This window comes from Protomyctophum parallelum (assembly GCF_964188405.1).
Source record: "Protomyctophum parallelum genome assembly, chromosome: 1".
NCBI lineage: Eukaryota > Metazoa > Chordata > Actinopteri > Myctophiformes > Myctophidae > Protomyctophum > Protomyctophum parallelum.
The window spans coordinates 98,547,280-98,619,368 of NC_139697.1; the positions used below are offsets into that span (position 1 = coordinate 98,547,280).

General features: G+C 43.0%; 2 protein-coding genes across 2 annotated transcripts; both read right to left on the reverse strand.

Moving 5' to 3' along the window:
* Window positions 1-9,578: 9,578 nt before the first annotated feature.
* On the reverse strand, window positions 9,579-18,780 carry b4galt4 (UDP-Gal:betaGlcNAc beta 1,4- galactosyltransferase, polypeptide 4). The gene is made up of 7 exons (XM_083776574.1): window positions 18,666-18,780; window positions 17,164-17,346; window positions 14,935-15,167; window positions 12,729-12,916; window positions 11,279-11,401; window positions 10,535-10,639; window positions 9,579-9,944 (listed from the first exon to the last, which is right to left on the reverse strand). Exons 1-7 carry the CDS (start codon window positions 18,763-18,765, stop codon window positions 9,812-9,814), a joined length of 1,065 nt encoding a protein of 354 aa, XP_083632700.1. The 5' UTR covers window positions 18,766-18,780; the 3' UTR covers window positions 9,579-9,811.
* Window positions 18,781-33,572: 14,792 nt separating this feature from the next.
* On the reverse strand, window positions 33,573-48,947 carry casr (calcium-sensing receptor; the record flags this gene model as incomplete). Its single annotated transcript, XM_083761004.1, has 11 exons — window positions 33,573-33,842; window positions 36,675-37,022; window positions 38,364-38,667; window positions 39,708-39,966; window positions 40,979-41,102; window positions 42,237-42,467; window positions 42,890-43,126; window positions 44,200-44,505; window positions 45,128-45,430; window positions 47,274-47,580; window positions 48,763-48,947. 11 exons carry the CDS (start codon window positions 48,945-48,947, stop codon window positions 33,573-33,575), a joined length of 2,874 nt encoding a protein of 957 aa, XP_083617130.1.
* Between the last annotated feature and the right edge of the window lie 23,142 nt (window positions 48,948-72,089).

A 72,089-nucleotide genomic window follows, 5' to 3' on the forward strand; every position in this document is an offset into this window, starting at 1 on the left:
CGCTGTGTGAGAAGCGTTTGAATCCCCCCAGCTGGCCTCTCTGCGCCAGGCAGTGATTTATCTGGCTCTCTCTATCCTCGTCCACATGCTCCTTTAGACTGACATATTATTATACGTAACCTAAGCTCCTGGATGCGTGTACGGTTTCTGTAAACTGACGACGTGACACATCATCAGCTCCTATACCTGCATGGCGACTGCTTGTCCTCCATAGCCATCTGTGTTGCACTGTTAGGACGTGCACACATAGACGTCAAAGGAGGGCTTCGGCCCCTGCCCTTTTACCCGTCTGTAAAACAACTGCCCTTTTACCCGTCTGTAAAACAACTGCCCTTTTACCCGTCTGTAAAACAACTGCCCTTTTACCCGTCTGTAAAACAACTGCCCTTTTACCCGTCTGTAAAACAACTGCCCTTTTACCCGTCTGTAAAACAACTGCCCTTTTACCCGTCTGTAAAACAACTGCCCTTTTACCCGTCTGTAAAACAACTGCCCTTTTACCCGTCTGTAAAACAACTGCCCTTTTACCCGTCTGTAAAACAACTGCCCTTTTACCCGTCTGTAAAACAACTGCCCTTTTACCCGTCTGTAAAACAACTGCCCTTTTACCCGTCTGTAAAACAACTGCCCTTTTACCCGTCTGTAAAACAACTGCCCTTTTACCCGTCTGTAAAACAACTGCCATTTTACCCGTCTGTAAAACAACTGCCCTTTTACCCGTCTGTAAAACAACTGCCCTTTTACCCGTCTGTAAAACAACTGCCCTCTCCAGAGTCCAGACCACGAATGCAGCGTTTACTAATGGTGAAAGAAATGCAAAACGCCACTCCTCTTCTCCTTTCCATGCCCGAGAATTGCTTTTTTTCCGGAACTCTCCTGATCTTTGAACGCGTGCATTTTTGCATTGAAAGAATGTTGTTTTAGAAGTCCATGGTCATCGAAATCCTGGGGTCACGGCCAGGAAAATAGCTGATCTACAAGCTCTCGGCGCGTTGCAGTGCGACGTGTTGAGAGCTTGTAGATCAGCTATTTTCTTCCAAAAGTGCCCTCTTACGGAGCTGTTAGACTGCATAGGGTGAGGCCCACAGCGGATGTTGTCTTCTGAACTGTTAGACTGCATAGGGTGAGGCCCACAGTGGAGGTTGTCTTCTGAACTTCTAGACTGCATAGGGTGAGGCCCACAGCAGAGGTTGTCTTCTGAACTGTTGTTAGACTGCATAGGGTGAGGCCCACAGCGGAGGTTGTCTTCTGAACTGTTAGACTATATAGGGTGAGGCCCACAGTGGAGGTTGTCTTCTGAACTGGTAGACTGCATAGGGTGAGGCCCACAGCAGAGGTTGTCTTCTGAACTGTTGTTAGACTGCATAGGGGTGAGGCCCACAGTGGAGGTTGTCTTCTGAACTGTTAGACTGCATAGGGTGAGGCCCACAGCAGAGGTTGTCTTCTGAACTGTTAGACTGCATAGGGTGAGGCCCACAGTGGAGGTTGTCTTCTGAACTGTTAGACTGCATAGGGTGAGGCCCACAGCGGAGGTTGTCTTCTGAACTGTTAGACTGCATAGGGTGAGGCCCACAGCGGAGGTTGTCTTCTGAACTGTTAGACTGCATAGGGTGAGGCCCACAGCGGAGGTTGTCTTCTGAACTGTTAGACTGTGCAAATGTGAAAAATTCCAGGCAAGGGTTTTTCCTTGGCCTCTAGGGAGTTGGCATACAAAGTTATCCACAGATCCGTGCAGTTAGAGGTAAAAACACTAATCGACCAGTTATAGCGCCACCATGAGGCTGAGTTGAAAATGTTCAAGTGGCATTTCTTCCTCGGCCTAGTGGGAATGTGCGTGCACAATTTCACGGAAATCACACGATGTGTTCATGATTTGCAGCATTTTGTTTGAAACTGAGCACTCCTGCGAACTTTGGAAGCCAATCTTAGCCAATCAGGATGGAGTCTGAAAAAAGACCTGTTTTGTTGAGTGGCTCTAGAGAGAGACTGTGTACCAATTTGCGTGATGTTTGTTGGACAAAATCTGTAGGTGTACTGTCCAAAAAATGGTTTTGCACAAAGCGGCCTCCTGGTGGCGCTATAACACTTGGGGCAGAGGTTCAGCTGTGGCATTCAGGGAGTGTGTGTGCAGAGTATGGCTGCCATCAAGCCAACGGTGCCGGAGATTAGCTGTCCACAGACGGACGGACGGACACACACACACGGACGGAGTGCAAAACATACACTATCCCCATGCCTTCCGCCTGGTGGAGACAACGGTTTCAGACGCGGCGCTGTGACTTAAATGTACACTGAGCTTTTTACGGTGTAAAGACAAAGACAGTCACTTGAAATGGATGACTTTAAAAACACTGTGAGAACACACTCATGAGAAAAGAAATGTTTTTTTACTATATCATTTTCACTTTAAAAAGAACATCTCATTAGTCTCGAAATGCATAACCCCATCATCATCATTCGTGCCACTCCTACAAATACAATCAAAAAACATCTAAGACGATTTAACAAATAAACTTTAAAAAATAAACTAAAGATTCACATTATGAACGAACGCTACAGGATGGCTCACACTGTGTAGATATGGGGGAATCCCTTTGAACATACAGTATTTCTATAACAATGAATCATTTCACTTGGGTGCAAAAAAAAACAGATTCAAATGAAACAAAAGAAAGAAATGTCTTCCCACTGGAAACCACATCGCAAAGATATTTGATATTTGCAAATCAAATGTTATAATAAAGTTCAGATCATAATAATAGGCAGGCCGTGAAGACTCATACATTCAGTACCATAATTAAAGGGGGTGTAAGTGATATTATTTTGTTATGTTAAAGCACTAACTCTGGTGAGATGCGAAAATAGTAAATACCTTTCGCTCTACTGTACTGTACTGTACTGTACTGTTGCTCTGGAGAGGGAAGTCTGGAGCACTCTGGTGGAGCTGTTGCCCTCGCGACTTGACTACGGATAAGCGGTTGAAGATGGATGAATGTACTGTACTTATACTGTACATTGACAATAAATTGAATCTCTCATCTCTATACAGTATTCCGATCGTTTGCTGTAGAGTGTTTGTTCAGTAACGTGAATCTCCCCGGCCTCTTTTAGTAAACGGAAAATACTTTTCTTTTCTGGTCGGGATACCAGTTTTATCCAATCAGGAGAGAGAGAGACAGAGAGAGAGAGACAGAGAGCCCTACAACGATAATTTATCAGCTTCAGTTTTGATATTGTTTCAAGTTGTGCAATTTGGTTTCATTACTTCCAATTGCTACTTATGTACCCCTGAGTGTGAGTTCTCTCTATTTCAGAATATAGAGATGGAATTTTGGAATTTAGAGCTGAGAAAACGTCGAAACGTCAGCCATGTTTTTTTTTCTTACTTGGCACCTTAATAAAAGAGGCACATTATGAAATATAGAGCTATTATTTAACACTAATATTATACTAATACTACTACTAATCATCATCACTTACACCTCCTCTAAATCAACGTACAGGCCCTCATGCCATTCACAACACACAACACAATAAAATATGACAATTACAGTAATTAGATAATTATAACAATAACAACTATCTAGAATAATATAGTCTCGGATTGCAATTGTGTCCACAAAAGAAAAGAAAAAAGGACTTCAACCGTATTAAGATCTGCAGTACACCCGGTGTTAATTAATGAATTAATAACTGACCTACAAGCTAACAACGATGCAACACCGTGTGAGCTTGTAGATCTGTTCTTTTCGGCAAGCGACGCCGTTGTCCAAATGGAGTGTGTAGAGAGGTTGAGGCCCACTGGGATCGTTCAAGATGTATCTGTACTGTATACTGTCACCTAATATGAATAATGATAGATAGATATGGATAGACGGACGGGGAAATATATATTATATATATATATATCGATGTTATATCGTGACTTGTTGTTTATGCTTAGACTTATTTAAACAAATCAGATCTTTGCTGTGAGGCACGAACCTCCACTCTCCATATTGAAACCGTTTTTCTTTTTGTCGGGTACATTAACACCCTCCTTGATCATACGACAGGCTGCGTCACGCCAACGTCTCAAAAGGAGCAGATCCTAAAACGAACAGTTTCCACCGGGGCGGGCCAGAGGCCATTATGGTTGATATGAGACTAGATATTATGGTCCGTGATCATAAGAATACCATGATATGGCAATAAAAGTTGTATTTCCCTGCTTCTAATCACTTCTTCTTCCTTATTTTGATACCAACGTAAAAGGTTAGAAATTGGTTGTCTACGACCAAGCAGATCAAAAAGTAGTTGATCTAAGTAAAAAAATAAAAATGGATTAATTTTGGTGTTGTCCATATCGCCCAGCCCTGCTGTAGGAAACACTGTCCTAATGGTTTATCACATCAGTAGAGCATGGAAAGGTTTGGGTTTGGAATTCATTCTCAAATCGTACGGCATACATGATATTATTCATGTACAGCAAGTATGTAAGAAATGTAAAACCACAACTTCAGTCTCTTGTGTCTGTTATGAGGTCCAGTACAGTAGGGTTGAATATGTTTAGAGTAACAGTGAGTTTAACAGCGGCCGAAACACATCGCCCGTTATCGCCCGAAAAGATGAATTATTTTTTATCTTTTTCAGGCGACGTTCCTCCCCCCACTTTTCGACCATCGCCTGTTCGCCTGCTATCGCCGGCAGTGGTGGAAAAAGTACTCAATTGTTTTACTCAAGTAAAAGTACCAATACGGCAATTTAGAACTACTTCCGTAAAAGTACGGAATTGAAAATGTACTTGAGTAAAAGTACAAAAGTATCTGGCATCAAAATGTACTCATATTGCAGAATGTCCCATTTCACAAGTTCAAAACGTGTACAAAATCTATTGAAAATTGCAGATCTACAAGCTCACAATGCGTCGCGCATTGTGAGCTTGTAGATCGGCTATTTTCAAATGGCCGAAATGTATAGGGTTGAAGTGGTTACTGTATGTTTTCTAATCAAAATTATAATTTCCAAAGTAACTATAAAGTTTTCAAAATAATTGTAGAGGAGTAAAAGTACACATTTTGGCTCAGAGATGTAGTGGAGTAAAAGTACTGGAAGTTGGAAATACTCAAGTAAAGTACAAATACCTCAAAATTGTACTTAAGTAAGTACTTAGTTACTTTCCAACACTGATCGTCGGTATATATTTTTTCACTTCCGGAAAATTGGCCTGGCTGTCGCCCCCTGCTGTTAGGGCGTACTGTTGTAATTAAAACATGTCTGGACTACAAACATGTCTGGACTACAAACATGTCTGGACTACAGCCCGACCGAAGCAGATTACTAAACCATACAATAGTCTTGCCTTTTGACCAACATGATGATCGACAGCGTTGCAGATCTGCTTTCTTAGGAAAATCGTTTGCAAACTTGACACTTGACACTGATCAGACCAACTATACCGTAATAAAAAACACATCATATTTCGCAGTAACACAAGTAGGCACACCTGTAAAAAGCCACCTGAAATGGATTCATTTCACGAATTCGTTGTTGAAACTAAAAGTCTATCTCGGCACCATTTTAAAAATAAAACAAAAGATATGCAGGTATCTCTTTAAAATTGAAACGAAACAAAAAAAGTTAAAACACCTGATCTCAAATGATCATTTAGATTTGTTTGAATTGCTGAATATTATAATAAGGGGGGGGGAAACCCATCCATCATTGTATTCATACTTCCATATAGTCTTAAGGCATTATATTATATAAACACGACGCTAAACAGTTCACCGTACAATGGAAAATGGAGTGGACTTCACGGCAATACAGTAACAGTACGCTGGGAAAGCACTGTGGTCGACAAACACATTAATATTAGTACTGTGAAATGTGATAAAAGTTGTGCCCGACAGACCGTTTGTACTAAACATTATTGCACTCTTACTTTTCCATCAGCCCTCAACCACACACAGCTTTAGTACAACGGAATAATAAGGCCTTTTGTGAAACGCAGTTAGATAAATGACACCTTATCACTGCCCGTGGGGCACGTCATGCTTCAACACAAAAAGAAAAAACTGCTCTTCAAGAACAATTGCTTGTTCAGTTCCTGTTTGTGTGCAGCGAGCGAGGGGCACTTGTTCTGAACGAGGGCTTAGGGGTTTGGTTTGAAATGAAGACTGCTCTCTCCTTGACCTGGTCTCGTATTTTAAACCCTACATAAATAGGGTCAACTACTTATGTACTTGAACCTCTATATCAAATCTCTTTGCCGGAAACGTGTGACGCGATAATGTTCGCCCCTTAGAATAGGGACGCCCGCAAGGGTTCAAGTTTAACAACCTTTTTTTTCCAGTGAAGGATTTGTTCTTTTAACATAACATAAAATGAAAGCCGAGTTGCCGGGTATTTGAAATGGACTTGACCACACATGTAAAAAATAATAGAGTAATACATTTTCCTAGCTTGTTGTGTGAGAAGAAGCATTGAGTGCTTGTGGGGGTGGCGGCGGCGCGAACATAAAACAAAGAAAAACTACAAAAACAACTTTTGGCAACTGCATGACTACGAATATGAAATCATTGTGAAAAGAAGCCGCGTCCAAAATCACTCACTTGAGTCACTGCTCACTCTACAGTCCACTGTGGACCGCTGTTGTTTTTGGCAGCAGATTTTGATTTTAGTTTTACTCATAGTCTTTTGAATAGTTTTAATTTAGTTGTAGTCACATTTTAGTCACCTGGGCCGTTTTAGTGTTAGTCTAGTTTTAGTCGACTAAATCTACAGTTGATTTATTCGAACGAAATATATTTTGGCGGGCCTTGATGCCGTTGTAATGTGACTGTTTTTTTTTTCACTTGCTGAAAATAGCCGATCTACAAGCCTGTAGATCGGCTATTTTCAGCATGCAACTAATTGTAAAATGACTCATGCTGGATCTCTTGTCCACCAGTCCCTTCCTAACATTTTAGTCTAGTTTATATTTGTCGACGAAATTGTCAGTATATTTAGGCTTAGTTTCCATTTAGTTCTCGTCAGTGGAAAAAAGGTAGTCGACGAACATTTTTTGTCTTGGTTTTAAGTCGACGAAAACAACACTGCTAGTGTGTGGACCGAATGTATAGCGGGAATTGTTGTGAAAATTAGGGTACGACCCGATGCTCACTAAGCACTACAGCATACCGCCACCGTTAGGGTATGACCTGATGCTCACTAAGCACTACAGCATACCGCCACCTTTAGGGTATGACCCGATGCTCACTAAGCACTACAGCATACCGCCACCGTTAGGGTATGACCTGATGCTCACTAAGCACTACAGCATACCACCACCGTTAGGGTATGACCTGATGCTCACTAAGCACTACAGCATACCGCCACCTTTAGGGTATGACCCGATGCTCACTAAGCACTACAGCATACCGCCACCGTTAGGGTATGACCTGATGCTCACTAAGCACTACAGCATACCGCCACCGTTAGGGTATGACCTGATGCTCACTAAGCACTACAGCATACCGCCACCGTTAGGGTACGACCCGATGCTCACTAAGCACTACAGCATACCGCCACCGTTAGGGTACGACCCGATGCTCACTAAGCACTACAGCATACCGCCACCGTTAGGGTATGACCTGATGCTCACTAAGCACTACAGCATACCACCACCGTTAGGGTATGACCTGATGCTCACTAAGCACTACAGCATACCACCACCGTTAGGGTATGACCTGATGCTCACTAAGCACTACAGCATACCGCCACCATTAGGGTATGACCTGATGCTCACTAAGCACTACAGCATACCGCCACCGTTAGGGTATGACCTGATGCTCACTAAGCACTACAGCATACCACCACCGTTAGGGTATGACCCGATGCTCACTAAGCACTACAGCATACCACCACCGTTAGGGTATGACCCGATGCTCACTAAGCACTACAGCATACCACCACCGTTAGGGTACGACCCGATGCTCACTAAGCACTACAGCATACCACCACCGTTAGGGTACGACCCGATGCTCACTAAGCACTACAGCATACCGCCACCGTTAGGGTATGACCTGATGCTCACTAAGCACTACAGCATACCGCCACCATTAGGGTATGACCTGATGCTCACTAAGCACTACAGCATACCACCACCGTTAGGGTATGACCCGATGCTCACTAAGCACTACAGCATACCGCCACCGTTAGGGTATGACCCGATGCTCACTAAGCACTACAGCATACCACCACCGTTAGGGTACGACCCGATGCTCACTAAGCACTACAGCATACCGCCACCGTTAGGGTATGACCTGATGCTCACTAAGCACTACAGCATACCACCACCGTTAGGGTATGACCCGATGCTCACTAAGCACTACAGCATACCGCCACCATGCACACGTTGCACAGATACGGCTCTAGTCTTTCTTACATTTCTCCGGGGTTCGAATCCCATCCAAGTCTCTCTATGCTCACTGTTGGGATCATTTTGAGCATCTGCCGATACGGATCGATTCGATATTTATATTTTATAGAACACGTTTATTTATGCCACACATCACAATAATACAATATCGAAATCACAGACAATAACCCAGTCATGATATGGATGTGATATTGATACTAGGGCATGACCCGATCACATTCTTTGTTTTTGCTCCCGATTACCGATCGTTTGAAAATGACGTGATCGACCCCCGATTTCCCGATCAGGACAACCCTACTCACTGCCTGCACAAAATGAAATGGAATGCCCAAAAATAAATACATAAAAGGAGAGAGAGAGAAGCACATGCTGACGATTGCGTTTGATATGCGTTAATCATAATAATAATAATAGGCCAGTGACATTTTGATATGTTCTTTCTTACCAGTTATCTCTCCAGTCTACAGTTTTTTCTGCCGTTTTCGCTAGAGAGTGGCGAGTGGTGCACAAATGGAACCAAATGGATGCCGTCATTTGTGTGAGTCTAATGAAAACGGTATCTCTCTCTCTCTCTCTCTCGGAGTGTACAAAGGGGCGGGGGGGGGGGGGTGCGTTGGGTTCCCACTCCAAACGGTCAGTTATTTCACCACTGCCCTGTCCAGAGCAGTGAAGGAGGAGTGAATGGTTTTGGACATACAGAGTTATGGCCGCCGCTGTAGACAACGTTGAAAAGATTTTGTGTCTCTCTCCAGTCACCCAGGCAGCACGTGCACACACAAGACATCAAAAAGGGAGGGGGGCTTCGGCCCCTGCCCTTTTACCCCGTCTGTAAAAACAACTGCCCTCTCCAGACCACGAATGCAGCATTTTACTACATGGTGAAAGAAATGCAAAACGCCCCTCCTCTTCTCCTTTCCATGCCATACCCGAGAATTGTCTTTTTTTTCACCGGAACTCTCCTGATCTTTGAACGTGTGCATTTTTGTATCGAAAGAATGTCGTTTTATAAATCCATGGTCATCGCCGCATCTCCAGTTAGCCGACGAGTGCGGCGGTGGGGGGTCACGCCCGGGAAAATAGCCGATCTACAAGCTCTCAACGCGTCGCAGCGGGCTGCGACGCGTTGAGAGCTTGTAGATCGGCTATTTTCTTCCAAAAGTGCCCTCTTAAACGGAATCCTAGCCATTCAGGATATATCTGCGGTTGTTTAACGGCATCGTTGGTCGTCCTGGAACTCAATCTCTCTCTCTCGGTCCATAAACGTTTGTGTTTCTTTTGAAAATGATAACTTCGACGAAATCCCGTTTTACTCGATAAGAAAGAAAGCAGCAAATAGCCATTGTTGTTCGTGGTGGTCAACGCCGGGGGGGTCTCTCTCTCTCTCTCTCTCTGGGTGAGAGACCTCCGTCCTCAGTGGGGTTTTCCGATGTCCACGGTGACGTTGATGTAGAGCGGTGGTCTCTCCACCGACAGGGTCTTGTAGGAGCAGGAGTTGAGGCCGTCCTTCTTCCACACCTGGGGCGTCCGTCCCAGCAGCCGCATCCTGTGGTCGTCGGTAAAGATACAACAATCTTAGTTTATTGCATGGCTTTTTGGTTTGAATATGCTTTGATTCTGATCGCTGAATTCAGCGAGTTGAGTTATGTCTTGATAACGGACCGCCCCGCTCTATAACAGACCTAATCAAACCCTCTGAGCACCAGCTGTGCTCGGCTACGCCCCGCTTGATTTAACTGCTGTTTCCAACATGACAGCCATGTAAACACACACACACACACACACACACACACAATGTCATTTACATCTAAACATTGCTCTCAAAAAAGTTTTTTGAAAACATTTGAGCGAGAATTAGACAAAGCAGTATACCCGAAAATGGATTCTATTTGATCAACTCACTCCCTTGTTTTCCGACAGTGCTGCAGCCCTGCAGCTGGCCAGACGCAGCCAGCACAAACTTATGGAATACTTAGTTGTTTCTTTTGTGTTTTGGGTCAAGTTTAATAATTTGTGTTAGGTAGCCATGTAATAAGTGGGATAATATCTGGCTAGGTGGTCGTTGTTGGAACGCTTGTGTCTTTTCCTCTTTAACGGTTACGTATAGACCATGAAGTCGTAGTTTAACGGACCGACCTGTCTTTGTTGATTCCGTTGCCGCTGTCGCGTTTATGAAACACCATGGTGTAGCGGGCGATGTCGGCGGGAGGACGGAGGATCTTCATCTTCTGCAGTTCCACCCTGTGAGGAGAACCAGGAAGTTATAGAATATAGTTCCACCCTGTGAGGAGAACCAGGAAGTTATAGAATATAGTTCCACCCTGTGAGGAGAACCAGGAAGTTATAGAAAATAGTTCCACCCAGTGAGGAGAACCAGGAAGTTATAGAATATAGTTCCACCCTGTGAGGAGAACCAGGAAGTTATAGAATATAGTTCCACCCTGTGAGGAGAACCAGGTAGTTATAGAATATAGTTCCACCCTGTGAGGAGAACCAGGAAGTTATAGAATATAGTTCCACCCAGGAAGTTATAGAATATAGTTCCACCCTGTGAGGAGAACCAGGAAGTTATAGAATATATGTTCTCCATTCTGACCTGAGATCAGATTCTAAAAATGTCTGTTTGACAATGACAGTTTTCTGAAAAAGCTATGTTTCTATGTCAGTGGTTCTTCGATTTTTCAAAAATAGCAGACCTACAAGCTTGTAGATCTGCTATTTTTAAATAGTTAAATTATAACGTAATGCTAACACCAAAAGGGGTTCCCGCCCAAGGACATGTCACACCAATGCAAGCATGCCGAGTCACGGGTGTGGTTTGGGCCTTAGGGACAGTCACCTGATGCGGAGGTCGTCGTCCTCCCCCCCCAGCCCCAGTACCTGATGCGGAGGTCGTCGTCCTCCCCCCCCCAGCCCCAGTACGCGTTGGAGAATCCGTTGACTTTGTGAAACTGCTCCTTCGTCATGGCCGTGACTCCACCGAAGTAGCCTTTGTAACGCAGCCTGCAGGGCGGGGACAGAGAGCAGAGAGGGTAAACTAATTAGGAAAGGTTGCTCTTGAGCAGGTACAGTACTGTACCAGGTACTGTATTATTTTCTTTTAATTGAATCAAATAAATTCTGTTTTTCAGCATGCCCATCACACCACGTGAGAAAGACCCTTAGTGAACAAACACTCTGCTATACTATGGGTCTGTCACTATCCTATTGTGTTACTGATGAAGTGAGTACAATGGACCACAATGGAAATGGAAACTAGCCCCCCTCGGCCTCCCCCCCCCCCCCTTCCCTAGCTGTGGGGCTTTTTGTGTTATCCTTTTAGCACAACCTTTGACTGTACTGTATTCAATCAAACACTATAGAGCTGTTTAACACTTATTTTAAACTAAAACTATCACTTACACCCCTCTGAGAAACGGAGCTCTGTGTGTGTGTGTGTGTGTGTGTGTGTGTGTGTGTGTGTGTGTGTGTGTGTGTGTGTGTGTGTGTGTGTGCGCGTGTGCGTGCACGGTGTTCTGTATACACTGCTGTCTCAAGAGTGAGATGAAAGCCGAGTCTAATAATAATAATAATAATAATACATTTTATTTATAAGGCGCCTTTCAGGGCACTCAAGGTTGCCGTACAGATTAAAAGCAGTACAAGAACACAGTTAAAAGCAGAAAATAAAAATAATTAAACTAGGGCACAGCCTGCAGCAGAACGTCACACAGAGTCACAGGCCTGCCTAAACAGGTGGGTTTTGAGGTGAGTTTGAAATATGGTGATAGAGTCCATGTTTCTGATGTCAGTCTGAGCCAATTTTTGAGTGAAGACAGTCAGCCAATCAGGTGCTATAGCTTACTTGAAGTCAGCCAATCAGGTGCTATACCTTACTTTAAGTCAAACCAATCAGCTGCTATACCTTACTTGAAGTCAGCCAATCAGGTGCTATAGCTTACTTGAAGTCAAGCCAATCAGGTGCTATAGCTTACTTGAAGTCAGCCAATCAGGTGCTATAGCTTACTTGAAGTCAGCCAATCAGGTGCTATACCTTACTTGAAGTCAAGCCAATCAGCTGCTATACCTTACTTGAAGTCAGCCAATCAGGTGCTATAGCTTACTTGAAGTCAGCCAATCAGGTGCTATACCTTACTTGAAGTCAAGCCAATCAGCTGCTATACCTTACTTGAAGTCAGCCAATCAGGTGCTATAGCTTACTTGAAGTCAGCCAATCAGGTGCTATAGCTTACTTGAAGTCAAGCCAATCAGGTGCTATAGCTTACTTGAAGTCAAGCCAATCAGGTGCTATAGCTTACTTGAAGTCAGCCAATCAGGCGCTATAGCTTACTTGTATCCCGTGGCGTTGCGGCCCACCACCAGGTGCCGGGGCTGGTCGGAGCAGGTGTAGAGGTTGTGGTCGTTCTCGGGCACCAGGTCCACGTCGTGGAAGATGAAGCAGTCCCAGGCGCGGTCCCTGAGGGCCTCCAGGTAGCCCACGTTCAGCAGCTTGGCGCGGTTGAACGTCGCGTCGCCGGCCTTTTAGCAAAAAATAAAACCACATCATGGCGCTTAGACGTCAGATCCACAGCGCCAGAGAGATAGATTCCTTCTGCGTCTTAACGTCTTGACACATTTTACACATTTACAAGTGACAAGGGGCTGGATGGTAACCGTAAGGTTGCCAGTTCGAACTCTGTGGGTTTCTCCCAGAGTTAGTGTCAAAGTGTCCTTGAGCAAGACACTAATTGCTCCTGATGTGCTGGTTGGTGCCGTGCATGGTGTCCACCGATGCTATACATGCTTTTATTTCAACCCGACTTGACTACTGTAATGCACTGTATGTTGGTGTTACCCAAGCCTGCCTGTCACCACTACAGTTAGTCCAAAACGCGGCCGCTCGCCTCTTAACAGGGACACGGAAGTATGACCACATCTCCCCGATCCTTGCCTCCCTACACTGGCTTCCTGTGAGCTAAAGGATCCAGTTTAAGATTTTAATGTTTGCTTTTAAGTCTGTAAATGGGTTGGCACCAGTCTATATTTCGGAACTTGTAACTCCCAAAGTATCGACAAGGGCCCTGAGGTCGACTGACCAGTCACTTCTCAAGATCCCTAAATCCAAGCTGAGGTAATTTTCTGTTGTAGCACCCACACTGTGGAATGAACTTCCACCTCATGTCAGAGCTTCTCAATCCTTGTCTGTGTTTAAATCACGTCTGAGAACTCACTTGTACTCCTTGGCATTTGAACATACTGAATAAGAGTTGCCGCTTCCACTGCATTGTTTCAACCTTGTTGTATAAAGTGAATTGGATTGGATTGGATCGGTGTGTGAATGTGTGTGTGAATGGGTGAATGTTATGCACAATCTATGTAAAGGCGCTATATAAATGCACCATTTACAAAATATATCGTCTGTGTCTCTAATTAATGCCAATTTGGTAGTGTGAGGTGGTGCAGGTGTCTATACCTGCTGTATGACGTAGATGCCGTAGTGTGTAGTGTACCTGCTGTATGCCGTAGATGCCGTAGTGTGTAGTGTGTAGTGTACCTGCTGTATGCCGTAGATGCCGTAGTGTGTAGTGTGTAGTGTACCTGCTGTATGACGTAGATGCCGTAGTGTGTAGTGTGTAGTGTACCTGCTGTATGACGTAGATGCCGTAGTGTGTAGTGTGTAGTGTGTAGTGTACCTGCTGTATGACGTAGATGCCGTAGTGTGTAGTGTGTAGTGTACCTGCTGTATGACGTAGATGCCGTAGTGTGTAGTGTGTAGTGTGTAGTGTACCTGCTGTATGACGTAGATGCCGTAGTGTGTATAGTGTGTAGTGTACCTGCTGTATGACGTAGATGCCGTAGTGTGTAGTGTGTAGTGTGTAGTGTACCTGCTGTATGACGTAGATGCCGTAGTGTGTAGTGTGTAGTGTGTAGTGTACCTGCTGTATGACGTAGATGCCGTAGTGTGTATAGTGTGTAGTGTACCTGCTGTATGACGTAGATGCCGTAGTGTGTATAGTGTGTAGTGTACCTGCTGTATGACGTAGATGCCGTAGTGTGTAGTGTGTAGTGTGTAGTGTACCTGCTGTATGACGTAGATGCCGTAGTGTGTATAGTGTGTAGTGTACCTGCTGTATGACGTAGATGCCGTAGTGTGTGTAGTGTGTAGTGTGTAGTGTGTAGTGTACCTGCTGTATGACGTAGATGCCGTAGTGTGTAGTGTGTAGTGTGTAGTGTACCTGCTGTATGACGTAGATGCCGTAGTGTGTATAGTGTGTAGTGTACCTGCTGTATGACGTAGATGCCGTAGTGTGTAGTGTGTAGTGTGTAGTGTACCTGCTGTATGACGTAGATGCCGTAGTGTGTATAGTGTGTAGTGTACCTGCTGTATGACGTAGATGCCGTAGTGTGTGTAGTGTGTAGTGTGTAGTGTGTAGTGTACCTGCTGTATGACGTAGATGCCGTAGTGTGTAGTGTGTAGTGTGTAGTGTACCTGCTGTATGACGTAGATGCCGTAGTGTGTATAGTGTATAGTGTGTAGTGTGTAGTGTGTAGTGTACCTGCTGTATGACGTAGATGCCGTAGTGCAGCTGCTGCCTCTGCAGGAAGGGGTGCAGGTGGTGCAGCAGGTAGCGCAGGTGTTTCTCGCGGCTGCGGTGCGGGATGAGGATGGCCACGCTCTGCCTCGCCACGCAGTCCGGAGGACGGTACTGACCCGCGCTGACCGCCGCGTTGTCGCCCTCCACCTCCCCGAGGGTCAGGGAGGGCCCGAAGGACAGCTTCAGGGCTCCCTCTGCACGCAATGAGCCCGTTATTAAAACACATTCTGGGCCCAAAGGACAGCTTCAGGGCTCCCTCTGCACGCAATGACCCCGTTATTAAAACACATTCTGGGCCCAAAGGACAGCTTCAGGGCTCCCTCTGCACGCAATGACCCCGTTATTAAAACACATTCTGGGCCCAAAGGACAGCTTCAGGGCTCCCTCTGCAATGAGCCCGTTATTAAAACACATTCTGGGCCTGAAGGACAGCTTCAGGGCTCCCTCTGCAATGAGCCCGTTATTAAAACACATTCTGGGCCCCAAGGACAGCTTCAGGGCTCCCTCTGCAATGAGCCCGTTATTAAAACACATTCTGGGCCCCAAGGACAGCTTCAGGGCTCCCTCTGCAATGACCCCGTTATTAAAACACATTCTGGGCCCCAAGGACAGCTTCAGGGCTCCCTCTGCAATGAGCCCGTTATTAAAACACATTCTGGGCCCGAAGGACAGCTTCAGGGCTCCCTCTGCAATGAGCCCGTTATTAAAACACATTCTGGGCCCAAAGGACAGCTTCAGGGCTCCCTCTGCAATGAGCCCGTTATTAAAACACATTCTGGGCCCAAAGGACAGCTTCAGGGCTCCCTCTGCAATGAGCCCGTTATTAAAACACATTCTGGGCCCCAAGGACAGCTTCAGGGCTCCCTCTGCACGCAATGAGCCCGTTATTAAAACACATTCTGGGCCCAAAGGACAGCTTCAGGGCTCCCTCTGCAATGAGCCCGTTATTAAAACACATTCTGGGCCGGGAAGGGAACCCCTTTTGGTGTTTTAACCCATTTAGGCCTGACCTAAAAAATTTAATCCTCCAGTTTTCTGAAATAAATATTTTCACGATTTTTCAAAAATAGCAGACTTACGAGCTTGTAGATCTGATATTTTTCAATAGCTAAATTATAACATAATGTTTAAAACACCAAAAGGGGTTCCCGTCCAAAATGGGTTAAGCATTATGTTATACTTTAGCTATGGAAAAATAGCAGATCTACAAGCTCATAGCGCGGCACCGAGTGCCGCGCTATGAGCTTGTAGGTCTACTATTTTTGAAAAATCGTGAAAATGCGGCATAAAATCTTCTTTCAGAGCGAAGGTTTTTCACTCAAATCTTTGCTTCTGAGGGGTTCATGGAATGACATATTTTCAGATGGGGGTCGGTGGCCAATTACATATCATTTTCGTTGACATGAAATATTGAGCACCACTGAGTCTGACATAGAAACATAGGTATTTTAGAAAACTGTCAGGATTTAGAAGATTTATTTTTTAAATTTCGACGTCAGGCCTAAATGGCTTAAGACCTGGAACCTGTGTCACTTTAGCATGGAAATGCATTAACCATTATATTACCTATTATACTTTCAGCTGAAGTTTTCAGTTTGAATATATATTCTTTACCAGCGAATGTTTTTAACTCAAAAATATTTGCTTCAGATGGGGGTCCGCCGTGGCCAAATACAGATAATTAATAATTAAGATAAGAGGTACTTGACATGAAAAGGCTTGAGAAGTGACCACGTTTTTGTCATAAAACTGTCAGGATTTAGAAGACATTTAGTAGAATCTGGTCTCATTGGGGTTTAAAGCAAAGATAAAGTCTCATGCAGGGACAGGAGTGTTCAGGGAGGCCACTGTTCGCCGGCTACCTTTTTCCACTGACGAAAACTAAGCTATGACGACTAAAACGAAGACTATACTGACAATTTTTCGTCAAATAAAAACTAGACTAAAATGTTAGGAAGGGACTAGTGGACAAGAGATCCAGCATAAGTCATTTTACACTTGAAATCAACTAGTCGACTAAAATCGTATATTTTGTCGACTAACACTAAAACATTCCAGGTGACTAAAAATGTGTTAAAACTAAACTAAATGAAGTTGCATTCCAAAGACTATGACTTTTAGACTAAAATAGAAATGTACTGCCAAAAGACAACAGTGGTGCGTGCGGCCGTGCGCCGTGCATATACTCACTCAGCAGGGGTGATTTGTCCGGACAGTGGTCTTTGGGTGTCTGGTCTTGGGTGACGTCCTGTGTGGGGGACGCTGACCTCCCAGCAGGGTCCACCTCCAGCAGCTTCACGGCCAGGCCTCTGCTGACCGTCTGGAACGTCACCACGGCCAGGGGCAGGTCCTGGGCCGTCCGCACCGTCTCACCTGCAGTGGTGGAGAAGAACGGTATTCGCTTTGTTCTGAGCGGTGCAACCACTCCTATAGACGGCTATGTGGGGTGGCTGTGTCCCTGGCTGTGTCCGAGCACGGAAATAGCGTTATAGCGTTTGTTCACCACCGAGTGTCACTGTTGCACAGCCTAACACACAGACACACACAGGCCAGGGAGGAGGGCTTGTACAGTACAGTACAGTACAGTACTAGGGCGGGTCATACTTTATTTATTTTTTGAAAATCAAAATGCTTGGGTGTCTATTTTGTGTGTTTTCTTTCTGGATAATTCAAATATGGAATTATTTTTTGGATAGGACAACTCTTACCTACATGAATTTGCATTTTTAAATCACTAATTGTACCCGTTCTACCTCATTTATAAGAATTAAAATCCAAAGGAAATTCTAAATTGAAAGCAGGACTTATTCAACCTTGTAAAGTTCAGAAAGTGATCATTGATCATTGTATTTTTATCCAGTGATATACATGCACTTGAATTGTCAATAAATGTAAATTTGACTTTGTCAATATAAATTCTTTCCTTTATGTCTTTGAAAATCCTAAAAAGAGGTTAAAACGGGCAAAATATGCAACTTAGAAGTACAAAATAATGTAGGTTAGAGTTGTTCTATCCAACAAATAATGTGATATTTGAATTCTCCATCAAAAAACAAATAATTTAGACACCCCACATGTTAGAATTTCCTTTGGATTTTAATTCTTATAAATGAGGTAGAACGGGTACAATTAGCGATTTAAAAATGCTAATTCATGTAGGTGAGAGTTGTCCTATCCAAAAAATTATTCCATATTTGAATTCTCCAGAAAAAAAACACACAAAATAGAAACCCAAGCATTTTGATTTTCAAAAATAAATAAAGTATGACCCGCCTTAGTACAGTACAGTACAGTACAGTACAGTACAGTACAGTACACAATGAAATGTATAAAGGAGCTGAAGTGGGTATTGTAGACTACTGTATGTTTTGTAATAATAATCCAAATCTACAAAGTAATGAGTAACTAAAGTAAAACAAGAGTAAAACAATAATATTTGCTCGTTGAGATACAGTAGAGTGGAAGTAGAAGTTCTGGAAATTGGTAAAACTCCAGTCAAATTAAAATGACCTCAAAATCTCCATGTGGGACACACAGTTAAAACGGGTGCTGAGACACGTTGACTATTATTAGGTTCCCAAGTTGCATCGTTCTCAATCAGGCCGCTAGCCGAAAGGCACGTACAGTACAGGTCTAGTCGTACAGAAGTACAGAAACTTGAGTAAAATGTACATTCCACACCAGCGTCTCACCTGCGAAGGCTGCGATCCAGGCCAGCACGCTGAGCGAGAGCAGGAACAGTACGACGTACTTCCCACGGCGGAGGACCTTGGACATGGGACAGACGCCCATGGCGGCGCTGCAGGGTTGATGATGATGTGGCACAAAGTCCCAAGTAGCCCCGTAGGCCGTATAGGGCAGAGATGATTGGATTTTCTGGGGGAGGGGGGTTTGTTTATGATACTTCCTCTATGGAGGCGTTGAAAACGGAGCGGGTCGCGGCGGTGGCAGTGGCGGGTCCGCTGTCCAGTCGTCCCTCCTCCATCGCGGCAGAGAAGCATGTGACGATGATGATGATGATGTGTGTGGGCTTCATCTCAGCCACACATCGTCGCTTTGCTTCGTGAGGTTTTTGGTGGTCCGTCTCGGAAACGACGAACGAACCATCAAAGTCCAATTGCCCAGGCAAACGAGATGATGATGACTGTAATGAGAGGGAAAGGGGAAATCATATATTAATAACCCATTTTCACCTGAGATCAGATTCTAAAAAATGTCTTCTACATCCTGACAGTTTTCTGAAAAAGCTATGTCAGATCGATTTTTCGAGCTTGTAGATCTGCTATTTTTCAATAGCTAAAGCATAACGTAATGCTAACACCAAAAGGGGTTCCCGCACAAAATGGGTTAACGTTAAGGCTGTCGTGATCAAATCGTGATATTTTAGTTGACAATGAATTGTCAAGACAAATAATTGTTAGAATTTAGGAACAGCCTTTTAGGCTTTGTAAACAAAAACAGGAAAAGGGCAGATATTGGCAAATTACAGTAGAAGGGGAAAAAAACGGACAATGATCGGGACCAATATTCAGAATAAATTTAAAATGATCAAAAACAGGCCATATACAACTAATGTTATACTTTATAATGTTATATACAAGCTCACATAACATATTGTATGAAACCTTTTCAGCATAATTTAATTTCTTTGCCCTAATTAATGCCCCAAATCAGGCCCTGTAGAGAAAAGGGTTCAAAATATGGAAATTACGTGAAAATAATGACATGACATTTCTGTTCATTTCACAATACATCCAGCTAGTGTTGTGATCTACAAGCTTTTTAAATCGTGAAAATGTGCCGCAAATCTTTAAAGGTATATTCAGTGATTTCACTTAATTCAAATATCACTTATTTTTTTGTTTTGTTGTGATAATCCTCTCTACTATAGAGTGTGCTGGCCATATAAGGAGTTCCTCCCTGTCCCCAGTTAACCCCTGGGGGTCAAAAAACCTTAGGTTTCGTTTTTGACTCTCTATCCTGATTGGACGAAAGGCTGGGTCCCACAGCCAAAAACGAAACCTACGGTTTTTTGAGTGAAATCACTGAATATACCTTTAAATACATATTCTTTCAGAGCGAATGTTTTTAACTCAAATCGTTGCTTCTGGGGGGGGGGGGGGGGGGGGGGGGGGCACATATTTTCAGATGGGGGTCGGCGGCCAAATCCAGGGGGTTCTTGACATGAAAAAGGTTGAGCACCGCTGACACAGAAATCTGTTAGGGTTAACCCATTCTGACCTGAGATCAGATTCATACGAGGTTTCCACTGGACACACATTGGTCTGATTGACCCATTCTGACCTGAGATCAGATTCTAAAAAATGTCAGTCGCTCTTCGATTTTTCAAAAATAGCTAAAGCATAACATGATGCCAACACCAAAATGTGTGCCCGGTCAGAATGGGTTAAGATATATTTTTTTAGAATGTGCCTCAGTGTATGAATGAATGAATCATTGTAAAGCGCTCTGAGCACTTGACAAAGCACTATAAAAATGCAATTAATTATTATTAGATGATGTAATACTCAGGGGGGAGGTTCAGGCCAAGGCAGCTTATCCAATCACATGGCCACACCCGCGTGATGACATCATCATATCCAGACAGTAGTATGCGGGAACGCCTACTGACCGAGTGGCAAAAAAACTAGTATTATTTATTTTTTTATCCCAGTGTCAATTATCTAATGTAATCCTGGGCGCTACACTTCCTCTGCCAACCTCGGGAGGGCAGCGGACTGACATCCTGCTTCCTTCTATGCATGAGGAGTCCAAGCTGCTTCTTTTCACCCGACAGGGGAGAGTTTCCCCGGGCCGGACGTAGCGCGTGGAAGGAACACGTTATTCCGACCAGTTCCTTTCCCCTCCATCAGGCTGGCCAGGGGGAGGCAGTTTATAGAGACCTGGATTAGTGCATGTTTTTGTGAGGGTACCGACCCTAGGGGACACGGGGAGAACATGCAAACTCCACACAGAAAGGCCCTTTCGCCAACCCCGCAACAAAGAAAAACTACTTTCTGGCCTTGAGTTACAAGTTACATCCAAACGGGTCCTGATCTGTTCCTGTTCTGTTCTTTAGCTACAGTACATAGAAATGTCTATTTGTATGTCTCTAAATGTTTGTATGTCTTTAAATGTTTTGATGAATTGAACAATGTGGACCCTGTTGTAAACAAGTGTAATGCTTAATTGGGTCGTCCACTCACAGTTGACAGTCTTTGTAATGAGTTTGTGCTTAAAATGTACTGTAAATTCTACAAACTGTTAATAAATATTTCAATCAATCAATCAAAATCTGATTGCGTTAAACAACGTTAACCCATTCTGGGTGGGAACCCCTTTTGCTGTTTTAAGCATTATGTTATACTTATGTTATAAATAGCAGATCTACAAGCTCGTAGTGCGGCACTAGGAGGTTGTAGATCTGCTATTTTTTTTAAACAATCTGCTAAATTTTGAAAATAATCGTGAAAATGTGGCACAAATCTTTGAATATACGTTTTTAACTTGAATCCTTGCTTCTGGGGGGGTCCTTGACATGGAAAAGGTTGAGTATACCAGTGACAGATTTGTACAGTACAAACAGTATACCCTTACTTACAGGACCAGTATCTGGTGTAATAGTAATACTAATACCCCCATGATCAATAATACCGCTGGGAACTGGGAAGGAAGTGAGACTACTGTCTTTTGTTTAAGTGTCACCTGTTCTCTCTCACGTGGGTTTTCCGGTTGTTGACACCGTTCCAATTCATTTGTTCTCACTCACACACTCTCTCCATACAATGGTGTCCTCCGTCCTCCCGATGCTAATCTGCAGCTGTAACAGTATATACCTGCGTTGTGTTGTGTCGTGTGTTCATAGGGTGCGGTGCACCAGTGGCATGCACAGACTTTTAGAGGGGCAGGTGCTCAAGTGAAAAAAAGGGTACCTTGTGCAGCACGTGGAACCGGCTGGTTGCCTTAATAATGTGAGATTTATAGATTTTGGGGCATAAATAATATATTCGCTTTTTTTTTAATCAAGAATTGATCAATGTCACCATGGTCCACATACTGTACAAAAGGGCACATTGCTGTCCAGAGGGCAAGGGCAGGTGGTGCTCTAGCACCCCCTAGTGTCTATCTGTGCACGCCACTGGGGTGCACCTCGGTCCAGATAATAATGCACATCCTGTTGACGCGCTGCTGCTGCTGCTTTTGTTTCACTTTTTCTGCTCTCGCCCGCACAACCGTCGAGGTCTCGAGTATCTCATCCTCCCGAGAGACAATTAACATATCTTTGCTGTTGCTGCGAGAAAACCTCCTATGTCTCCACAACCACCCACGAGAAAACCTCCTATGTCTCCACAACCACCCACGGGAGTCACATTCCAAAAAGGAGAGCAAAAAACAGAGCCCGATCTACAAGCTCAAGACGCCGTCTGTCGCGCCGTGTAGATCGGTTCTTTTTTTGTTTGTTCTACTTTTGTATGACGCTGCAGTTTGACGGCAAAGTTAAAATATGGAGATAAGAGTTTTCTGCTGGACAGCAATATGATATATCCCAGGGCTTAAAGCCAAAAACAATCCCAAGACTGAAAATGTTTTTTTGCAAATCTGCACTGATCTCATTAAATGACCCCTATGAGATCTTCAGGACTGAAATCAGTCCCCAGGACTGAGAACTTTAAGCCCTGTATATCCTGCCTATGAGCTTATTGCACTGGACAGCATTTTTCTTTTTTTTTAATGTTTTATCCCACAATTTTGTAACCCATGTTTTCACCCAGTGTCAACTATATAATGTAATCCTGGGAGCTACACTTCCTCTGCCAACCTGGGGGGGCAGTGTACTGACCTCATGCTTCCGTCTATGCATGAGGAGTCCAAACTGCTTCTTTTCACCTGACAGGATAGAGTTTCCCCGGTAGGACGTAGCGTGTGGAAGGAACACAATAAAATGTAATTTTGACATTTTGCCCAATCTGCATGGTAGAGTATATTAATACAATATAACTCATACAATTGGGTCGCTTGTATTTTGTCTCCCTGCTCTTCTATTGAGACATTTAGATCGTGTCAAAGGTCATGTCTCACCTAGACACAGGATCTCATCTGACACTAATTCTGACCTGATGGCCAAGATTCAATTTATCCCCTGAGCAAGCAGGACGGCTCGGCTCTATTAGCTCAATGGTAAAAAAAATGCAGGACTAGGTAAGTCCTGCATTCTTTTTACCATTGAGCTAATAGAGCCGAGGAAACCGGGTTCAAAACCAGAGGCAGAAGAGCAGCTTTAACCCATTTTGACCCGTGAACGATTCTACAAATGTCTTCTAAATCCTGACAGTTTTCTGGAAAAAAAACATGTTTCTATATCAGTGGTTCTCAAACATTTTCATGTCAAGGACCCCCAGAATTATATGTTTTTGGCCGCCGACCCCCATCTGAAAATATGTAGTTCCAGGGACCCCCCCAGAAGCAACGATTTGAGTTAAAAACTTTCGCTCTGAAAGAATATTCCAAATTTGCGAAACCTTTTTTCAAAAATAGCAGCTCTACAAGCTGATAGCGTGCCACGCTATCAGCTTGTAGAGCTGCTATTTTTCAATAGCTAAAGTATAACATAAAACACCAAAAGGGGTTCCCGTTCAGAATGGGTTAAAAGTTAAAACACATAGAGTGTGTCATAGAATAGATGATGGTTTCTCTTGAGATTAAAAACGATGGAACAATGGATATGGAAAAGAAATAATGGAACAATGGGGTGAAAACAAATATGGAATCTTGGAAGTATGTTGTGTGAACCGCGCTCACCTTAGAAATAATATGTTCTGCCAACCTGAGTGTTATGTAATCGCACAGCGCCATGTGGCGCGCAGGCCTGGCATTTATTGCTTCCAGTAGTGTGTACAACAGCATGGACCTATAGTTAATGTTTTTTGTCAAGATTCAACAGATGTAGCCTATTTTCAGATGGGGGTCAGTGGCCAATTACATATATAATTTGTGGGGTCCTTGACATGAAATAGTTTTAAGATAGCATTTGATACAGACTTATAGCATGTTATGTAGACAGCGCTATAATTGCATTGTATGTAGTCATAGCACGTCATAGTACATATGTATAGCATAGTAGTATATAACAACTGATAAAAGAGATTTTTTTCCCCCCGAAAACTAACGTGATTTAGATGAAGACATTTAGCAGAATCTGGTCTCAGGTATCAATAACCTTTATCAGCAGCATACAAGGCCATGATAATAACACAGAAGATTAGTTTTTTCTTCCTATAGCCTGGGGGAGGAATGGTCCTGTGATAACGAACTGGTAATAAAACTTCCATCTTCTCATACTGTGGTTCAGTTGTAAATGTTGGAGAGTAGAAGGAGAATAGATCTTTAACTCTTTTGAGTGTAAAATGAAACCAAATGGACCCTTACGGCTTACGGGTCCATACGGTTTCATTTTACGAGTTCAATTATTGCATTACTTCATTTACAAGACATCTACACAATTAGAGAATGCAGAAGAACAATTGTTATTTGCCTTGTTATCTCTCCTAATGGTACTACCAACATCAATACAGCATGGAATTGTGGACAAAATCTTATCCAACAACAACAACAACAACACAAATATCCGTTTAGTTCCGGGTCTGAGAGGCTAATGTCATCAAATGGTGGCTCATGGCTCAAATTACGTCCTGCATTGATCCAGCCAGGGTTCCTCTCTGAAAGTCTTACAGACATGTTGAGGAGGAGAAAGGGCCCTGCAGCTCATTGTGCCACCTCATTATTGTCAGTGCCGAGTGAGTGCTGACTCACTCTTTTGGAAGAAGAACTCAGTGTGAGTGAGTGAGTGAGTGACCCCCTCCCCCCACCCAGACACCCTTTGTTGCTAAGTAACTAATACACATGTTCAAGGTAGCTTTTTTCTTCTTTTCTTCAATTTGTAGCAATTGTAGAAACGTGATAACTTAATTGTAGGACGTTCAACTGCATGTTCTAAGATAATCATGTACTGTACATTAGGAGCGTTTTCCAAAAGGTATGTTATTATTATTTTTAAATAAAAAAAATAGACAATTTTACATGGAGTTGCCCACTCTCTTCCTCCTACCAGAAATAGTAAAAAAACGTGGGTTGGTTTCATAGGGTTAACTTAGCTCTGGTCCATAGCCTTCTACTGCTTCGATGCTCCCCTGCAAAGCAGTAGAAGGCTATGGACCAGAGCTAGGGTTAACTATAGTGAGGTCCTTGTGGGACTGGCATTAATTAAAAACTGTTCAAACTGCACACAATGTCCTCTGACTGAGTCTAGTCCTTCTACAAAACGATGCTTTTTTTTAGTATCAAAGCAGAACACATGAAATGATGGACACCATGCCACCAAAAGGGCAAAAACACTGCATAAGATGCATTCACAATTAATATGCTTTAGGAACAATAACATGTCAGCTTTGATTCAAACATGCATGCAGTAGATAGTAGTAACACATATGTAGTAACACACAAACAATATCCCCTGATCCACGTACCGTTAAACACTAAAATGATACAATAGTATTTATCTAAAATGAGTCAATCGGACATTTAAAAAGCAGGACTCTAGCTATATAGTCTGAGTAACTAACAACAAACCAGATGTTCTGTGATCAACTCATTCTGTGAAGTTAGCCAGTTTGCAAATAAACAGATAAGATAGCAAAAAAGAAAGAAATTAACTTTGTTTTCTGAATGTATAAAGTGACTTACATCTGAGATCGAGGAACATCAGTCAGACAGGTCAGCAGCGGACAGTGATCACCATTCCAAGCACAGATCTGTAAGACCATCTGACCATCAAACATCTGTGTTTATGTTGTTGTACCTGATGTGTGTGTGTGTGTGTGTGTGTGAGTGTGTGTGCGCGCAACACAACACTCTGCACGTCTGTCAGCTGGTGGTGGCGCCAAGTTCTTCCGGGGCGGGTTCGATTTTTCACAATAAAAGCATCGACACTACCCTTATGCTTTTCACCGCAATACACCTCGAAACCGATAGGGGCGCGTAGTTCAAAGCATAAAGAAAATGGCCACTGATCGGATTAAAATGATTCTTATTGAACAATAAGGACGATACGGGTACTTCTACCCCCGCCGAGGATAACCCTAACATCTTTAGCCCTGGGGTGAGGACTTTATATTTTAAATCTGAGCGTGTGTGTGGACGTTTAACGTTGTAAATGGAACAAGTGTGTTGAAACTGGGTGAAGTTCCGTCATGACTGTCACATTTCAAATCTTATTTACCTCGACACGATTGTTGTACCGTGCGGCGTGGCGAAAATAGCCAATGTCATAATTTGTGTTCATTTTTTAATAAATCACCAGGGGATTGTAGTGGCAGTTAGTTGTCTTAGTCTATTGTAAATGTTTTTGTCAGTTCGTTCGTGACAAGACACCAGTTAGCGTAGAAAGAAATGACCCTCTTTCTTTTTTTTAAATATATTTTTTATCCCACGATTTTGTAACCCATTTTTCACCCCCGTGTCAATCATCTAAGACCCTCTTTCTTTATTATTAAAAGTGGGGGGAAATATAGTTATTTGCTCAATGCAATTCTTTACAGATCAGAAATCTTAACTCATAGAACTTTATTGTTCTGTGGACCATGGCTAGCCTGTGGACTTTGTTAATTTGTGATGATACAGGGCGGCTGTACTAACAGTGTGTGTGGACAGAATCAGATTATATTTAAAGGTATATTCAGTGATTTCACTCAAAAAACCTTAGGTTTCGTTTTTGGCTGTGGGACCCAGCCTTTCGTCCAATCAGGATAGAGAGTCAAAAACGAAACCTAAGGTTTTTTGACCCCCAGGGGTTAACTGGGGACAGGGAGGAACTCCTTATATGGCCAGCACACTCTATAGTAGAGAGGATTATCACAACAAAACAAAAAAATAAGTGATATTTGAAATAAGTGAAATCACTGAATATACCTTTAAAGTTTGCAGCTTGCATCCCCACCCATAGAGTTATGTCCCCACCTAGCGTCCTAATGTGGGAAAGGCAAGCAATGAAGCACGTTCATGATTGTAGCCTATATGCAGTTGAGAGACAGAGAGATAATGCACTGTGCAGTGTTGGAATGGAAACGTTTACTTGGGTAAAAGTATCAACGTAGAAATACTGTCACAAGTGAAGTCCTAATCAAAATGTACTTGAGTAAAAGTACAAACTTGTTTGTATCAAAATGTAGTTAAAATAGGCCTACAAAAGTAGAAAGTACTCATTAATATAGAATGTCCCTTTTCACAAGTTTTCAAATGTATAAAAAATATTTAGAAAATTGCAAATCTACAAGCTCACAATGCGTCGCGGAGCCAGAGTTTAAGTAGGGTAACGTAGGCTATGCTTTGTAATAATAATTAAAATGTACAAAGTATATGGGTCTATAACTGAAGTTTTAAAATAACAAACTGTTTTGGAGTAAAAGTGGGCCTACAATATTTGCCACAGGAGTATAAATAAAAGTATTGGAAATTGGAAATGCTCCAGTAAAGGGAAAAAAAACTCAATAATGTACTTAAATACAATACTCAGTAGGCCTACTAACTACACTTGTCCATCTATGGAAATGTATATAGGCTACACTAGGAAAACGGAAGAGGAAATGTGTATGTATAGCCTATGTCATTATTCATGTAATGAGACAATCACCAAAGATGTAATTTATAAGAGCCAAAGATAGTTGTCTTACCATGAAAGGTATATTTGGAGACTTGGATCAAACAAGACTATATTGTCTAGTTTGTTGATTTTTTGTTTTGTATGTCAACCTATAAAGAGAAGGGAGCACCTGTTCTGTTCTGTGAGCTATTTGCTTCCTTCTTCTGTTGTGAACATAAAAAGTTATTTGACTCTGGTGTAACGTAACCTGATCTATACAGCCAACCCTTCAATCAGTCAAATACAATGTGGAACTGTTGGTGTAATGGTGTTACAGCCAACCCTTCAATCAGTCAAATACAATGTGGAACTGTTGGTGTAATGGTGTTACAGCCAACCCTTCAATCAGTCAAATACAATGTGGAACTGTTGGTGTAATGGTGTTACAGCCAACCCTTCAATCAGTCAAATACAATGTGGAACTGTTGGTGTAATGGTGTTACAGCCAACCCTTCAATCAGTCAAATACAATGTGGAACTGTTGGTGTAATGGTGTGTGGAAGCCAGGGGGAAGGACACAAACCACTGATTTAAGACAAATACCGTTAAATACATGTAATGCAACTATAGGTCCAAAAGAACATTCTTTATATTTTCTAACAGTATTGTTTTCATTAATGACTGACACTATACTGTATGTAACTAACATGCAATTATATTTGTGGATGGATGCAGTATTTAATTTAAGTAATGATTTTAACTAGGGATCCGATCCCTATACCACAATTTCTGTGTTAGCCGATACCGAATACAGATACCAAAGAATAATAATAAAAACATATTTTTTACTTATTTTATCTCATGTTGTTACAGACTCCTCACTGAGATGTGCACTTTGCAGATTGGTCAATTTGAAAGCAAACTCCACATGCTCCAACATTGTATTTACCTGCCATATAGTGTAAACCCCTTACCCCTGTGTGGGATCGGTGGTTAGACTGGCATAGTGTCAACCCCTTACCCCTGTGTGGGATCGGTGGTTAGACTGGCATAGTGTCAACCCCTTACCCCTGTGTGGGATCGGTGGTTAGACTGGCATAGTGTCAACCCCTTACCCCTGTGTGGGATCGGTGGTTAGACTGGCATAGTGTCAACCCCTTACCCCTGTGTGGGATCGGTGGTTAGACTGGCATAGTGTCAACCCCTTACCCCTGTGTGGGATCTGTGGTTAGACTGGCATAGTGTCAACCCCTTACCCCTGTGTGGGATCGGTGGTTAGACTGGCATAGTGTCAACCCCTTACCCCCTGTGTGGGATCGGTGGTTAGACTGGCATAGTGTCAACCCCTTACCCCTGTGTGGGATCGGTGGTTAGACTGGCATAGTGTCAACCCCTTACCCCTGTGTGGGATCACTGGTTAGACTGGCATAGTGTCAACCCCTTACCCCTGTGTGGGATCACTGGTTAGACTGGCATAGTGTCAACCCCTTACCCCTGTGTGGGATCGGTGGTTAGACTGGCATAGTGTCAACCCCCTTAACCCTGTGTGGGATCGATGGTTAGACTGGCATAGTGTCAACCCCCTTAACCCTGTGTGGGATCGGTGGTTAGACTGGCATAGTGTCAACCCCTTACCCCTGTGTGGGATCGGTGGTTAGACTGGCATAGTGTCAACCCCTTACCCCCTGTGTGGGATCGATGGTTAGACTGGCATATATTCGCCAATACCGATATGACCCGATATGACCAAAAAGGACCGATACAGTATCGGGACATCTCTAATTTTAACTGTGTAAAGTTATTGTACTCAGTACGCAGTATTTGACTTGCAAAATGGGCAGAGAGCACACAGGGTCAGGGACCCAGCTATACGCCCCATCTCTGTTCCTGACACCTCCTCTGTGTGTGTGTGTGTGTGTGTGTGTGTGCGTGTGTGTGTGTGTGTGTGTGTGTGTGTGTGTGTGTGTGTGTGTGTGTGTGTGTGGAGGGGGTCTCACATCTCCATGTCAGACCAGCCTGCACTGTTTGCAGTTGTCAGACACTTGTTATGTGTGCGAGTGAATCCAGTTCTTTGAAACGTCTTTGCCAACAAGCTATAGTATATAGAGAACCACTTTGGTCAATGTCTTGGTGGAGTTTGTGAATTGAGATATTTGTATTTTTTATTTTTACTATATCCATCATCCATGATCCTTTTGCAATCTATTTCTTATTGTTTATTCCTAATGTATGAATTAATGAACCATTGTAAAGCGCTTTGAGCACGTGGAAAAGCGCTATACAAATGCAATTTATTATTATTATTATTATTATTATTATTATTATTATCATCACAGGATTGTATGGTAACAGGCAAAATTATGATGCCATTTTGACATAATGCCTGAGTTCGCTATTACATCGTTGCAAAAACCTCTATCTCCAAATTTTAATATATCAATTAATATTGTTTAGTAAATGAACACCCTACCTGATCATACTACAGCGTCAAACATAATAATAGCAGATAATAGCAGATCTGTCTGTCCGCTACTTTTGCGAGAATCCTGAAATGTAACCGTTTTAGTACCCCCAGTAGATCCCTTCACATTCAGTAGATCCCGTGATCTTTTGTGGCCAGATGTAATATTCTGGGGTCTAGTAGGACTATAGTAAATAATAAAATAATAAATCTCTGTTCGAATGCCCCCGCCCCCCTGCCAAAAACAGCTAAAATCGCTAAGACGAAAGAAAGCATCAAATGAAAAAAGCTTTAACACTCATCTTTTACTTTCTCTAATAACAACCTAAAACATGAACCTTGGTTGAAATAAACTAAAGCGGTCCTTTAAGAATAGAAAAAGCTTCTTGATTTGACACAAGTTTAACACGAGTACAGATAATACATTTATTATAATGACTTTTATTGTAAAAAATACATTTCATATTTGTTTTTCTTTACAAAATTGTATAGACCAAAGCACTTAAGGTGGTTGCACACTGGATGCGTTAACTTTCATTTTTGTTTCATGTCAATATGTCATATTCAAATTGACATATTGGTTGTTACAGTTTGACCCACCGCCATATCTCCAAAACGGAGATATGGCTTTATAGACTAATGTCTTTCAGAAAACAAGTGAGTTGAGAAAACAGGCTTGAACAGTTCACTTCTGTGGACTCTAACATTACACCTATAGCTACATGTTTAAGCATTTACATGTCCATTTCAGCTCTGACATTTATTTCAGACATGCTCTAGTTAGTATGTAAAGAGTCTGCCTGTGCTATTTACTCATTTTGGATTAAAAAAACAGTTAGTCTTGCCTCCACATGTCCCTGTAGTATCAAAAAGAGTCATATGTAGACGAGCAAATCAGCTATTTTTGTCCTACACAAACATTAAATTCCCATTGACAATGCATGGAGAATTTACGTCATATGTAGAGAGCAAATTGTCTCATTTTCTCCTACACAAATATCCCCATTGACAATGAATGGATGATGTAGTACAATACATGTACAGTACAATGTTAAGAGGCTCCTCACTTCACACGGGTGTGTTTTTTACTATTTTGAAAAACACAATTAAAAATGGTTCAACTAGCCGATCTACATCAGCCTGTTGTGAACTATTCAAAAATGTTTTCAAATGTAGATATTTAGAAGGCAAAGAAGTTTGGAATAAGGGCTATAGGACACTGCGGAAAACAGGGCCCCAAAATGGCCCAAATCTCTTTGCCAAAATAATTACAGATCTACAAGCTCCATAACACAGTGTGTTGTGAGCTTGAAGATCTACTATTTCTTCCTTGAATACTAGGCTGCTGTTACGACATGCCTATAGAATCAGAATGGGGACACTGTAGGGTTGAAGGGGTTAAATGTATTATTGGTACAACAAGGGTTAACATGTTCATATCAACATGTCACCAACTTGGTAAAAGAAACACAACTTCATGTACGTATACTTGGCTTTGACTGGTTTGGGCAAAGGTTGTTGATTTAGGAAGATATAGTCCATCCCGATTGGAGCCACTATGGAGGCGACATGGAACACAAACCCTACAAATGGTCTCCTATAAGTGGGCAAATCTCATCAACGTCCCACGGGTTACTGGTGCTAGATCCTGTGAGAGTTTGATGCTGGGACGACCAGAGGCGTTTCCAGGACGTCGGGCAGGCAAGATGTGTCCTCCCCCTCGAACAATCAGAAGCACTAAATGAGTGACTGTGAATTTTGGCCAGGCAGAAATGGACTTGGACAGGCCTTATTGTAGTTACGCCACTGGGACAGAGAAAGATGGAAAATAAAGTAGATTTTCTCCTGCTTTGTTTCTCTGGGGGGGAAAAAAAGCCATTTTAGTATGAAAGTCTATACTATAGGGAAGATTGTGTGGCTTGTGATGATCGGGTCCAATGTTCAGTCCAGTGACCGTGGAGCTAAAGCATGGTTCAGATGAAGCTGTGTTAACGTTCACTCTCCCATTGGAATGAATAGACTCCAACCTGCTTCCGGTCTCCCAAAAAGGCAAGGCACGGAAAGCAAACCGGAGATGGCAGGTCTTGCTATTTTCGTCTTGAGTATGGCCTAATATCTGGGCCAGAAAGGCTTTTGTCTTCAGGGCTGGCTCTGAGCCACTCTGCTACGTACAGAAACTGTCCTGGCAAAAGTACGTACATATTCATGAATATATTATGGAGTGGAGGGCCCGGGTTCAACTTCGAATTCCACCCTGCCTTGTCTCACATATCACCCCCCCCAACCTGTTTTTCCATCTCTCGTGTCACCATTTCAGACACTTTTTTTTTTAATATATTTTTTATCCCACGATTTTGTAACCCATTTTTCACCCCTGTGTCAATCATCTAATGTGATCCTGGGCTCTACACACCCTCCGCCAACCTGGGTAGAGCAACGGACTTAACTCATGCTTCCTTCATGCTTGAGTGTCCAAGTTGCTCCTTTCCACCTGACAGGGGGGGGAGTTTCCCTGGTTGGACGTAGCGCGTGGAAGGAACACGTTATTCCAACCAGTTCCTTTCCCCTTCATCAGGCGCCCGGCTGGCCAGGGGGAGGCAGTTTAGAGACCAGGATTACTGCATGTTTTTGTGAGGATACCTACACTAGGGGACACGGGGAGAACATGCAAACTCCACACAGAAAGGCCCCGCCTTCGGGTATGGGCACTGATGACGCGGAGGAGGAAACACGGCGCCTCCAGCACCCACAGCGCCCTGAGCGGGAATCGAACCCAGGACCTTCTAGCTGTGAGGCGACAGCACTACCAACTGTGCCACCGTGCCCCACCATTTCAGACACTCTTGTCTCTGAAATAAAGCATACAATACCAACAGTAAATCGAACATACAAAACAATAAAACATCCGCAAAATGGAAATAAGAAAATGGAAATAGGATACGGTTAGGTCCAGATGTGCCTTTCGTCTAAAATCTCTGTGGTATGCGTCAGTGCCTCAGGCCGCAAATAACCACTTGAGCTTGTAGATCTGCTATGTTTGGCCCCACAGAACACCTTCGTACCACAAAGCATAAATCGAGCTTTACGTTGTTGGGGCATTTTAAAAGGATCGTGACATTAAAAAACAACTTTTTGTAATTTGTCTTATTTGCTTTAAGTTTTATGAGCAAAAAATTAAATAAAATTAAACTGAATGTCACGAAACCTTTAAACACTCCCAATAAAATGAAGGAATCACATGAGAGAATTCCTCCTGGACTCCTCAATAAAATGAAGGAATCACATGAGAGAATTCCTCCTGGACTCCTCAATAAAATGAAGGAATCACATGAGAGAATTCCTCCTGGACTCCTCAATAAAATGAAGGAATCACATGAGAGAATTCCTCCTGGACTCCTCAATAAAATGAAGGAATCACATGAGAGAATTCCTCCTGGACTCCTCAATAAAATGAAGGAATCACATGAGAGAATTCCTCCTGGACTCCTCAATAAAATGAAGGAATCACATGAGAGAATTCCTCCTGGACTCCTCGAAGCTCAAGGACAGCGTGACCGTTCCGCTGCCAAAGCTCACGCGTGGCTTGTGGCCGCCCCCGCCTCGCCTGGCCGTGGCCGGCGTGCTCTCGTGGCGGTGGTGGTGGTGGTCGTTGCTGTTGGTCTTCAGGCTGATGGAGGACGAGGGCGTGGAGGCGGCGGACGAGCCTCCGCCCGTGCTGCCCGAGCGCCTCTCTCGTGAGGCGGAGCCGTGCTTCAGCGTGGCCTTGGCGGCCACCTTGGATTTAAAAAGAGAGACACACAGAGAGAGAGAGAGAGAGAGCAGTGGGTGTCAGTGGTCGGGGGGGGGGGGGGAGTACTCAAATGTTTTACTTTAAGTAAAAGTATCAATACTGTAATGTAGACGTATACTCTGTTCCAAGTGGAAGTCTCGTATTCAAAATGTACTCGAGTAAAAGCACAAAAGTATCGGCATCAAAATGTACTTTTAACGTACTAAAAGTTAAAGTATACTCATATTGCAGAATGTGCCATTTCACAAGTTCAAAATGTGTACAAAATATTTTGAAAATAAGTGCGAAACATTGTGAGCTTGTAGATCGGCTATTTTCAAAAGATTCATTCTTTTTTTTTTTATGGCCGAAATGAAGGGGTTAATGTACATGTTTTCTAATCAAAATTTTAATCTCTAAACTAACTAGTTTTCAAAAGATTGTAGTGGATTATTATTCGTCCGTCCGTCCTTCCGTCCATGCTTTCATTCCATTTAATTTCATATTACTTATTTCATTTCAGTTCATGGTATTACATGATTACATTAATTTCACCTTGTACTCTTTTCTTCTTTACATATAGGCATATTTCCAGAGAAAAGGCGCGGAGCAGGAAGATGGATAAAGGTTCACCTTGAAGGCGTATGAAGAGAGAAAAGACGCGGAGCAGGAAGATGGATAAAGGGTTCACCTTGAAGGCATGTGAAGAGAGAGAAGACACGGAGCAGGAAGAAGGATAAAGGGTTCACCTTGAAGGCGTATGAAGAAAGAAAAGACACGGAGCAGGAAGAAGGATAAAGGGTTCACCTTGAAGGCGTATGAAGAAAGAGAAGACGCGGAGCAGGAAGATGGATAAAGGGTTCACCTTGAAGGCGTATGAAGAAAGTAAAGACGCGGAGCAGGAAGATGGATAAAGGGTTCACCTTGAAGGCGTGTGAAGAAAGAAAAGACGCGGAGCAGGAAGATGGATAAAGGGTTCACCTTGAAGGCGTATGAAGAGAGAAAAGACGCAGAGCAGGAAGATGGATAAAGGGTTCACCTTGAAGGCGTGTGGAGAAAGAGAAGACGCGGAGCAGGAAGATGGATAAAGGGTTCACCTTGAAGGCGTATGAAGAAAGAAAAGACACGGAGCAGGAAGATGGATAAAGGGTTCACCTTGAAGGCGTATGAAGAGAGAAAAGACGCAGAGCAGGAAGATGGATAAAGGGTTCACCTTGAAGGCGTATGAAGAGAGAAAAGACGCAGAGCAGGAAGATGGATAAAGGGTTCACCTTGAAGGCGTATGAAGAGAGAAAAGACGCGGAGCAGGAAGAAGGATAAAGGGTTCACCTTGAAGGCGTATGAAGAGAGAAAAGACGCGGAGCAGGAAGATGGATAAAGGGTTCACCTTGAAGGCGTGTTAAGAAAGAGAAGACGCGGAGCAGGAAGATGGATAAAGGGTTCACCTTGAAGGCATATGAAGAAAGAGAAGACGCGGAGCAGGAAGAAGGATAAAGGGTTCACCTTGAAGGCGTTTGAAGAGAGAAAAGACGCGGAGCAGGAAGATGGATAAAGGGTTCACCTTGAAGGCATATGAAGAAAGAGAAGACGCGGAGCAGGAAGATGGATAAAGGGTTCACCTTGAAGGCGTATGAAGAAAGAGAAGACGCGGAGCAGGAAGAAGGATAAAGGGTTCACCTTGAAGGCGTATGAAGAGAGAAAAGACGCGGAGCAGGAAGATGGATAAAGGGTTCACCTTGAAGGCGTATGAAGAAAGAGAAGACGCGGAGCAGGAAGAAGGATAAAGGGTTCACCTTGAAGGCATGTGAAGAAAGAGAAGACGCGGAGCAGGAAGATGGATAAAGGGTTCACCTTGAAGGCGTATGAAGAGAGAGAAGACGCAGAGCAGGAAGAAGGATAAAGGGTTCACCTTGAAGGCGTATGAAGAAAGAAAAGACGCGGAGCAGGAAGATGGATAAAGGGTTCACCTTGAAGGCGTATGAAGAGAGAGAAGACGCAGAGCAGGAAGAAGGATAAAGGGTTCACCTTGAAGGCGTATGAAGAAAGAAAAGACGCGGAGCAGGAAGATGGATAAAGGGTTCACCTTGAAGGCGTATGAAGAAAGAAAAGACGCGGAGCAGGAAGAAGGATAAAGGGTTCACCTTGAAGGCATGTGAAGAAAGAAAAGACACGGAGCAGGAAGAAGGATAAAGGGTTCACCTTGAAGGCGTGTTAAGAAAGAAAAGACGCGGAGCAGGAAGAAGGATAAAGGGTTCACCTTGAAGGCATGTGAAGAAAGAAAAGACACGGAGCAGGAAGAAGGATAAAGGGTTCACCTTGAAGGCGTATGAAGAAAGAAAAGACGCGGAGCAGGAAGATGGATAAAGGGTTCACCTTGAAGGCGTGTGAAGAAAGAAAAGACACGGAGCAGGAAGATGGATAAAGGGTTCACCTTGAAGGCGTTTGAAGAAAGAGAAGACGTGGAGCAGGAAGATGGATAAAGGGTTCACCTTGAAGGCGTTTGAAGAAAGAAAAGACACGGAGCAGGAAGATGGATAAAGGGTTCACCTTGAAGGCGTATGAAGAGAGAGAAGACACGGAGCAGGAAGATGGATAAAGGGTTCACCTTGAAGGCGTATGAAGAAAGAGAAGACGCGGAGCAGGAAGAAGGATAAAGGGTTCACCTTGAAGGCGTGTGAAGAAAGAAAAGACACGGAGCAGGAAGATGGATAAAGGGTTCACCTTGAAGGCGTTTGAAGAAAGAAAAGACGCGGAGCAGGAAGATGGATAAAGGGTTCACCTTGAAGGCATGTGAAGAAAGAGAAGACGCGGAGCAGGAAGATGGATAAAGGGTTCACCTTGAAGGCGTGCGCGGCCGTGCAGCAGCGCACCTCCTCGATGGTGTTCCTGGAGGGCTTGACGAGGATGATGTACACCTTGTTGGAGAAGATGCAGGCCAGCAGGCCGAAGCTGGACGCCAGGATGGCGATGACCTCCACGGCCGACACGAACTTGCCGTACGTGCTGAAGTAGGCGGGCACGAAGGAGACCCAGACGATGAAGAAGATGAGCATGCTGAACGTGATGAACTTGGCCTCGGTGAAGTTCTCGGGCAGCTTGCGCGACTTGAACGCCACCAAGAAGCATATGGCCGCCAGCAGGCAGGTGTAGCCGATGAGGAAGCCCAGCGCCATCATGGAGCCCTCCTTTAGGGATGGGGATTAAACCATAAATTCATTAGGTGATAAATGATAACCTTATTGATCCATTAACCATTTAGTTGATAAGCTGTGTTTTTTAATATTATTATTATTTTGATAAGAGAATCTTAATTTCCCTCAATGTCGAACATAAACATCTACATTTTGCTGATATACAGAAAGAATAGAAAAGGCATATTATATTCCTGGGATACAGGGCCAGGCAATGGCATCTTTGTATGAGGAATAAAATGTCTGTCACATCACATACAAAAGCAGACACGTTTCTTTAACCGGCCCACGTGTGCATTCCTTGGTGATGATGGAACCGCGGAATGTTCGATTAATCGTTAACTGTTACGTTTAATTGAATAATTTCTTAACAATCGATTAACACAATTAGTGCCGGGATTCCTTCAAAATAGAAGCTTGGGGTGCCTGGAAGATATGGCCGCTTTTACTCTGTAAAGCCCCCCCTTCCGTTCCGGTAAGAAACCGGAGACATATTTTTTGCTTGCTTACCTTTTCTCTCGTTTCAATATTATCTCTAGACGATCGCTCGTGTTCATATTTTGAACGAGAGGCAGGTGAGAAGTCAGAAATGAAGAGCTTAGTATGTCCATCTGATCAAAACCACGGAGAGCGCCCTGGATTAGGAGAGACGAGGCATTCTTTCTGCTGCGGTAAACTAGGAACTTCCTAGTAGGAAGTGAACGGTACCGCGGATGAACGAAGAGTGAAGGAAACTCAAAAAAGGAAAAAAATCTGAATATTCTTCTCTCGTTTGATATAATTGAAAATGTCCTATAGCAACCCGTCGGTGCAGTCGTGCACCCTGCACACGTGGTATACGGTCTGAACCAGTTAACGATGAGCAATACTTTTATTCACCTTCAAAGCTAGACCCGGACTCGCTCCTTCTTACATATCTGACCTACTCGTCCCCTACGAGCCAGCCCATGTCCTACGTTCATCCGGCACGTCCCTTCTCTCAAAAGAATCTGTCTGCAAAAAAACTGTAGGCGACCGGGCATTCGCTATCCGTGCACCGACTCTCTGGAATGCCTTGCCCCTAGAGATCAGGCTAGCCGAGTCTGTGCCGCGTTTTAAATCACTCCTTAAGACTCATTTTTACAAAGCTGCATTCAACCCCCTACCCATGTGATTTGTGATTTTTTTATCGATTTCTTCTGTTATTGTTGTGAATTTGTGTATTATTGACAATGTATTTTATTCTATTGTGTGCCTCCTTGCTATGTTTTTATATATGTATCTCTGTTAAAGCACTTTGTGACTCGTTCTTAAAAGGTGCTATACAAATAAAGCTTTATTATTTATTATCCCTACCTTGCAGGTGATGAAGATGATCTCGTCGATGTCGTGGTTGCGGTAGGAGGCGGGCGGCGCGTTGTACAGCCACACCACGCAGATCATCACCTGGACGAAGGTGCAGAGGAACACCAGCAGGAACTGCAGGTTGAGGCCCCACCACTTGCGGTGCAGGCTGGTGGGGATCTTGGCCTCGAACACCAGCAGCACGCGGTTGGTCTTCACCAGGATGCAGGAGATGCACAGCACGAAGCTCACGCCGAAGGCCGGCTGCCGCAGGCGGCACGACCAGTCGCACGGCTCGCCGATGAACACCAGCGAGCTGCGGATGCCGGGAGAGAAGGTAAGGCAAGGTTATTATGGTTATCTAAAACGAAGAAAAAGTACATTTTCGCCTGACGTCGAAATTTAAAAAACATCTTCTAAATCCTGACAGTTTTCTGAAATACTTCATGTTTCTGTATCAGTGGTGCTCAATATTTCATGTCAAGGACCCCAGAAATGATTATGTATTTGGCCACCGACATCTGAAGATATGTTATTCCAGGAACCCCTCAGAAACAAAGATTTGCGTTGAAAACGTTCACTCTGAGAGAATATATTCAAAGATTTGTGCCGCATTTTCACGATTTTTCTAAAATAGCAGACCTACAAGCTCGTAGCGCGGCACTCGGTGACACGGTATGAGCTTGTAGATCTGCTCTTTTTCAATAGCTGAAGTATAATGCTTAAAACACCAAAAGGGTTTCCCGCCCCAAAATGGGTTTAACTGAACTAAATAAAAACTAGAAATCGAAAAGAGAAAAACGATAACTAACTGAAACTGTATTGTGTGTTTACAAAACTAACTAAAACTACCTGAAATGATAGACAAAAATGCCCTTTAGTTTCCGTTTATGTCATTGTATTCATAAGCTTAATCTGCAACTGGATTTTTAAAATAATATCTGTTCTTGAGTTTTTATTACACAATACTTTCTCTGGCCCTATTCAATTCTTACTCATTTGTCAGGTGCAGGATTGAAAAGGACAGAAAAAAAAGAATACCAACACTAAAACTAATAAAGACGATACTAAAACTAAGCGTTAAAGAAAACAAAAATAAAATAGAAACTAGCAAACCCGCTCTAAAAACTATAACTAAAACTAACTGAATTAGAAAAAAACGAACTAAAACTAAACTCATCATCATCTTTATTTATACTCGGAAATACAGTTGAGGGCAAGCCCTCATTTTCAATGTAGCCGAGGTTACAATACACAAAATACAGTCACAAAACAATACATCCAACACAACATTAAAAATGCAGGATGCAGTTCTAAACTAAAATGAAAAAAAACAAAAAACAACTATATTGTGACCTGGAGAAGCAGCACATGAGGGAGAAGAGCAGCAGGTAGGAGAGCTCCCGGTTGGACGCCTTGACGACGGGCGTGTTGCGGAACCGCACGAAGACGCCCAGCACGAAGGCGGTGAGCGCCACGCCCAGCACGGCGAAGAGGGCCAGGGCGATGCCGAACGGCTCGGTCCACGACAGGAACTCGATCTCCTTCAGGAAGCACGACGTGTGGTTCCCCTGAGACCACGAGTTGTTTGGACACTTGGTGCAGACGCTGGCGTCTATAGTGGTGTGTGAAGGAGACAAACACTAGCATTAATGTCGGTGTGCGTAGAGAGCTCTATAAAGTATCTACAATAAGGCGAGGCCATGGCCTAATCCATTTCTGCCTGGCACAAAATCATACCCGTGCGAACCGAGTGGTGCAACTCTCCCCCCCCCTCTCTATCTCTCTCTTTCTCTCTCTCTCTCTCTCTCTCTCTCTCTCTCTCTCATATTAGCAGGCGACAGTGCAGCACTGTCGGCCGCCACTGTACTGGCCTCTACTGGTACATACTGGTGCTCATTAACGTCACATAGGTGAACCAACACGGCCCGTGTGGGTCACGGACATTGCTGTTCCTTGGAGTAGTTGCACCACTCAAAAAGACCTGAGAACTATTAGTGGGCATGCAGCGATTGTTGGCCGTTGCGTGTAGAGCGCGACCCTCAATCACCCATTGGAATGCAAATGAGTGCCTTTCAGCCTTTGTATCCTACTGTCTGGCAGGTATATCTCTTTGAAAACCTTTAGTGCTTCTGATTGTGCATGGGGGGGGGGGGGGACGCTACTGATAACTCCTGGACAAACTAATTATATTTAGTTTTTATTGAGCAAGTGATATGATTGCTCCACCAATGCACACAAGTTAATAAGAATGACATTGACAACGCACTGCTTTGCTAGGTTTTTAGTAAGAATGTTTTTTGGTTAAAATGAAATATTGCTGCTCACCACTGGTAACCACGTTATAAATGCAACAATACACTGGGATATACATGTTATACCTTAATGCGTCTGTTTGAACGAGAATGGCATTTATGGTACCCGTGAAATCATTACCATATCATGGCATCTCATGTAATATTGCTGTAAGATAATGAGTTGACCGTATACGGTATAATAATATATACAATTTATATAGCGCTTTTCTGGGTACCCAAAGTCGCTTTACATGGTATTACAATATACCATTACATGGTATACCATGTAATATTGCTGTAAGATAATGAGTTGACCGTGTACGGTTATACCTTTATGTTCGCTGTATTCTCCATCTGAGCACTCGGTGCATTCAAAACAACACGTGGGCATGCCGTCGATGATGCCTTTCCTGGTGCCAGGCTCGCAGTCCTCACTGCAGTTGGAGAATGGTAGCTGTGATGGTGGTACAACACACAGCATCAGTTAGAGAGAATAGTAGCTGTGATGGTGGTACAACACACAGCATCAGTTAGAGAGAATAGTAGCTGTGATGGTGGTACAATTAACACACAGCATCAGTTAGAGAGAATGGTAGCTGTGATGGTGGTACAATTAACACACAGCATCAGTTAGAGAGAATGGCAGCTGTGATGGTGGTACAACACACAGCATCAGTTAGAGAGAATGGTAGCTGTGATGTGGTACAATTAACACACAGCATCAGTTAGAGAGAATGGCAGCTGTGATGGTGGTACAATTAACACACAGCATCAGTTAGAGAGAATGGTAGCTGTGATGGTGGTACAATTAACACACAGCATCAGTTAGAGAGAATGGTAGCTGTGATGGTGGTACAATTAACACACAGCATCAGTTAGAGAGAATGGCAGCCGTGATGGTGGTACAATTAACACACAGCATCAGTTAGAGAGAATGGCAGCTGTGATGGTGGTACAACACACAGCATCAGTTAGAGAGAATGGTAGCTGTGATGTGGTACAATTAACACACAGCATCAGTTAGAGAGAATGGTAGCTGTGATGTGGTACAATTAACACACAGCATCAGTTAGAGAGAATGGTAGCTGTGATGTGGTACAATTAACACACACCATCAGTTAGAGAGAATGGTAGCTGTGAGGTGGTACAATTAACACACAGCATCAGTTAGAGAGAATGGTAGCTGTGATGGTGGTACAATTAACACACAGCATCAGTTAGAGAGAATGGTAGCTGTGATGGTGGTACAATTAACACACAGCATCAGTTAGAGAGAATGGTAGCTGTGATGGTGGTACAATTAACACACAGCATCAGTTAGAGAGAATGGCAGCCGTGAGGTTATCAACACTGACTCACACATACCTCAGTGCTGTATCCATTATCAACACTGACTCACACATACCTCAGTGCTGTATCCATTATCAACACTGACTCACACATACCTCAGTGCTGTATCCATTATCAACACTGACTCACACATACCTCAGTGCTGTATCCATTATCAACACTGACTCACACATACCTCAGTGCTGTATCCATTATCAACACTGACTCACACATACCTCAGTGCTGTATCCATTCATACCTCAGTGCTGTATCCATTCCACAGGATCTTGTTCTTGTGGATGAAGAGCTTGGCCTCCTTCCTGGCCTGCACGCTGTAGTAGCCCACCTCCTGGAACACCACCGAGGCGTCCTCCGTGGAGCGCTGCCAGTTGATGAGCGTGTAGTTTCCCGTCAGCTCGGCGTTCTCGTGGAAGCGAACCCTCTCTCCCATGCTGTTGGTGTAGTTCAGGTGTCTGAGCTGCTTCAGGACCTGAGCGAGACGGGGGAGAAAAATATGTCTTATTATTATTCTCCTATTAAGGCAGTCCACTTCCACTGTATTTGAAAGAGCGGGATATTCAGTACATAATAATATCTGGGACTTATATGTATAGCGCTTTTCATGACACACAGAGATGTGTGGGGGTCGGGGGGGGGGGGGGGGGGGTGATATTTTAATTAAGTGAAATCACTGAATATACCTTTTTAAATGGATGAATAAATGAATAGGTATCTGGCTGCTGTAAGCCATCTTCTAATCTACAGTGTGCCAATACTAAGAAGAGGCCGCAATGACCCAGTAGTAAACATCTGTTATTTTAGTATACCGAGAGCGAGAGAGAGAGAGAGAGAGAGAGAGAGAGAGACATGGGTGTGCCTGCGTGGAATTATAAATTGGGGGGGGGGGTTTACCTGCCACGCTTCCATCTTCTTGAAATCCGCGCAGGAGTTGTTGGCGAAGAGGCCGCGTCCGGGCGTGCACGTGAGGACGTCCTGGAGCGCCTGGGCGATGGAGTGCACGGCCACATACACGTTGTAGGAGACGCGCAGACTCCCCACGTCCAGGTAGGGCGTCTCCACGCTGGTCACGTCCTCGTCTCCACTGCACAGCGGCCGCGAGCTGTCCGCGCTGCTGCCGTTCTCGCTCTCCTGCAGGTCACAGAATAGTGTCGATTTGTTTTGGGACAGCACTGTTTGAATTAGTTAGTTCTTTTTTAATACAATTTGATTTAGTTTTAGTCGCATTTTATAGTCCTCTGAAATGTTTTAGGGTTTAGTCTAGTCTTAGTCGAGTAAATCGACAGTTGATTTAGTCGACTAAAATGTATTGTGGCGTCGGTGCCTTACTGCCTTGATGGTGTCGTAATGGCTGATTTTAGACTTGGTTGCATGCTGAAAATAGACGATCTTCAAGTTCACAACGCATAGCAGCGCGACGCGTTGTGAGCTTGTAGCACACAACTCAAGCATTACATGACATTAAGTCTTGTGATTCTATACTGGATCTCTTCTCCACTTAATCCCTCCCTATAACATTTTCAATCAATCAATGCTATATACCTTCATCCTCAGGGTGTCCTCCAGATATAGCAGTTGAAGGTCTCCCAGAAGTCCTACCTGCATCCTCAGGCTGTCCTCCAGATATAGCAGTTGAAGGTCTCCTCCCAGAACTCCTACCTGCATCCTCAGGCTGTCCTCCAGATATAGCAGTTGAAGGTCTCCTCCCAGAACTCCTACCTGCATCCTCAGGCTGTCCTCCAGATATAGCAGTTGAAGGTCTCCTCCCAGAACTCCTACCTGCATCCTCAGGCTGTCCTCCAGATATAGCAGTTGAAGGTCTCCTCCCAGAACTCCTACCTGCATCCTCAGGCTGTCCTCCAGATATAGCAGCTGAAGGTCTCCTCCCAGAACTCCTACCTGCATCCTCAGGCTGTCCTCCAGATATAGCAGCTGAAGGTCTCCTCCCAGAACTCCTACCTGCATCCTCAGGCTGTCCTCCAGATATAGCAGCTGAAGGTCTCCTCCCAGAACCTCCTACCTGCATCCTCAGGCTGTCCTCCAGATATAGCAGCTGAAGGTCTCCTCCCAGAACCTCCTACCTGCATCCTCAGGCTGTCCTCCAGATATAGCAGTTGAAGGATCTCCTCCCAGAACCTCCTACCTGCATCCTCAGGCTGTCCTCCAGATATAGCAGTTGAAGGATCTCCTCCCAGAAGTCCTACCTGCATCCTCAGGCTGTCCTCTAGGTAGCAGTTGAAGGTCTCCTCCCAGAACTCCCTGACGAACTCGTTGTGGTGGTTCCTCCGGGGCTGGACCTGCTGCAGGAACTCCTTGAAGCCCGGGATGTGTCCGGCCCTCAGGGCGAAGCCGAGGGTCCCGGCCACCACGTCCAGGTACTCGGGCCGGGCGATGAGCGACGACGTGGACCACGCCTCGCTGGCCAGCCAGATGCGGTCGGTGATGTTCCTCCGTGCCATCTCCTTGATCAGGGGCTCGATGTCGGGGCCGCTTGCGAACGCCACGATCACCTTGGCGGTGTTATAGGGATGTCCATAGTTAATCGTTAGTCGATTGTTAACCCATTTTAGACGATTCTACCAAATGCCTTCTAAATTGTGATAGTTTTCTGAAAAACCTCATGTTTCTATGTCAGTCGTTCTCAAACATTTTCATGTCGAGGACCCCCAAATATATGTAATTGGCCGCGGACCCCCATCAGACAATATGTAGTTTCAGGGACCCCCCCCCCCCCCCCCCCCCCCAGAAGCAAAGGTATGAGTTAAAACGTTCATTGTGAAAGAATATATTCAAAGATTTGCGCCACATTTTCACGATTTTAAACAAAATAGCAGACCTACAAGCTCTTAGCGCGGCACTCGGTGCCGTGCTATGAGCTTGTAGATCTGCTATTTTTCAGCAGCTAAAGCATAGCATAATGCTTAAAACACCAAAAGGGATTCCTGCCCAGAATGGGTAAAAAAAAAAACGCCGCTTATCAACGAACCGGTTAATCGATCGATAAGGTCATTATATCAAAACGCATCAATGAATGAACGGATGGATTCATTCCCAGCCCCCTATCTATCTCATCTCTACCTTGGCGGTGGAGTTCTCAATGCGGTCCACCAGCGCCCCCTATCTTATCTGTACCTTGGCGGTGGAGTTCTCGATGCGGTCCACCAGCGCCTGGATCTGGTGGTCCTCGGAGTACTGCGAGATGAGCTCGTTGAGGTCGATGCAGATGTCGCGCTCCTCCATCTCCTTCTCGAACTTCTCGATGCCCGGGCGGCCGTAGTCGTCGTCGGAGGCCACGGCGATCACCCAGTTCCAGCGGAAGTGCTGGATGACGGTGGCCATGGCCGTGGCCTGGTACTCGTCCGTGGGGATGGTCCGCATGAAGGACTTGTACTGCTTCTTGTTGCTCAGCAGGCGGCTGGACGAGGCGTAGCTGATCTGCAAACGTTTTTTTTTATATATTTTTTTTTTATCCCACGATTTTGTAACCCATTTTTCACCCCTGTGTCAATCATCTAATGTGATCCTGGGCTCTACACACCCTCCGCCAACCTAGTCCCCATATATGGGGGACAAGGGGAGAGCAACGGACTTGAACTCATGCTTCCTTCATGCCTGAGTGTCCAAGTTGCTCCTTTACACCTGACAGGGGGGAGTTTCCCTGGTTGCAGTTTTGCAAACGTTTTTTAGTGGAATCATCAGACCTCGTCAAAGTCAAAGTCGTATACGATTAGTCACCCATGTTGCTGCAGTAAAATTTGTGCTCTCCACATTTGCGATGCGATACAACTTTATTGTCAGCTTGCACTGACATTAGTTTTGCATCCACGGCGTCACCGTTCAAGATACAGACAGGACATAGACACAGTACGTTACACATTACACAAATCACAGGAACAGACAGGAGACAAGAACACATCCTCTGGTTTACTGATTTTGGTTTAAAAGCAAAACAGACTGATGTACAAAAGGGTTCTTTAGTCTGTCTATCTTATATTTTGGGACTCATGAACCGCCTCATGGAGGGCAACGTCATTCATCATTTAAAACATAAGGGGTCAGAAGAGATACTCTTTGCCAGTCTAAGCATGGTCTGGGCCTCTTTAAAGGAATGTAACACGACCTCAACAGGCCTACCAACAAATTTAGTGCAGGTACAATTGTTGACCCATCTCTTGGAGCGGTGAGCCGCAGCGTCCGCCGCGCTCGGGAATCATTAGTTGAAGTGACCCCCCAGTCCATCCCTTTGATGCTGAGTGTCAAGCAGGGGGGCATTGGGTCCCATTTTTACAGTCTTTGGTATGACCCGGCCGGGGATCGAACCCCCGACCTCCCAGTTTCAGGGTGGGACACTCTAACCACAAGGCCACCGTCTGGTCGCACAACCACCCGAGTCATTGATAGAAAATGTGTCATCTTTTGGGTGGACTATACTCCTTTAACCATGCAGGCAAGATTAAGAACAGATTCTTAATTACAACTGTGGCCCGGCAGGCTGAACCTGTCCTGTACACCAGTGGTTCCCAAAGTGGGGTCCGAGGACCCCACTTTGGGATGATGGAGTTCCAGGGGTCCCCCAGCTAAATGATAGTGTCGAACCAAAGGGACCCATTTGTACACTCTCAGAGTTAAATTAACATTGATTTTACAATATAAATTGGGGGTCCCAGAGATACAATTTACAATTTAGGCATTTGGCAGACATTCTTAATCCAGATAGAAATGCCATGGGGGTCCGTAGACTAATTCATGTCAAACTGGTGGTCCTTGGTTGAGAATCACTGCTAGAACCGTAAAAATCTTCTCTTATGGGGGCCCAATCTTTTCAATTTCAACTTACCTGTGGGATGTAAAACAGGCCCATAGCAGGTTGGCTTCTAATCAGACTAATCAGACTCACCTGTGGAATGTAAAACAGACCCATAGCAGGTTGGCTTCTAATCAGACTCACCTGTGGGATGTAAATCAGACCAATCAGACTCACCTGTGGGATGTAAATCAGACCAATCAGACTCACCTGTGGGATGTAAATCAGACTAATCAGACTCACCTGTGGGATGTAAATCAGACTAATCAGACTCACCTGTGGGATGTAAATCAGACTAATCAGACTCACCTGTGGGATGTAAATCAGACCAATCAGACTCACCTGTGGGATGTAAATCAGACTAATCAGACTCACCTGTGGGATGTAAATCAGACTAATCAGACTCACCTGTGGGATGTAAATCAGACTAATCAGACTCACCTGTGGGATGTAAATCAGACCAATCAGACTCACCTGTGGGATGTAGAACAGGCCCAGCAGGTTGGCGACGGCGGTGGAGACGGCCGACCCCGAGGCGCCCACCACGGCGATGGTGGACGGGATGTGGGCGGTGCAGTTGCAGAACTCGTCCAGGTTGAGCGAGTCGATCTTGTTCTGCGCCACGAAGCTCAGCGTGGCCTCCAGGGCCTTGGACACGGTGTTGCACGTGTCGAAGATGCGGTAGCCCAGCGTGACGTTGGGCAGCAGGACGCTGCTGTTGTTGATCTCGTCGATGGCGAAGATCATGGCCTGCAGCCACCGGAAGCCACGGAAGTTGTACCTGTAGGAGAGAGAGAGAGAGAGAGAGACAGAGAGAGAGAGAGAGAGGGGGGACATGAAGTCAGCTGGACCTGTCTGTCACCTGTGTACGGTAGGCTACAGTGTTGTTTTTGGCAGCACATTTTTATTTTAATGTTTAGTCATATAGTCTCTTGAATAGTTTTCATTTTAGTTTCAGTCACATTTTAGACCTGCCTTTTGGCTCGTATAAATCACCCCTCCTCCTCCGACGGTCTTTGCAAATAACGGACACTATAACAGGAATTATAGGTAGTCTCTCGACTCGGACTGACTTACATATTCAGTTCAGTCCACATAAATAAATAATTTTACAGTATGTAGGCTATAGATAGGCTACTTTATCATTCATTCAGCGAAAATGTGTCTCTTCAACAAACGGCAAAGCTTTTTAGTTTAATGTGTGTGCGTGCATGTGTGTGTTGGGTCAGCGACTCAGCGCAGCGGCCAGCAGCTAGTGGATGGGGGGGGGGTGCATAGTATCGGGTTTCAAGCAGTGTTTTCTGTGCCACATGTGGAGGAGGCGGACTTATGTCACTGGAGAAGGAAAAAAACATGTACACGTGATGCGGAAATCCGCTGCGAGGAGACAAAATACCCCACCGAGCCTGCACCTGATGTACACTCGCTCTATCTATGCGGTCTCGGAGAGCCCACTCAGCTCATCCACTCGACTCCACTCGCCTCTTCGTCTTCGATGGAGCACATTAACAATTGGAACGTTAACCATTTCCGGGTCAAGCTGGAATGACCCCGAGTGATCGAGTGGGAGTGAGCGAGTGGCCGAGATTTTGGGTATTGGAATTTGGCTATAGAAAACATGGCTAATACAAAAATCACGGCACTCTTTAAGTGGTTAAATTACACAGCACACTTTCAGAGTTGAATTAGTCTCACGTAGCCAGACAACTATTCCATAATCTCTGATAGAGATGATTTCTATTTATATATTACAATGAATTTGCGCGACTGTAAAGACGAAACGCTTTATATTTTACTCATGATGGAGTGTCCGTTGCTCCAGACTGTATGATGGGAAGCATTTGGAAATTGCGAGTGGAAACAGTCTGGCAATGCGAGACTGGAGTTGAATGAATTAACGCTAACGATACCCCGCACACGTTCACCTTAAAACGTGAACGAAACAACGCTCACTTATTATTACCTCACACACTGGGTGGACTGGGGCCGTGCGGCCAGGTCCTGGTCCTTGGCAGTCACTCCAAAGTGAATGGGGAACAGCCCCCCCAGCAGGATGTCTCCGGTCATCTGGGCCCTCTGCTGGGGCCCGTAGGTGGAGATGACACACGTACAGCCCAGGAGGAGCACATGCTGCAGGGTGAACTTCATCCTCTCTCACAGCGCCCAGGGGCCGCAAGGCTGCTGCCTCCTCTCACACAGCGCCCAGGGGACGCAAGGCTGCTGCCTCCTCTCACAGCGCCCAGGGGCCGGGCGGCTGCTGCTGCCTCCTCTCTCACAGCGCCCAGGGGCCGCAAGGCTGCTGCCTCCTCTCACACAGCGCCCAGGGGCCGCAAGGCTGCTGCCTCCTCTCACACAGCGCCCAGGGGCCGCAAGGCTGCTGCCTCCTCTCACACAGCGCCCAGGGGACGCAAGGCTGCTGCCTCCTCTCACAGCGCCCAGGGGACGCAAGGCTGCTGCCTCCTCTCTCACAGCGCCCAGGGGCCGCAAGGCTGCTGCCTCCTCTCTCACAGCGCCCAGGGGCCGCAAGGCTGCTGCCTCCTCTCTCACAGCGCCCAGGGGCCGCAAGGCTGCTGCTGCCTCCTCTCTCACAGCGCCCAGGGGCCGCAAGGCTGCTGCCTCCTCTCTCACAGCGCCCAGGGGCCGCAAGGCTGCTGCCTCCTCTCTCACAGCGCCCAGGGGCCGCAAGGCTGCTGCCTCCTCTCACACAGCGCCCAGGGGCCGCAAGGCTGCTGCTGCCTCCTCTCTCACAGCGCCCAGGGGCCGCAAGGCTGCTGCTGCCTCCTCTCTCACAGCGCCCAGGGGCCGCAAGGCTGCTGCCTCCTCTCACAGCGCCCAGGGGCCGCAAGGCTGCTGCCTCCTCTCTCACAGCGCCCAGGTGCCGCAAGGCTGCTGCCTCCTCTCACAGCGCCCAGGTGCCGGGCGGCTGCTGCTGCCTCCTCTTCTGCTGCTGCGTGAAGATGTCTGCTGCAGCCTCCTGGGGTCCTCCCTGCGTGGTGAAGATGTCTGCTGCAGCCTCCTGGGGTCCTCCCTGCGTGGTGAAGATGTCTGCTGCAGCCTCCTGGGGTCCTCCCTGCGTGGTGAAGATGTCTGCTGCAGCCTCCTGGGGTCCTCCCTGCGTGGTGAAGATGTCTGCTGCAGCCTCCTGGGGACCTCCCATCAATCTGGTTGAGCCGGTCGCTCGTCGACGTCGTGCGGCTGGTTTAGTTGTGTTCGCTGTGGCGGGAACGACTAGAGGAACAGAAAACACACGCATGCAGTGTTTAATGTTGACTGAAATGAAATGTTTGACTTATAGTCTTTTGAATAACAAACCATTTAGGATTAGTCCTATTGTATAGCCTTCTGAAATTGTTTAGTCTTAGTCGGCTAAATATCAAAATCTTGTAGTCTTTTAGTCTAAGGGCCGATTCATACTCCTATTTTAGAGCCGAATAAAAGTGGGTTCGGCTCTGTAGAGCCTACAATGTGACGTCATTTGAGGTTCGGCGGGGCAGGTACTGTCCTAAAGTCCTTTCACTTGTATACACTGCATGGCAGAATACATACAAACTATAGATTTTAGTGTCTGTCCGTGTCTGTTCTGTACAGAGTTTGGAAGCACTCGTTTTCCGTAAAGCAATGTCCTGCCTCCGCCTGCATTATGTGCAAATTCAAAACGGGTGGTACGCAGGGCAGTTGAGTGATATCTAACGAGCACTTCCAAACTGCAACCGAATCACCCGCAAGGACAGAAAGTAACTCAGTCATAACACGTGGATTTTCATGAAACAAACACTTTTGAGGATAGAAAGAGAATAATTCAAGCTTTCCGTACAGCTGCAGTGTTGGTGCGTTTGACGTTGTGTAATACAATCAGATCGGACTTTTCTGTTTGGATGAATGGGCTGCCAGTGGGAAGAAAGTTGCACCTTGTTAGCACCTTGCCAGTAACTGATATGGTAAGATGGCCGCGGTCTGCATATGGTCGATTAAGCTCAAAGTTGGCACGCGTGCTGCCGACGATGAACCAGGCGGTGTGCCTTATACTGAACAGGCTCAGTAACAGGTGTTACCGATGATACTAATGAAGGCTCTGTTCCATTCTGGTCAAACAGAGGCAGGCTGCTGCTGTTTGTGCATGTTAAGGTTCGCTGGAAGCACTCTGCTACACCAGGGTGGCTCTCAAAGAAAGTATCCTTGGGTGGGTTTCAAATGTGTATCAAATGAGAGTGTACAAATACAGGTCCATTTGGTTCCATTTGTACACTCTCAGAGTTATGAATGCAGTTATAAATATGGTTCCATTTGTACACTCTCAGAGTTATGAATGCAGTTATAAATATGGTTCCATTTGTACACTCTCAGAGTTATGAATGCAGTTATAAATATGGTTCCATTTGTACACTCTCAGAGTTATGAATACAGTTATAAATATGGTTCCATTTGTACACTCTCAGAGTTATGAATACAGTTATAAATATGGTTCCATTTGTACACTCTCAGAGTTATGAATGCAGTTATAAATATGGTTCCATTTGTACACTCTCAGAGTTATGAATGCAGTTATAAATATGGTTCCATTTGTACACTCTCAGAGTTATGAATACAGTTATAAATATGGTTCCATTTGTACACTCTCAGAGTTATGAATACAGTTATAAATATGGTTCCATTTGTACACTCTCAGAGTTATGAATACAGTTATAAATATGGTTCCATTTGTACACTCTCAGAGTTATGAATACAGTTATAAATATGGTTCCATTTGTACACTCTCAGAGTTATGAATGCAGTTATAAATATGGTTCCATTTGTACACTCTCAGAGTTATGAATGCAGTTATAAATATGGTTCCATTTGTACACTCTCAGAGTTATGAATGCAGTTATAAATATGGTTCCATTTGTACACTCTCAGAGTTATGAATGCAGTTATAAATATGGTTCCATTTGTACACTCTCAGAGTTATGAATACAGTTATAAATATGGTTCCATTTGTACACTCTCAGAGTTATGAATACAGTTATAAATATGGTTCCATTTGTACACTCTCAGAGTTATGAATACAGTTATAAATATGGTTCCATTTGTACACTCTCAGAGTTATGAATGCAGTTATAAATATGGTTCCATTTGTACACTCTCAGAGTTATGAATGCAGTTATAAATATGGTTCCATTTGTACACTCTCAGAGTTATGAATGCAGTTATAAATATGGTTCCATTTGTACACTCTCAGAGTTATGAATGCAGTTATAAATATGGTTCCATTTGTACACTCTCAGAGTTATGAATGCAGTTATAAATATGGTTCCATTTGTACACTCTCAGAGTTATGAATGCAGTTATAAATATGGTTCCATTTGTACACTCTCAGAGTTATGAATGCAGTTATAAATATGGTTCCATTTGGTTCCATTTGTACACTCTCATAGTTATGAATGCAGTTATAAATACAGGTCCATTAATTTGGTTCCATTTGTACACTCTCAGAGTTATGAATACAGTTATAAATACAGGTCCATTTGGTTCCATTTGTACACTCTCAGAGTTATGAATACAGTTATAAATACAGGTCCATTTGGTTCCATTTGTACACTCTCAGAGTTATGGGTTCCTTGAAATAAAAAAAAGGTTTTCAGAACCACTACAACACCATTGTTGTTTTTGGCATTTTAGTCTAGCCATAGTGTTTTTATTTTAGTCTAGTCAGTCTTTTTTAATCATTTTAGTCTAGTCAGACTTTTTTAATCATTTTAGTCTAGTCAGTCTTTTTTAATCATTTTAGTCTAGTCATAGTCTTTTTACTTTTGTCTAGTCATAGTCTTTTTTAATCATTTTAGTCTAGTCATAGTCTTTATTTTAGTCTAGTCAGTCTTTTTTAATCATTTTAGTCTAGTCATAGTCTTTTTACTTTTGTCTAGTCATAGTCTTTTTTAATCATTTTAGTCTAGTCATAGTCTTTATTTTAGTCTAGTCAGTCTTTTTGAATCATTTTAGTCTAGTCATAGTCTTTATTTTAGTCTAGTCATAGTCTTTTTTAATCATTTTAGTCTAGTCATAGTCTTTATTTTAGTCTAGTCAGTCTTTTTTAATCATTTTAGTCTAGTCATAGTCTTTATTTTAGTCTAGTCAGTCTTTTAATCATTTTAGTCTAGTCATAGTCTTTATTTTAGTCTAGTCAGTCTTTTTTAATCATTTTAGTCTAGTCATAGTCTTTATTTTAGTCTAGTCAGTCTTTTTTAATCATTGTAGTCTAGTCATAGTCTTTTTTAATAATTTTAGTCTAGTCATAGTCTTTTTTAATAATTTTAGTCTAGTCATAGTCTTTTTACTTTTGTCTAGTCATAGTCTTTTTTAATCATTTTTGTCTAGTCATAGTCTTTATTTTAGTCTAGTCATAGTCTTTATTTTAGTCTAGTCATAGTCTTTTTTAATAATTTTAGTCTAGTCATAGTCTTTGCAATGAAACTTCGTTTAGTTTTGGTCACATGGAATGTTTTAGTGTTAGTCGACTAAATACCATAAGATTTTTGTCTACAGTTGATTTTAATCTACAGTTGATTTTGTCGACTAAAATGTGTGGGGTTTTTTTTTCACAACGCTTGTAGATCTGCTATTTTCAGCATTCAAACCAAGTGTAAAAATGACTTATAGTGGATCTCTTGTCCACTAGTCCCTTCCTAACATTATAGTCTATAGTTTTTGTTTATTGACGGAATTGTCAGTATATTTTGTCATGTAGTTTTAGTCGTCGTAGCTTAGTTTTCGTCAGTGAAAAAAGGTAGTCGACGGTCGGACATTTTTCATCTTAACGGTATTAGTCGACGAAATCAACAATGCAGTTACCTAACTGTAACTGACTAGTCTGCTCCTGAAATAGCTCTCAGGAGAGAGAGAGAGAGAGAGAGAGAGAGAGAGAGAGAGAGAGAGAGAGAGAGAGAGAGACATACACAGAGAGAGAGAGAGAGAGAGAGAGAGAGAGAGAGAGATGAGATGATGCGATGAGATGAGATATACTTTATTGTCCCACAAGGGGAAATTTGTCTTGGGCAAAAGTGCATTAGTACATACATCAGAGCTTTTTTAAAACAGACAGACAATACAAAAAGACATTACACAGTAGCAGCAAAGTACAAGTCCCAAGAGTATCACAAAAGAAGTGCAAGTTGCAATAAGAGAAGGTATATAATATAAAAAAGTGTATTCACAGTTTATAGTATCACAATCACAGTATAGTGCAATAAATAACTGATGAAGGTCAAGAAGTCCCTTCCCCACTAAGAACTATGAACTATGTGGCGGTTGTTTAGTAGAACAATTGAAGTGGGAACAAAAGAAAGTTTGAAGCGGTTGCTCTTGCAACGACACGCTCTGTAGCGTCTACCAGAGGGCAACAGCTCATACTCTGAAGATAATATATGTGAAGGATCAGACAACACTCTATTTGACAGACTGAGCACCGTTTTCTCAAAGATTGTCTGAAGAGATGGAGAATCTTTCCTACCAATTACCTTCATGGTTGTTTTTTCCATTTTAGCTATTCTAGATTTGAGCTGGACAGAGAGTGTCCCAAACCAAGCTGACATGCCATATCTAATAATGCTACCTAGCACTGCATCATAGAAGGTTGACATGACTCCCTTGCTCACACCAAAGAGCCTAAGCCTGCGGAAAAAGTGCAAGCGTTGTGCCAATTTGGCACACAGATAGTCCACATGGACATTCCATTTGAGCTGGTTGTCCATTTGGATCCCCAGGTAGGCCTACTTGTATGATACAACCTGCTCAATTTGCGTGCCCCCCATGACCACTGGACATGGATGTGGACACCTTTTGGATCGAAGATCATCTCTTTGGTTTTTGTGGTGTTTAACATAAGCTTAGTATATATATTATAGAGAGAGAGAGAGAGAGAGAGAGAGACATACACAGAGAGAGAGAGAGAGAGAGAGAGAGATAGAGAGAGAGAGAGAGAGAGAGAGAGCGAGAGAGAGACACAGAGAGAGAGAGAGACAGAGAGAGAGAGGAGAGAGACAGAGAGAGAGAGAGAGAGAGAGAGAGAGACAGAGAGAGGAGAGAGGTGGGGTGTGTGTGTGTGCCAGTGCTGCAGATCTGAGCAAACATGAAACGGGAGTGTCACACTCCAGTGATCTTCCTTCCTGCTTACAGCCTCGCGCCGCGGCCCACGGACTCCCGTTGTCGTGGCGACGGGTGTGATAACGGCGTCGGGTCGGCTAATGGTCGTGGAAAAATGCTGCGGCACATGGCAGCTAGCTAGCGCTGTTCTAATGAAGCACGGCGCAGTGCTTCATTAGAAGCTAGCTCACATGGCAGCTAGCTAGCGCTGTTTGAAGCACGGCGCAGCGCTCACATGGCAGCTATAGCTGCGCTGTGCTAATGAAGTGCGGCGCAGCGCTCACAGGAGCCACGCTTTAACCTGCATGTAGACTTGAGACCGATTCTACAAAATGTCTTCTAAATTCTGACAGTGATTCTCAAACTATTTCCACCTTCTGGACCTCCAGAAATATATGAAATTGTCCGCCGACCCCCATCTGAAAATATGTTGTTCCAGGGACCCCCCCCCAGAAGCAAAGATTTAAAGTTAAAAACGTTCGCTCTGAAATAATATATATTCAAAGATTTGTGCCACATTTTCACGATAAAAAAAAAAATAGCAGATCTACAAGCTCATAGCGTGGCACTCGGTGCCGCACTATGAGCTTGTAGATCTGCTATTTTTATATAGCAGCTAAAGTAGAACAGAATGCTTAAAACACCAAAAGGGGTTCCCGCCCGAAATGAGTTAATGGCGCTTTTTTTAATCAATTACACACCCTATGGAGACTCTTCGTGTCTCCATAGGGAACCCATTGCTGCCGGTCATCAAATGTATTGGCTTGGGAATGCGACAAAACCCCAAGTCTATACAACTTTTCAATTTTAGCTAAATCAAACTTTATACACAGTTTAGGCAATGTTTACAATTCAAACAATTCAGTCAAGTGCAGGATGCAAGGATTGTTGTTGTTGTTGTTTTAAATATTAACTTTGTATCGTTTCCTGCGCGAGTGCTGACATTTTTACCATTGAGCCAATAGAGCCTGCCTACTTGCTCAGGGGATCAATTGAATCCTGACCATCATCAGGTCAGAATTAGTGTCAGATCCTGTGTCTATAGCGGTGAGTCATGACCTTTGACACCATCTAAATGCCTCAATAGAAGAACAGGGAGACAAAATAATACAAGCGACCCAATTGTATGAGTTATATATTGTATTAAACATACTCTACCATACAGATTGGGCAAAATGCAAATGTATTCATTAAAGAAAAGATACAGTGAGGCCTGAAGTATATTCATTATTACAATTGAAGCATACTGCGTATATCGCAACTGTGTGTGTGTGTGTGTGTGTGTGTGTGTGTGTGTGTGTGTGTGTGTGTGTGTGTGTGTGTGTGTGTGTGTGTGTGTGTGTGTGTGTGTGTGGTGCATATTATTACCTATACTTCCAGTGGTGGGGATTCGGGGAAGAAGTACTCAAATGTTTTACTTAATAAGTAAAAGTATCAATACTGCAATTTAGAACTACTCTGTTACAAGTAAAAGTCCGGAATTCAAATTTACTTGAGTAAAAGTATAAAAGTATCAAGGTGTCAATACTTTCCCAACTGCCCAATTCTTCCTTCCACTTTACCAAATGAAGTCAGTAAAAGTCACCCCAAATTTCGATAAATCTCTGTAGCTCGTTACTATTATTTTGTAGCAATAATTAAAAGAATAATTATAATCATAAAAACCAACCATCATCATCTGGTTGGGCGGGAACCGCTTTTGGTGTTTTAAGCATTATGTTATGCTGTAGCTGTTGAAAAGCAGACCTACAAGCTCATGCTATTTTTGAAAAATCGTGACAATGTAGTGCAAATCTTTGAATATATATTCTTTCAGAGCGAACGTTTTAACTCAAAAAGTTAACACGTCTAATAAATAAATCCATCTGAAACTCACCCCCTGGCTCCTTGGAAATGATTCAGATATACATCTGCAGTAAAAGTGGAGTTTGTCTTTGTCTGCATCTCTGCACCTTTTTTATTTCATTTCTCCCCTCAGGGATCTCTTCCAGCCTCTCCACCGACCACAGTGGAGAATGGGTTCCCCACACACACACACACACACACACACACACACACACACACACACACACACACACACACACACACACACACACACACACACACACACACACACACACACACACACACACACACACACACACAATAGGCTGGCTGAACCCACCTCTCCATCCATGTCAATCATTAACACAGAGAGAGAGAGAGAGGTAGAGATAGAGAGAGAGAGAGAGGTGGGGAGAGAGAGAGAGAGAGAGAGAGGTGTGGGGAGAGAGAGGTAGGTAGGGAGTGAGGGGGGGGGGGGGGGGGGTGGTTGTTGGAGCAGGCCATTTCCTGCAGCTCATTTCAACCCCCCTTAACCACATTTACTAATGATGTCACTATTTTTGGGGCAAATCTTTAGAAATAAATGAAATGTTTTAAAACGTCTTCAGAACTTAATTAGCAAAACATCTCATTAATTTAGCACAAACCTTCTTATCTCCATATTCAAACTTTTTGATCTTTTTGCCCGAAACACTCCTAAGGCGTTTTGAGCCGGTAGATCTGCTACTTTTGCACTTTTGAACAGTGACATGTTTTGGACATATGAGGTTTCCACCCGACAGAGACGATATTACTAAGATTATAGAGCGTCGCAGTCCCTCCCCCTTTCAGAACAACGAGTGGCCCAGGAAACGAATCCCAATGCATTTTTCCCCTAGGCTTTTCATAAAGTATTTATTTAAAGACGGTTACGCTGCGGACAAAGCCAACTCGGATCGTGACAAATCATGACGATGAACACAATGTTTTGGGCCGATCAGATAATTTATAAGAAGAAAAACAAAACAAATAGTGTCGTCTCCTTCCTTTATTTTCTTCTTTCTAATGATTTGATCGCCCCCAAAATATTGTGTTCATTGTCATGATTTGTCACGATCCGAGTTGGCTTTGTCCGCGGCGTAACCGTCTTTAAATAAATACTTTAAGAAAAGCCTAGTGGAAAAATGCATTGCGATTCATTTCCTGGGCCACTCGTTGTTCTGAAAGGGGGAGGGACTGCGACGCTCTATAGTGGCTAACAAGAAGCACCGAGTGCCGCGCTACGAGCTTGTAGGTCTGCTGTTTTTGAAAAATCGTGAAAATGTGGTGCAAATCTTTGAATATATATTTTTTAATGTTTTTAACTCAAATCTTTGCTTCTGGGGAAGGTCCCTGGAACTACATATTTTCAGATGGGGGTCGGCGGCCAAATATAGATCATTCTTGGGGTGGAAAAAGGTTGAGAAACACGCCTGACATATAATAGAAACATGGGGTTTTTCAGAAAACTGTCTTGATTTAGAAGGCATTTTGTAGAGTCGAGCTCAGGTCTAAATGGGCTAAAGAAGTCATGGCCCCTAAACCCGCCACCCGAAGCCTCCTCTCTTCCACCACCCACCTTCTCCCCGTCCCCCACACCAACCTCCGCACCATGGGCGACCAACCAGGCCTTCTGCTACACAGCCCCCCACCATGTCTGTGGAACTCCCTCCCCTATTATTGCACCTGAGAGCGCCACAGTCCACTGATGATGCTTTTAAAAATGGACTAAAAAAAAAACATTTTTAGTCCATCTTTTTTTTACCAAAGCATTCCCTTGACTTTTTTCTTTTACTTAGTTTCAACTCGACCCTTTTAGTTCAGCCAAGCTGGGTCCCACCAAAGATTGTGGCGTATGCTGTTTTTCTTTCTTTTTAAAAAAACTTTATATTCTTATTTCTTGCCATGATTTTAACCCTGTAAGCACTCTGAGATACGTGAGAATATAAAGTGCTTTGTATTATAAATAAAATGCATTATTATTATTACATGTAAAACCCCCAAAGCCACATTTTGAGTGAGTAGTGAGTACTTTATTTTGATGCCAATACTTTTGCACTTTCACTCAATTGAAAGTACTACATTGCAGTGTTGATACTTTTACTTATAAGTGAGTACTTCTTCCACATGGTCATTAGCGCGTCAGGTGTAATTAAAGCCCATGATGTCGTCATGTCCTGCACAGAGACGGTGGAGCGCGGTGTTTGTTCCATGCTTTACTTAATGGACATCTCCTCGGCTTGTTGCTAGGCAGAGCTCAGCCCTGAAGACAATGACACAGCACTGGTCCAAAGAGGTCTCGTCCAGTTTGGAGAGGATCCGTTGTAGAATGATGTGTTGTGTGACGCAGGCAGGCAGGCAGGCAGGCAGGCAGGCATGCACGCACGCACATTTGAAAAGCTTAGTTATGTCCGCATAATCAGAAGTACAGGAATACCAAGTTAAGGACAAACACTACAGCCACCAGTGAGTGCAGTCAGACAATAGGAAAACAGTCAGTTACACACACACACACACACACACACACGAACAACACACATACGACACGACACGTCTGTGAATTTAAGGGCTGTGTCCATTTGCGTCCATTACTTTTCAAATGTTCAGACCAGTAGACCAGTAGGCCAGTGACCAGAGAGGCTGAGAACAGCACTGCTCTAGACCTAATTCTGCAAGTAGATTTGTCTGGAAATATTTGTAATGTTTTTAGTCTCCTCTGTTTCAGAAGTGATTATTTATTCATAAAACATAACGTGTGAGTGAGTGATAATATGTCCTTTGGTAGACCGTCCCAGCCAGCCATGACAGTAATATCTGAATCTGTTCATTGAACTAGTATAGTAGACAAGGAGTTTGACTTTGGTGCATTTCTGATTTCTCTTAGACATGATACACCAAAAAGTACATCTGTACGTCTGGTGGAAACCTCATATTTATGTGGTTTTCCAGATATATATTTCCAGACACCATCGAAAACCAATTACACTCTGGCATTGGGTCCTTTAATCCACATCTTTATTACGTCATCATTGAGAGCTAGTTATACCAGTGCCGGGTGGATTAAAGGAACTCTCCTATGTATATGTCATTTGTAAGTTGATTAGCGGTATACTGTGGTTACTTTGCACCGTATGCACCGTCCCAGCATTTTCGATGCGTATGCACCGTCCCAGCAAATGGCGTAATGACTAGTTGTGCCTGATAAAACCAAAGGTTTTCGATGGTGGTGACGTAATGACGATATGTTTTAGTGTCGGGAGGATTAAAGGTAATGCTCCTATGTATACATGTATGTAATCTGGCACCACTGCCATATCAGGCACAAGTAGTCATTACGTAATTTGCTGGGACGGTGCATACGCATCAAAAGTGCTGGGAATGTGCATACGCGTCCTGGGCGAAACTAGTACTTGCGCGCTCTGCTTGCACAAGTAACAAAATATCAGTAAATAAAACAGCAAACACAAAATGAAGGAATACACACACATAAGGTTCCATTTGGTTCCAAACGATAATTTAGCTGGGGACCCCCTGGAACCCCCTCAAGGTCCCCTGGGGGTCCCCGGACCCCACTTTGGGAACCACTTGTGTAGGCTATCTGCTGCTATGAAGTTGATTTAGCTACATGGTCATGTAGGTCATCCCCTGAAAGCCCTTCAGCGCCCTCTGGTGGACAAATCTACAGCATAATAAGATGACATTTTCTGTCTGTCTCAACATGAAATTCAACTGACTAGTAGCCTATATGGATTATGTTAACCCATTGATACCTGGTGCAACCTAAATGTTGTTTTACCTTTGAATCCCGGAGCCACCTCTGTGTCATCTGTGTGTTGCTTTACATGTAGTAACAAAACATCACACCCGTGTGAAGTGCTCAAGTGAGAGGCGCTCTTATCATTGTACATCTTCATGGCTTAACATGACGATTTGCTCAGACACATGAGATAACATGACATAACAGACACATAATAACATGACATAACATGACATAACAGACACATAATAACATGAGATAACATGACATAACAGACACATAATAACATGACATAACATGACATAACAGACACATAATAACATGACATGACATGACATATCAGACACATAATAAGACAACATTTGCTCAGACACATGACGTATATTCTCCATTCATTGTCAATAGGAATGTAATGTTTCTGTAGGACCAAACGATCAATCAATCAATCAACCAATCATTTTATAGCACATTTACACAACCGAAGTTGACCAAAGTGCTTCACAGTAGACAAAGTATAGAAACAATGTATACAAACATGGTATAAGAACATGATAAAATAATTACATTGAGAACTAGAATAACAGAAGAATACATAACCATTGGAATCAAAAAACAAATACCTAACTATCTAGATCAAACAACATTAAAGGCGAGAGAGAAAAGGTGGGTTTTGAGAAGGGACTTAAACAATCTCTATGGATTGGGAAGCTCTAATGTGGGGGGGGGGGGGGGGGAGGTTAAGGATGAAAATAGCCCATTTGCTCAGACACATACCATACCGTATGACGTGAATTCCCCATTCATTGTCAATGGGAATTTAATGTTTGTGTAATACGGAAATCTAGGGGCTAGCACCCCTCAAACAAAACTAGGTTCGGTCTTAGAAGGCTGTTTTATTGTTATGGGCAAAATTGGCTTTACTAAATAACACCTATTAACACACCTCTTCACATCGACAACAGAACATTCAACCTGGAAGTGTCCTCTACATGTTTGAAGTGTCCTCTACATGTATGAAGTGTCCTCTACATGTATGAAGTGTCCTCTACATGTTTGAAGTGTCCTCTACATGTATGAGTGTTTGTATGAAGTGTCCTCTACATGTTTGAAGTGTCCTCTACATGTTTGAAGTGTCCTCTACATGTTTGAAGTGTCCTCTACATGTTTGAAGTGTCCTCTACATGTATGAAGTGTCCTCTACATGTATGAAGTGTCCTCTACATGTATGAGTGTTTGTATGAAGTGTCCTCTACATGTATGAGTGTTTGTATGAAGTGTCATCTACATGTATGAAGTGTCCTCTACATGTATGAGTGTTTGTATGAAGTGTCCTCTACATGTATGAAGTGTCCTCTACATGTATGAAGTGTCCTCTACATGTATGAAGTGTCCTCTACATGTATGAAGTGTCCTCTACATGTTTGAAGTGTCCTCTACATGTTTGAAGTGTCCTCTACATGTTTGAAGTGTCCTCTACATGTATGAAGTGTCCTCTACATGTATGAAGTGTCCTCTACATGTTTGAAGTGTCCTCTACATGTTTGAAGTGTCCTCTACATGTTTGAAGTGTCCTCTACATGTATGAAGTGTCCTCTACATGTATGAAGTGTCCTCTACATGTATGAAGTGTCCTCTACATGTTTGAAGTGTCCTCTACATGTTTGAAGTGTCCTCTACATGTTTGAAGTGTCCTCTACATGTATGAAGTGTCCTCTACATGTATGAAGTGTCCTCTACATGTATGAGTGTTTGTATGAAGTGTCCTCTACATGTATGAGTGTTTGTATGAAGTGTCCTCTACATGTTTGAAGTGTCCTCTACATGTTTGAAGTGTCCTCTACATGTATGAAGTGTCCTCTACATGTTTGAAGTGTCCTCTACATGTTTGAAGTGTCCTCTACATGTTTGAAGTGTCCTCTACATGTATGAAGTGTCCTCTACATGTATGAAGTGTCCTCTACATGTATGAAGTGTCCTTTACATGTATGAAGTGTCCTCTACATGTATGAGTGTTTGTATGAAGTGTCCTCTACATGTATGAAGTGTCCTCTACATGTATGAGTGTTTGTATGAAGTGTCCTCTACATGTATGAAGTGTCCTCTACATGTATGAAGTGTCCTCTACATGTATGAAGTGTCCTCTACATGTATGAGTGTTTGTATGAAGTGTCCTCTACATGTATGAGTGTTTGTATGAAGTGTCCTCTACATGTATGAGTGTTTGTATGAAGTGTCCTCTACATGTATGAAGTGTCCTCTACATGTATGAAGTGTCCTCTACATGTATGAGTGTTTGTATGAAGTGTCCTCTACATGTATGAGTGTTTGTATGAAGTGTCCTCTACATGTATGAGTGTTTGTATGAAGTGTCCTCTACATGTATGAGTGTTTGTATGAAGTGTCCTCTACATGTATGAGTGTTTGTATGAAGTGTCCTCTACATGTATGAGTGTTTGTATGAAGTGTCCTCTACATGTATGAGTGTTTGTATGAAGTGTCCTCTACATGTATGAGTGTTTGTATGAAGTGTCCTCTACATGTATGAGTGTTTGTATGAAGTGTCCTCTACATGTATGAGTGTTTGTATGAAGTGTCCTCTACATGTATGAAGTGTCCTCTACATGTATGAAGTGTCCTCTACATGTATGAAGTGTCCTCTACATGTATGAAGTGTCCTCTACATGTATGAGTGTTTGTATGAAGTGTCCTCTACATGTATGAAGTGTCCTCTACATGTATGAGTGTTTGTATGAAGTGTCCTCTACATGTATGAAGTGTCCTCTACATGTATGAAGTGTCCTCTACATGTATGAAGTGTCCTCTACATGTATGAAGTGTCCTCTACATGTATGAAGTGTCCTCTACATGTATGAAGTGTCCTCTACATGTATGAAGTGTCCTCTACATGTATGAGTGTTTGTATGAAGTGTCCTCTACATGTATGAGTGTTTGTATGAAGTGTCCTCTACATGTATGAGTGTTTGTATGAAGTGTCCTCTACATGTATGAGTGTTTGTATGAAGTGTCCTCTACATGTATGAGTGTTTGTATGAAGTGTCCTCTACATGTATGAAGTGTCCTCTACATGTATGAGTGTTTGTATGAAGTGTCCTCTACATGTATGAGTGTTTGTTTGAAGTGTCCTCTACATGTATGAGTGTTTGTTTGAAGTGTCCTCTACATGTATGAGTGTTTGTATGAAGTGTCCTCTACATGTATGAAGTGTCCTCTACATGTATGAGTGTTTGTATGAAGTGTCCTCTACATGTTTGAAGTGTCCTCTACATGTTTGAAGTGTCCTCTACATGTATGAAGTGTCCTCTACATGTATGAGTGTTTGTATGAAGTGTCCTCTACATGTATGAGTGTTTGTATGAAGTGTCCTCTACATGTATGAGTGTTTGTATGAAGTGTCCTCTACATGTATGAAGTGTCCTCTACATGTATGAAGTGTCCTCTACATGTATGAAGTGTCCTCTACATGTATGAAGTGTCCTCTACATGTATGAAGTGTCCTCTACATGTATGAAGTGTCCTCTACATGTATGAAGTGTCCTCTACATGTATGAAGTGTCCTCTACATGTATGAAGTGTCCTCTACATGTATGAAGTGTCCTCTACATGTATGAAGTGTCCTCTACATGTATGAAGTGTCCTCTACATGTATGAAGTGTCCTCTACATGTATGAAGTGTCCTCTACATGTATGAAGTGTCCTCTACATGTATGAAGTGTCCTCTACATGTATGAAGTGTCCTCTACATGTATGAAGTGTCCTCTACATGTATGAAGTGTCCTCTACATGTATGAAGTGTCCTCTACATGTATGAAGTGTCCTCTACATGTATGAAGTGTCCTCTACATGTATGAAGTGTCCTCTACATGTTTGAAGTGTCCTCTACATGTATGAGTGTTTGTATGAAGTGTCCTCTACATGTATGAGTGTTTGTATGAAGTGTCCTCTACATGTATGAGTGTTTGTATGAAGTGTCCTCTACATGTATGAAGTGTCCTCTACATGTATGAAGTGTCCTCTACATGTATGAAGTGTCCTCTACATGTATGAAGTGTCCTCTACATGTATGAAGTGTCCTCTACATGTATGAAGTGTCCTCTACATGTATGAAGTGTCCTCTACATGTTTGAAGTGTCCTCTACATGTATGAAGTGTCCTCTACATGTATGAAGTGTCCTCTACATGTATGAGGGTTTGTATGAAGTGTCCTTTACATGTATGAAGTGTCCTCTACATGTATGAGTGTTTGTATGAAGTGTCCTCTACATGTTTGAAGTGTCCTTTACATGTATGAAGTGTCCTCTACATGTATGAAGTGTCCTCTACATGTATGAGTGTTTGTATGAAGTGTCCTCTACATGTATGAGTGTCCTCTACATGTATGAAGTGTCCTCTACATGTATGAAGTGTCCTCTACATGTATGAGTGTTTGTATGAAGTGTCCTCTACATGTATGAGTGTTTGTATGAAGTGTCCTCTACATGTATGAGTGTTTGTATGAAGTGTCCTCTACATGTATGAAGTGTCCTCTACATGTATGAAGTGTCCTCTACATGTATGAGTGTTTGTATGAAGTGTCCTCTACATGTATGAGTGTTTGTATGAAGTGTCCTCTACATGTATGAGTGTTTGTATGAAGTGTCCTCTACATGTATGAAGTGTCCTCTACATGTATGAAGTGTCCTCTACATGTATGAAGTGTCCTCTACATGTATGAAGTGTCCTCTACATGTATGAAGTGTCCTCTACATGTATGAGTGTTTGTATGAAGTGTCCTCTACATGTATGAGTGTTTGTATGAAGTGTCCTCTACATGTATGAAGTGTCCTCTACATGTATGAAGTGTCCTCTACATGTTTGAAGTGTCCTCTACATGTTTGAAGTGTCCTCTACATGTTTGAAGTGTCCTCTACATGTATGAAGTGTCCTCTACATGTTTGAAGTGTCCTCTACATGTATGAGTGTTTGTATGAAGTGTCCTCTACATGTATGAAGTGTCCTCTACATGTATGAGTGTTTGTTTGAAGTGTCCTCTACATGTATGAAGTGTCCTCTACATGTATGAAGTGTCCTCTACATGTATGAGTGTTTGTATGAAGTGTCCTCTACATGTATGAGTGTTTGTATGAAGTGTCCTCTACATGTATGAAGTGTCCTCTACATGTATGAAGTGTCCTCTACATGTATGAGTGTTTGTATGAAGTGTCCTCTACATGTATGAGTGTTTGTTTGAAGTGTCCTCTACATGTATGAAGTGTCCTCTACATGTATGAAGTGTCCTCTACATGTATGAGTGTTTGTATGAAGTGTCCTCTACATGTATGAGTGTTTGTATGAAGTGTCCTCTACATGTATGAAGTGTCCTCTACATGTATGAAGTGTCCTCTACATGTATGAGTGTTTGTTTGAAGTGTCCTCTACATGTATGAAGTGTCCTCTACATGTATGAGTGTTTGTATGAAGTGTCCTCTACATGTATGAGTGTTTGTATGAAGTGTCCTCTACATGTATGAAGTGTCCTCTACATGTATGAAGTGTCCTCTACATGTATGAAGTGTCCTCTACATGTATGAGTGTTTGTATGAAGTGTCCTCTACATGTATGAGTGTTTGTATGAAGTGTCCTCTACATGTATGAGTGTCCTCTACATGTATGAGTGTTTGTATGAAGTGTCCTCTACATGTATGAAGTGTCCTCTACATGTATGAAGTGTCCTCTACATGTATGAGTGTTTGTATGAAGTGTCCTCTACATGTATGAAGTGTCCTCTACATGTATGAAGTGTCCTCTACATGTATGAAGTGTCCTCTACATGTATGAAGTGTCCTCTACATGTATGAAGTGTCCTCTACATGTATGAGTGTTTGTATGAAGTGTCCTCTACATGTATGAGTGTTTGTATGAAGTGTCCTCTACATGTATGAAGTGTCCTCTACATGTATGAAGTGTCCTCTACATGTATGAGTGTTTGTATGAAGTGTCCTCTACATGTATGAAGTGTCCTCTACATGTATGAGTGTTTGTTTGAAGTGTCCTCTACATGTATGAAGTGTCCTCTACATGTATGAGTGTTTGAAGTGTCCTCTACATGTATGAGTGTTTGTATGAGTGTCCTCTACATGTATGAGTGTTTGTATGAAGTGTCCTCTACATGTATGAGTGTTTGTATGAAGTGTCCTCTACATGTATGAGTGTTTGTATGAAGTGTCCTCTACATGTATGAGTGTTTGTATGAAGTGTCCTCTACATGTATGAGTGTTTGTATGAAGTGTCCTCTACATGTATGAGTGTCCTCTACATGTATGAGTGTTTGTTTGAAGTGTCCTCTACATGTATGAGTGTTTGAAGTGTCCTCTACATGTATGAGTGTTTGTTTGAAGTGTCCTCTACATGTATGAAGTGTCCTCTACATGTATGAGTGTTTGTTTGAAGTGTCCTCTACATGTATGAGTGTTTGTATGAGTGTCCTCTACATGTATGAGTGTTTGTATGAAGTGTCCTCTACATGTATGAGTGTTTGTATGAGTGTCCTCTACATGTATGAGTGTTTGTATGAAGTGTCCTCTACATGTATGAGTGTTTGTATGAAGTGTCCTCTACATGTATGAGTGTTTGTATGAAGTGTCCTCTACATGTATGAGTGTTTGTATGAAGTGTCCTCTACATGTATGAAGTGTCCTCTACATGTATGAAGTGTCCTCTACATGTATGAAGTGTCCTCTACATGTATGAAGTGTCCTCTACATGTATGAAGTGTCCTCTACATGTATGAAGTGTCCTCTACATGTATGAGTGTTTGAAGTGTCCTCTACATGTATGAGTGTTTGTTTGAAGTGTCCTCTACATGTATGAGTGTTTGTATGAGTGTCCTCTACATGTATGAGTGTTTGTATGAAGTGTCCTCTACATGTATGAGTGTTTGTATGAAGTGTCCTCTACATGTATGAAGTGTCCTCTACATGTATGAGTGTTTGTATGAAGTGTCCTCTACATGTATGAGTGTTTGTATGAAGTGTCCTCTACATGTATGAGTGTTTGTATGAAGTGTCCTCTACATGTATGAGTGTTTGTATGAAGTGTCCTCTACATGTATGAGTGTTTGTATGAAGTGTCCTCTACATGTATGAAGTGTCCTCTACATGTATGAAGTGTCCTCTACATGTATGAAGTGTCCTCTACATGTATGAGTGTTTGTATGAAGTGTCCTCTACATGTATGAGTGTTTGTATGAAGTGTCCTCTACATGTATGAGTGTTTGTATGAAGTGTCCTCTACATGTATGAAGTGTCCTCTACATGTATGAAGTGTCCTCTACATGTATGAAGTGTCCTCTACATGTATGAAGTGTCCTCTACATGTATGAAGTGTCCTCTACATGTATGAAGTGTCCTCTACATGTATGAGTGTTTGTATGAAGTGTCCTCTACATGTATGAGTGTTTGTATGAAGTGTCCTCTACATGTATGAGTGTTTGTATGAAGTGTCCTCTACATGTATGAGTGTTTGTATGAAGTGTCCTCTACATGTATGAGTGTCCTCTACATGTATGAGTGTTTGTATGAAGTGTCCTCTACATGTATGAAGTGTCCTCTACATGTATGAAGTGTCCTCTACATGTATGAAGTGTCCTCTACATGTATGAAGTGTCCTCTACATGTATGAAGTGTCCTCTACATGTATGAGTGTTTGTATGAAGTGTCCTCTACATGTATGAGTGTTTGTATGAAGTGTCCTCTACATGTATGAGTGTTTGTATGAAGTGTCCTCTACATGTATGAGTGTTTGTATGAAGTGTCCTCTACATGTATGAGTGTTTGTATGAAGTGTCCTCTACATGTATGAAGTGTCCTCTACATGTATGAAGTGTCCTCTACATGTATGAGTGTTTGTTTGAAGTGTCCTCTACATGTATGAAGTGTCCTCTACATGTATGAGTGTTTGAAGTGTCCTCTACATGTATGAGTGTTTGTTTGAAGTGTCCTCTACATGTATGAGTGTTTGTATGAGTGTCCTCTACATGTATGAGTGTTTGTATGAAGTGTCCTCTACATGTATGAGTGTTTGTATGAAGTGTCCTCTACATGTATGAAGTGTCCTCTACATGTATGAGTGTTTGTATGAAGTGTCCTCTACATGTATGAGTGTTTGTATGAAGTGTCCTCTACATGTATGAGTGTTTGTATGAAGTGTCCTCTACATGTATGAGTGTTTGTATGAAGTGTCCTCTACATGTATGAGTGTTTGTATGAAGTGTCCTCTACATGTATGAAGTGTCCTCTACATGTATGAAGTGTCCTCTACATGTATGAGTGTTTGTATGAAGTGTCCTCTACATGTATGAAGTGTCCTCTACATGTATGAAGTGTCCTCTACATGTATGAGTGTTTGTATGAAGTGTCCTCTACATGTATGAGTGTTTGTATGAAGTGTCCTCTACATGTATGAGTGTTTGTATGAAGTGTCCTCTACATGTATGAAGTGTCCTCTACATGTATGAGTGTTTGTATGAAGTGTCCTCTACATGTATGAAGTGTCCTCTACATGTATGAGTGTTTGTATGAAGTGTCCTCTACATGTATGAGTGTTTGTATGAAGTGTCCTCTACATGTATGAAGTGTCCTCTACATGTATGAAGTGTCCTCTACATGTATGAAGTGTCCTCTACATGTATGAGTGTTTGTATGAAGTGTCCTCTACATGTATGAGTGTTTGTATGAAGTGTCCTCTACATGTATGAAGTGTCCTCTACATGTATGAAGTGTCCTCTACATGTTTGAAGTGTCCTCTACATGTTTGAAGTGTCCTCTACATGTTTGAAGTGTCCTCTACATGTATGAAGTGTCCTCTACATGTTTGAAGTGTCCTCTACATGTATGAGTGTTTGTATGAAGTGTCCTCTACATGTATGAGTGTTTGTTTGAAGTGTCCTCTACATGTATGAAGTGTCCTCTACATGTATGAAGTGTCCTCTACATGTATGAGTGTTTGTATGAAGTGTCCTCTACATGTATGAGTGTTTGTATGAAGTGTCCTCTACATGTATGAAGTGTCCTCTACATGTATGAAGTGTCCTCTACATGTATGAGTGTTTGTATGAAGTGTCCTCTACATGTATGAGTGTTTGTTTGAAGTGTCCTCTACATGTATGAAGTGTCCTCTACATGTATGAAGTGTCCTCTACATGTATGAAGTGTCCTCTACATGTATGAGTGTTTGTTTGAAGTGTCCTCTACATGTATGAGTGTTTGTTTGAAGTGTCCTCTACATGTATGAAGTGTCCTCTACATGTATGAGTGTTTGAAGTGTCCTCTACATGTATGAGTGTTTGTATGAAGTGTCCTCTACATGTATGAGTGTTTGTTTGAAGTGTCCTCTACATGTATGAGTGTTTGTTTGAAGTGTCCTCTACATGTATGAAGTGTCCTCTACATGTATGAGTGTTTGAAGTGTCCTCTACATGTATGAGTGTTTGTATGAAGTGTCCTCTACATGTATGAGTGTTTGTATGAAGTGTCCTCTACATGTATGAGTGTTTGTTTGAAGTGTCCTCTACATGTATGAAGTGTCCTCTACATGTATGAGTGTTTGAAGTGTCCTCTACATGTATGAGTGTTTGTATGAAGTGTCCTCTACATGTATGAGTGTTTGTATGAAGTGTCCTCTACATGTATGAGTGTTTGTTTGAAGTGTCCTCTACATGTATGAAGTGTCCTCTACATGTATGAGTGTTTGAAGTGTCCTCTACATGTATGAGTGTTTGTTTGAAGTGTCCTCTACATGTATGAGTGTTTGTATGAGTGTCCTCTACATGTATGAAGTGTCCTCTACATGTATGAGTGTTTGTATGAAGTGTCCTCTACATGTATGAGTGTTTGTATGAAGTGTCCTCTACATGTATGAGTGTTTGTATGAAGTGTCCTCTACATGTATGAGTGTTTGTATGAAGTGTCCTCTACATGTATGAGTGTTTGTATGAAGTGTCCTCTACATGTATGAGTGTCCTCTACATGTATGAGTGTTTGTTTGAAGTGTCCTCTACATGTATGAGTGTTTGAAGTGTCCTCTACATGTATGAGTGTTTGTATGAAGTGTCCTCTACATGTATGAAGTGTCCTCTACATGTATGAGTGTTTGTATGAAGTGTCCTCTACATGTATGAAGTGTCCTCTACATGTATGAGTGTTTGTTTGAAGTGTCCTCTACATGTATGAAGTGTCCTCTACATGTATGAGTGTTTGTTTGAAGTGTCCTCTACATGTATGAGTGTTTGTATGAAGTGTCCTCTACATGTATGAAGTGTCCTCTACATGTATGAGTGTCCTCTACATGTATGAGTGTTTGTATGAAGTGTCCTCTACATGTATGAGTGTCCTCTACATGTATGAGTGTTTGTATGAAGTGTCCTCTACATGTATGAGTGTTTGTATGAAGTGTCCTCTACATGTATGAAGTGTCCTCTACATGTATGAGTGTTTGTATGAAGTGTCCTCTACATGTATGAGTGTCCTCTACATGTATGAGTGTTTGTATGAAGTGTCCTCTACATGTATGAAGTGTCCTCTACATGTATGAAGTGTCCTCTACATGTATGAGTGTTTGTATGAAGTGTCCTCTACATGTATGAGTGTTTGTATGAAGTGTCCTCTACATGTATGAGTGTTTGTATGAAGTGTCCTCTACATGTATGAAGTGTCCTCTACATGTATGAGTGTTTGTTTGAAGTGTCCTCTACATGTATGAAGTGTCCTCTACATGTATGAAGTGTCCTCTACATGTATGAGTGTTTGAAGTGTCCTCTACATGTATGAGTGTTTGTTTGAAGTGTCCTCTACATGTATGAGTGTTTGTATGAAGTGTCCTCTACATGTATGAGTGTTTGTTTGAAGTGTCCTCTACATGTATGAGTGTTTGTATGAAGTGTCCTCTACATGTATGAAGTGTCCTCTACATGTATGAGTGTTTGTATGAAGTGTCCTCTACATGTATGAGTGTTTGTATGAAGTGTCCTCTACATGTATGAGTGTTTGTATGAAGTGTCCTCTACATGTATGAGTGTTTGTATGAAGTGTCCTCTACATGTATGAGTGTTTGTATGAAGTGTCCTCTACATGTATGAGTGTTTGTATGAAGTGTCCTCTACATGTATGAGTGTTTGTATGAAGTGTCCTCTACATGTATGAGTGTTTGTATGAAGTGTCCTCTACATGTATGAGTGTTTGCCACTCCTGTAAAAAGCCTTGGTTACTTGTCGAGTTTCTCTGAGGACGGTATATCCTTAACACGGTAGCAATCCATACGCATGCTCTTTCTCACAAATACAGACATATTTTAATGATTATAGAATCTAATCAACTTAGCATTGTTGTCTCCACCAGGCCGAAGGCATGGGGGGAGAGAGTAGGTTTTATTGTCTCCACCAGGCCGAAGGCATGGGGGGAGAGAGTATGTTTTTGAAACTGTGCATGCATATTCCCACTAGGCGTTTGGAAGAAATGCCACTTGACAGTTTTCAAATCGGCCTCATGGTGGTGCTACAACAGGCGAAGCATCTCACACAC

What these genes read in the sequence shown, in the direction of transcription:
- b4galt4 (XM_083776574.1), bottom strand. Translation starts at nt 18,765, where the DNA reads ATGGGCGTCTGTCCCATGTCCAAGGTCCTCCGCCGTGGGAAGTACGTC. An exon ending in CTGGATCGCAGCCTTCGCAG is followed by an intron (nt 17,347 to 18,665) that starts GTGAGACGCTGG and finishes CCACCACTGCAG; the next exon opens with GTGAGACGGTGCGGACGGCC. An exon ending in GGACAAATCACCCCTGCTGA is followed by an intron (nt 15,168 to 17,163) that starts GTGAGTATATGC and finishes CATTGCGTGCAG; the next exon opens with AGGGAGCCCTGAAGCTGTCC.